Genomic DNA, 66,356 nt, shown 5'->3' on the forward strand with positions numbered 1-66,356 from the left:
TTATTATTCATATATTATTCAATATTCTAATATTTATTTTTATTCCTTTATCCAAAGCATGAATTAATATTTATTATATATCATGTAAACAATAAAATGTAATTAATTTATACTTAAAATATAATATATAATAGTAGTAGTAGTAGTAGTACTATTAATATTATTAAATTATTGTTATTATTGCTATCATTACATTCATATTTATTAAATAATTATTCATTTAATCAATGTATTAATAAATATTTATGTTATGTAAACACTGAGTAATTATTAATGTATATGTAATTATAATGTAATTAAAACGTAGCAATGAATGCAAACTATCAATACTACCACTAATAGTAGTAATAATAATAATAATAAAATGGCATATGCACGATTATAACATAAGAATAATAATGTACTATATAAATGCACGATGCACACGTTCAACCTTTCCGTCTGTTGAAGCCGAGCGCAGCCGAGCGCTGGCCGAACTCTGGCGAAGGTGACGTCATTTGTTTCTCTCGCTCGCTCGTCTCGCTGTCTGTGAAGGAAGAAGGAAGAGCAATGGCGACGCTGTACCGCCGCGCGCTCACACTGCACACAGGAGCCACAGCACTCACTGTAAGTCACACTACCGCCCTCAGACACTTGTTCGACTGCAGTGCGACACTCGACGATGTTCGGGTTTATAACGGGAGAAAGTGCGTGTCCTCCGTGCATCTGCGCTGCTGCATAAACAACGCGACGTAAACGTGCATGCATTCATTTCATCATGTCACGAGTGCTTGACAGGTGTCATATGCACTTCTGTACTTTGTGCGTGAACGCCTGAATAATAGTGGCTCATGAGACCGAGTGTGTATAAGTTTAGACACTGTGTGTGTTTGTGTGTATCTGTTATAAATGTGTGTGTTGCTTTGCTGGATCAAGACAGCCATCTAGCTACCACTATCTGTAACTGTGCATGCTGCTTAACTGTTTGGTTTCAGTGTCAGTCTAATGCATGCAGCGATATTGAATATTTTCAGATTTTTACTCTGATTCTGCTGGGAAGAAGCTCTTGAAGGGTTCAGAGGCGATCAAACTCAGTAAAGCAGGTGAGTGTGTGTGTGTGTGTGTGTCATGATGGTGGGCGTTTCTTCTCATGTCATCAAGTTATTATTGTTGTCAGAGCTCATACTGGCTTGGGGTAATACTGTACTTTAAAAGCATGCATTATCACCGTTTTCAAATGTGTCAAAATAACATTTGAATGTTTTATAGTTCACATTTTATTTTAATTACTAATATTATGTCTTTATAGTATTTTATATATATATATATATATATATATATATATATATATATATATATATATATATATATATATATATATATATATGTATTGTTTTATTTTAATTAATAATACTAATTAGTATTATTTTATTAAATAATAATAATAAAAATAATAATAATAATAATATTTAGCAATTATATTAAATAAACTATTTCAAGGGTTTTAATATTGCCTATTTAAATTTTATTTTAATTTATATATATATATATATCAGAGTATGTGAGCGGAGTGGAGTGGGAGCGGAGCGTGGAGTGGAGCTGTGTGATTTTGACAGGAGCAAGGAGCAGACCATGAGCACTCCACCACCGCTCCATCACGAGTACAATTCATGCCAATGGCCGGAAAAATCGCAAGTATTCACGTTAAACATATTTAACTATAGCTTGATAGAGATGGATCTCTCAAATCAGAAGGTTACAATGACGACAATAGCCGAGCGGGAAGTTATAGGTTAGTTCTCAAGGAGTTTGTCTGTTCCTTTTACTGAATATTTTCGGGTCAAAGCATGATTTAAACAGTTACAGCACATTCACACGCAGTCGCTTTCGCAATAATGCATTCAGACAAATGTAATCTTACAGCGTTACTTCATCTGATTTTGAATGAGCATAAATCTGTAAGAAATGCATTGATCTGTAGATAAAATAAAAATGTACTGTTATTTTCATTACAAACAAAATTTGCACAGCAGAAATACAGTAATTATACCTTTTAATGCTGACATCCATGTTATTAGTTTGGCATGTGGTAGGAAAAAAAGGTTTGCACACAACGGCCTAAGCCACTTTGAAACTCTCCTGTTATTTTATTTTTTTATTTTAATATAGGCTACGTTATGAACATAACGTTTCAAACATACTGAAATACTTTAGCCACGGAGCAAAGGCGGCGCGGTGTTTCTGGTATCACTGAGCACGGAGTGGAGCGGGAGCGGGAAATTGTGAACCTGGAGCGGAGCGATTGTGATTATTAAATTAAATGCTCTGAGCGCGGAGGGGAAATTGTTGCCGCTCCACTCCGCTCACATACTCTGATATATATATATATATATATATATATATATATATATATATATATATATATGTATATATATATATATGTTTTATTACAATAAACATTTTAATTATATTTCAATATTTCCTATTTTCAGCTTAAATTTTATTGTAATTGTATTGAAATTAATATTTTAATTATATTTTTATATTTTACATTATTAAAGTTAATAATATTTAAATGTAAAATAATCAGTACTACCACATTGCACTAAAATAATAATAATAATAATATTAATAATAATAATAAAATGTTCTATATATATATCCAGTTCTTTTGCATTTAAAATAATAATTAATACAATCTGTTAAACCGGTTTATGTTTAGTAACACCTTTTAAAAAATAACTGACAAATACTGTATTAAGTAATACCTGTACAGATCGCCATTCAGATAGTTAGGAAGGGATCTGTTGCACATACAATTATTACATACTGAAAAAAAACCATTCAGTGGTATTTCGTACTTCACAGTATTTGCTAGCAAACACTAGTGTTACATTCTGAATGTAACCATAATCTACCATGAAGTGTCTCTACCACACACACTCAAGCAGCTGGTGTTAACACAGTTTTTCTCATTGTTAACATCATCACTAGTTCTCTGTGTGAGAGTGTGTGTTCTCCGTGTGTATTAGCGGAAGCGCGCGGTGATTCTGCATCAGCGAATCCGACAGGCTCCTCTGAACGCTTGCGTCACAGTTCTCCTCAGACCGTCAGCTTACTGAATACATCACTGAATGTGAAGTATAATTGGTCACTAGTTCGTCAAGCTTTAAAACACGAGCTGAGCTACATTAAACTGTGGTTTCAATTTGTTCAAATTAAATGCATAGTGAATGTGAAATTAAAGGAATAGTTCACCCCAAAATGGTGAGAATTTACTCACCATCAGGCCATCCGACATTTAGATGAGTTTGTTTCTTCATCAAATTTGGAGAAATATGTATTGCATAACTTGGTCACCAAAGGATGCTCTGCAGTGAATGGGTGCCGTCAGAATCAAAGTCCAAACAACTGATAAAAACATCACAATATTGCAATCCACACCACTCCAGTCCATCAGATAATGTCTTGTGAATACATGTCTGTAAGAAACAAATCCATCATTAAGGCTTTTTAACTTCAAACTTAAAAAATCCATAAAAGAGCTTTCTTCAGTGAAAACGTCGATTTGTCTGAATCAGGAGAGAAATCTGCACAAATTAAGCACTGTTTACAAGCTAAAACCATCCAAAATAGATTGAAACAAAGACGTGTGTGCATTTTGATGTGGTGTGTATTACTTGTGGATTATTGGGATGTTTTTATCTGTTTTTTTGGACTCTCGTTTTGACGGCACCCATTCACTGCAGTGCATCCACCGGTGAGCAACTGATGGAATGCTAAATTTCAAGACTCATCTAAATCTTATATGTCCTGAGGGTGAGTACATTTTTGGGTGAGCTATTCTTGTAAGAGAGTTTTTTTTCAGAGAGCTGCAATAAAAGCAATACTTTTCATGTTTGCTCGGGAGAAAAGATGACAGGGTTTGCTACACCACAGGACTATTAGAGGAAAAAAAAAAAGAAAACTCAGTGGGCAGCCATTTTTGCTGCGACCTTTGGGTTTCAAGTCCGACTCTCTAACCAGTCAAACTTCGGTCTACTGCGAGATGATTTCTCCACATAAACTACAGCAGATGTGATATTCATGCTTCTATGGGAAGTGGTTTTTAAAGTTGTCAAACTCACTAACTCTCTCTCTCTCTCTCTCTCTCTCTCTCTCTCGGCTGTAGATATGCTTTTGCATGGTCACGTCCCAACCCATGAGGATATCAAACCCGTCGCTTGCGATGCCTGCAACAAAGTCGTTGAGCCTCAGGACGTCCTGACTCATTACAGTAAGTGACAGTCATCATTCAGACTGATAGAGGTTTAAAAGGAGGATTTGATCTGATTTTAATGGTCTCGTTTGAGTGTGTCAAAGGCTGTTTTGGCTTCATTGTGCACTTTTCAATGCATTTATCCCATCATTTGTTCATTTAGAGAGAAATGAGTTTTAGAGCTGATATTAATGAACTAGAAAATTGCTTCGTTCGCCTCTGAAGTGTTTTGAAACACTGTTCAAATCCCTGACCTCGAGTACACGGTGATAATAGTCACGCTTGTCACCGTAGACAGTCCTAATTAAATCAAAACCTTAATTCTATGGCTAAGGCTAAATATAATGGTGATATGCAGAGGTAACCTGTGTAAGGTTATAATAGAAGTGTTTACTGCTGTAAAGCAAGAATCATGGAGTCATTTGCCGGTTACATTATTATATGTGTTGCCGCCCATAGAACCGCAGTCTTACACCTGAGGCCTGTTAAAACACTGTTTAATTTGACAGACAAACAGACTGATTTTAAAAGTAGTCAGATTGCTCGTTGCAAGCCAACTCAACGATGCATTTTGTGTGAACGATATAAATCATAATTTGATAGAATAGAAATTGCAATCAGGTGCTAAAAAAAAAGTATAGCTATTAAAATGTGTTATGATGGAACAATGCACAGTACGAGTGCAGCGTTGAGCTTCTTGAGTCTGTTATGTAAGGAGTGTTTTGATTGGTGGATTAAAAGCTCACTGTGGATTCAAATGATCCCTAAATGCATGTAATATCAATCTTTGAACTTGATATATACATATTTGTGTAAACATTTTACATTTATTTAGGTAAGATGCACTTGGGGAAATATTTATGCTTTTACTTGTGTATTTATGAATTACCAAGCGGATTTTGTAAATGTAAATTGTGGCGTGCATTTATGAATTTTGTTTTGTATATGCATTATTTTTTAGGCTAATCTGGCTCCGTATAAAAAATGAAAACCGTCATCATTTACTCACCCTTAAGTTATTTTAAACCTCTATGAGTTTCTTTCTTTCTTCGGGTTGAACACAAAAGAATAAATTCTGAAGAATGTTGGTGAACAATAGTTGCCAGCAGCCATCCACTTCTATAGTATGTGGGGGGGTGCTGTGGAAGTCAATGGCTGCGGGCAACTGTTTGTTTTAATCAGCATTCTTCAGAATTTATTCTTTTGTGTTCAGCCGAAGAAAGAAACTCAATCAATTTAAGGGAGAGTAAACAGTGACAGAATTTTCATTTTTGAGTGAACTATTCCTTTGAAGAGGAGCTTGTATTGCATTGTTGTGCTGAAAAACCAATGTGGGGAGTGTTAAAAACCAAAAGCGGTCTCTTTCAAAAAGCATCCTGGTGCAGAAACGCTCCACCAGTCCGTCATCATCCGTCTCACATCTGTCTTCGGTCTTGTGCCCGGACCACGTGCGCTCGTGGAACACAGAGGTGTCTTTCGCTTGCGAACGGTTGGCAGCTCTCCCTCGTTCTCGTCCCCTTCAGACGGTGATTTCACATATCTGTCTTTCTCTCTCGTCTCCTGCTGTCTCTCTTCTGAGAGCGGAGAGCTACACGGCAGCTGCGGGGCTGCGAGGGTTCAGCACAGGGGTCAACGACTCGCATCTATTCAGCTCCAAACACAGAAGGAGAGGGCGGGATGCCTTCAAGTTCAGCCACACAGGAGGCATGCTGTTCTCTCGTGGTTTTCTCTTTCGCTTTCGTTTTTTTTTTTTTCGCCTCTCCTCTCGACAGACTGGGTAAGTGTGTCTCTCCAACCAACGTGCGAGTGCTATTAACAGCGGATGCTTTTGATCGCCTCACGTGTTTGCTTAGCTTCCAGTTTAAGTGGTTTCGGGGACTGTTTATGAGCTGGACCTCGCTCGTGGTCAAATTCCTGCAGTTGTGGGCCGGATGTAAACAAACGTAGCTCAGCTGGTGACTGTGGCTTCCTGTGGCCTGTCGCTAATCACAGACCACACACACACACACACACACATTGAGACATGCCTCAACAGGTTTACAATTAGTGATGTCACTACTATGCAACTTGCACCTTATTTATCCGTTTTGAAATGTTATTTCATGCTGGGACAACTGTGAAGTTTTATCCGGGGTGTTTTCTAAGGGAATTATCACTGTTGTTATTTCTTAGATTTGTTCCAACTTGTTGGGGGAGATGTGTGCTAATGCTTTTCTGAGTTGAATTTTATAAAACCGATGAAGAAATCCCACGGACTTATATTGGAGGAGGGACCTGAGTCATATCTAGAGACCAGAATATCACGGAGACTTGAAGCTGCAGGACTCTTTTCACTTCACGGGCCAGTAAAAAAAAAAAAACATCTAGCATTCGCATATCAACACACTAAAAACATTCAGAACACTGCAGCAAATGGATAGCAACACATTTATAACTAGAACTCTCTAGAAACCTCGTAGCAACACACTAAAAGAATCAGAACACAATTTTTTTTCAGAAAATTAAGAAATCAGCTAGCAATCATATACGTACACAGTAAAATCCACTCAAAACGCTTTAACAACTGTATAGCGACACACACGCACACACACACACACACACACACACACACAAAAACAATCAGAAATGTCTAACAACTTTATAGCAACTTATAGTTAAGATAATTATCTAATTATAATTCTGACTCAGAATTGCGTGATATAAACTCACAATTAAGAATTATAAAGTCAGAATTCAAAGACATAACGTTTTTTTTTTTTTTTCAGAATTCACCTATAACTTACAATTGTGATTTTAGGCCCACATCTCATAATTCTGAAAAAAGAAGTCAGAATTGCAAAATAAACGAGCAATTGCGAGAGTAAACGTATTTCAAATTGCAGAATTCTGGCTTGATTTCTCGCATCTGCAGATATAAACTTCTGAGAAAATTTGCAAAGAAAAACTCGCATCTGCAGGTATAAACTTGTCGAATTGCGAGATATAAAAATGCAATTGCGAGAAAACAAGTCAGAATTGTGAGATAAAAAGTCAGAATTACCTTTTCTATTTTTTTTTTTTTATTCAGTGGTGGAAACGGGCTTTCATACTGCCATAACATTAGTTTATCTGAAGGAGAAAACCAATCACAGAAGAAGACAGTTTATGCTAATGTATGCTGTAGCGCCCCTTGTGGCAACACAGAGAATGACACATTTCAGAATGCATCAAATCAAACTAAAAGTGTTTGTGTTTAATTCCTTTTTGTGTTTTGTGCATCTCAACATCCTCTTTAAGACACACCAACTGTAATTGTTTAGTCTTCAGAGATTCGCTGGCTGACGAGACATTATGCGAAGGCTAATGCCGGTTAGTGAGCTGCCAGATCGAGCCAGGAGCATTATTATTATTCACTTTGAACATGAACAAAGACTTTTTTTTGTTATTTTAGTATAGTAATCTGGCTCAGTGTAGTGTTTTGAAACCCCATGCATTAATTATTTGTTGTAGGCCCCTAATTTGTATTGTGTTGTGTGTGATAATGTGTGTTTGTAATTGCAGGTAGTTGGGGAATAGTTGAACAGTGAGTAGAGAGGAGCGCGTCCACCTCGAGCCCTCCAGAGCCATGCATAGCAAGAACCGTAAGTGTATTAACACCCATCTCAGAGTCTTTTCTCTTAAATGTTCTACATGTAGAATCCAGTATGTCAGTTTTAACTGGAAATATAAAATGAATCAACATGATGAGTATTGCAAAGATTTCAATGCACCATTGAGCGTGTCATCGTTAAACTAGTTTCACAAACCCTTCTTGTCTTGCGATTTGCTTTTTTTAGTTTTAAAAAAAGAGTTGTTTAATAGTATTTATGGTTTAAACATGAGCAAAAATAGTAGAGTTTCTCTGAATCAGTTCAAACTGTAGAGTGAATGAACCCAAAAGTTTTAATGGTTTGAGTTGTCAAGAAAAAATATTAAACCAAAGTGTCATTTTTTTTCATGTATTAAATGTTTTTGTAAGTTTTATAGGTAAAACATATCTAGGTAGAATAATATATATATATATATATATATATATATATATATATATATATATATATATATATATATATAGTTTTATTTATATGAATATATCATAAATCATAAATAAAATATTTAGTTATTTTAGTGAATTAACTAAATATTATTTTATTTATGATTTATGATATATGCATATAAATAAAACTATATATACTTAAAAACAATAATGGTGATAATAATAATTTATTTTATTATACACCCCTTAAATCGCTTAGTATTATACTGGTGCATATAAATAAATATTTATATGCATCAATATAAGAATGAAAATGTTATATTACAATAGTGAAAAATGGTCTTGATTATTTTTTTTAACTAGATTTTATTGTATTATACGTACTTGTTGAAAAAAAAGTAAATATATACAAAAAAAAGTGAATTAATAATAATATTTCATAAATTTCTATTTATATATTATTTGAATAGCATTTACATGTTACCACTTTCACTTTTAAAACTGTAGTTTCATTTTCAGCCCTGGATTCCTCAACATACATATTACTACAACTGAAAAAGTCAATCGAAAACCTCAGAAAGTACTGAAAGTATTTTTTATGTACTAAGATTTGGGACGCACTAATGTTAATCTCTCATATTGTGTAGAATAGAGTTGTATATTATTTGGGACTCAGTCCACTGGTTTATCTGTGGAGGTGCCTCAGCTGCTGATCTCCTGATGGTTATTTTCGTGTGTCAGAAAGGAGACACTGTTCGCCCAGCAGCTCCAGGACCCCTCTGGTTCCTGTCAAGGCCAAGATGTCGGTGGGCCAGAGCGAGGTGGAGCCCCTTCCCTTCAGGGTTCCTCGTGATTACCCACACTCACGCTTCAGCAAGGCACCGCTGGCCGTCTATCCACCCAAAGGAGCCCGAGCCAAGGCCTGGTGGGTAAAACACCCCCCCCCCCCCATTCCTGTCTTTCCAGTTTAGGCCAATTTAAATGACAATTTAATTAAATTCAAATTCTCACTCATAACTTGAAAAGGAAGTTGATTTTATTGTTTGGAAATTGTACTCTATGCGAGTTCAAAACTTAAAATACATGATCCCTTATCTCCAGCGTGTCTTTGCCTGTGGTGAGTCTGGAGAAGATGCCGTGTTTCAGCCGGAAAGAGGGAGCGCACATCAAAGTCCCCTCCACGTCTCCCACGGCGGGGTCTTCTCTTTCTTTCTCTTCCTCGTCTTCCTCTCCATCTTCCGCTCCTCTCAAGTCCTCCTTGACGTCACCAGCATCTCACAAGAATCAGGAGAAGTTTGTGAACGGTCGCGGTCCTGTGACGCCTCGCTCCACCACGCCCCCCTCGCTGATTGACAGGCGGCCCAGCCCATCACGGTCGCCCTTGGAGAAGCGGCCCGCCCCCTCAGCCTCTCCACAGGACAGGAGACCCACTGCCTCCACCTCTCCGTCTCCTTCCCTGTCGGACCGCAGACCAATAGTCCCTCCTTCTCCCCCAGACAAGAAGCATCAGAACGGAGCCAAAGGCGTGCGGCATCGAAGAGTGTCGGGTGAGTAGCAAACATCTTTTGTGCTGAAGCATGCTCTGAAACAAGAATAAATGCTCCTGCAGCACATTTAACTTCTGTTTTTTAGAAATTCAGCTGGAAATAATGTAGGAAACAGGAGAAGGTGGGGCTTTGATATCATTGGTTAATATTATTTTTCTTTCCCTGAATGACTTTGGGGATGTCATCAGAAAAGGAAAGTCATTATATAACTTCAATGAAAATTTGTATCCCAGGATTTTTTTCGTTACTATTGTTATTTAAAACCTATAAAAATAATAATAATAAAAAAAAAAAAAAAAAAAAAAAAAAAAAAAATATATATATATATATATATATATATATATATATATATATATATATATATATGTGCTTAATAAATCAATTTTAATGAAAAATGTTTAGATTTTTTTTAGTACTGTAAGTTTAAAGCTGTTATATGCAGTTTTTATTGTTAGTTTAAAATGTTACAAATAATGTTTGTTAATTAAAATATAGCTGTAAAAAAAAAAAAAAAAAACAAAAAAAACAAATATATATATATATATATATATATATATATATATATATATATATATATATATATATATATATATATATATATATATAATATAAATATTATATATATATATATATATAATTATAGAAGGAAAATGTAAGCAAATTAATATCTAATTTTCATTTTCATTTGTTTTCCTTGATATCTTTTGTACTGCATGTTTTATGGTTATTAGAAATGTTGTTTTAGTTATCTAAAACTACAATTCATTTCTGTTAACTAAAATAGAGTTGAAATAAAAAATATACATAAAAATTAAAAGGAAAATAAAAAAATTGAAATAATTGAAAATAACTGAAATAAAATAAGCTGAAATACTTAAAATTACTAAAACTAAAACTGATATAAAAGTTAAAACTAAATAGAAAAAATGAATACACGATCTAAAATATAAAAATAAAAGTTAAATACTAAAAAACGCTAACTCAAAACTATAATAAAACACTATAATAGTATGTAAATAAAAAGTATTTTTGTATATTGTGTCTATAGTCCAGAGTTTAGCTCTTCTGGATCCTCACACATTATTACTTAAGTTTTGTTGTTGTTAAATTAATTGTATATACTTTAAAAAAAAAGAGGAAGTGAGAAATAAAACCAATTTCATCTGTTTTCAAACCTGAGTTCTGTGGTTTGTGGTTCATCTGGAAGCATGAATGTTTAGTCATAACTGGCCTCTGCTAACCGTTTAGCATCGAGTCGTCAGTCGTCTCTCTCTCTCTCTGTATGTTGTTTACTGGGCTCTCGCCCCACTGGAGGTTTGATTTATGCTGTGTAATTGGCTGTTTTCGGTTGCCAGATCCTCCATTGCATCCAGCAACCACCACAGTCACTCACGCTCTATTACAGAGAGTTTGGGCTAGTTTAATTGTTTATGTAAGCTTATGTGGATAGCACCATGAACTGGACTGCACTGTTTTAATCATGATTCCCAGTAAAACACCTCACTGTCTGCCATCTACATAGATGGCATCCTAAACGAGAAGAAACGTTGGAAATAACTAGAAATGACTGTAAATGATTAAAGACTCTCACACAAATGAAATGCACAAGATATTCAGTGAAAACTCCTGAAACTGATTCCAGTGCATTGGTGCATTTCATGAAATGAATGCATTGTAATTAACAAAAAATAAAGAATAAATAAATTACATTTTATATATGCAATGTATTTAGTTGTGTGTGTGTGTGTGTGTGTGTGTGTGTGTGTGTGTGTGTGTGTGTGTGTATATATATATATATATATATATATATATATATATATATATATATATATATATATATATATATAATTTATATTTATAAGGAAGAAATTATATAATATATCATATATGTTTATATATTAAATACAATATATAATAAATAATAATTTATATTTATGTATTTTATTATTGTATAACTATATCATATTACTTATTATATATTATAATATAGTAATAAAATATAATAAACATTTTGACACAAATAAATACATTGCATATATATATATATATATATATATATATATATTAGTTAATATTATGATATTATATAATTAATAATATAATAATATTATTATTTTCAGCCATATATGAAGTCATATTTTGTTTTGTTGTGCAGGGAGAGTGTTTGATCCGAATAAACACTGTGGGGTTTTGGACCCAGAGACAAAGCGGCCTTGCACTCGATCTTTAACCTGTAAGGTTAGTATCGTTACTCATTATTATACATATACATATCTGTCCAGTGATCATTGTGATGTTGTTCATAACCTTGTCTGTGTATGTTGTAGACTCACTCTCTAACCCATCGGCGAGCCGTCCTGGGACGGAGGAAAGATTTCAACATCCTTCTAGCGGAGCATAAGGGGCGGGCGAAGGAGACTGGGCAAAAAAAGGAAGCTCAAGCAGGCAGCCAATCAGTGCAGGTCACACAGTCACATGATGCAGCAACCAGCCTATCCACAAGCTACACTAATGCCAAGACCACGCCCACTCTCAAACTGCAGCTGGCCAATTCACACTTACACAGGTACATACTGCTGACAGTAGAATAATGTTGAAATAAAATAAAATATAAATATTATCACTATCATATATCACATTATCATATATTATCACTATGATAGTATTAAATGGGGCAACTTAAAAATAAAATGTTGCTTTGAAAACGAACTGAAATAGAGTAAGTTGAAGTTGAAGGACTAAAAATATGTAAAAAAAAGTAATAAATAAAAACAAAATGGAAATATAAAAATGTAAAAATACCTAAAAATTCCTAAAACTTAAAAAAAGAAAAAAAGAAATTAAAACTTTAATAAATACTAAAATAGTATTTAAATAATACAAAACTAACCATGGTCATTTTTCTATATTGTGCACAAAGAATAACTAAATAAATAAATATAATAATAGAGTATATAAATAATAATAAAATACTTGATTTTAAAAGGGCAAACAAAATCCTAGTGTCATCCGTCTTTTATCTGCAGAGTGTCTGGCGGCGGTGCAATGGTGTTCAGCTCTGCGCCCGTTCCTCCTCCTGAACCTACGCCCGGCTGGCAGCGATGCAGTCAGTCCAGCGATGAAGGAGAAACTGACCCCCCTGAGGAGTCCGAGAAGCTGCTGTGCCCCTCTTCTCCACAGCATCCGCGACCCCTGAGCGTGAGCTGAGCCAAACCACTACATTACAACACATTTGTCCCATTTTGGCCCCCTGTATGTATATCAGTGGTCGACCAATATATTGCCAAGGCCGATATATAGGCCGATATTTGGCACTTTTCAAATATCGGCATCGACCGATAAGTTTTTCTGCTTGGCCGATGTGTTCGAGGTGGGACTTTTATTTTGACAGCGGCGCCAGACTTTTATTTTGAGTGCACGCAGTGCTCACACTCTCTCTCTCTCGTCAACGTTAACTGTTTTGTCTAATACGTATAGAAGTCTGTCTAATAATCAGATCAGATCGGTTAAAAAATTAATGTATACAGAAAGTATTATAAAGATTGTTTTAATAGCAGGCCTATTAGTAATAGAATGGCAAACATTATTAAATGTATGCATTTAGCAGAGGCTGATTACAGTGTTTACATCCTTTATATTTTTATAAAATATTTATTTATTTGTGAAAAATACCTTGTCATCTAAAGTATAAGAATTAAGTCCATTGTCAAATGATTTAATATTTCTTAAATATTAATAATAATAATTAAAAAAATCATATCGGCTTTATATTGGCTATCGGCCCTCCAGATTTTCCAGGATATCGGCTGTCAAAAAACACATAATGTATATTAAAAAGCATTTAAAAAATGTAGTAATATAACATTGCAACTCATTCTGTCTTGTCTTAGTGTTGTGCGTTCAGCAGTCGCTTGATGGGACGGGGTCACTATGTTTTCGACCGGCGGTGGGACCGGGTTCGGCTAGCGCTCCACTGCATGGTGGAAAAACACGTCAACTCTCTCATGTGGAGGTGAGCGTCCCGCATGACCCACAGTTACATGTTTGTCTGTCTGATCGCATGATGTTATGAATGTTATGTGTTATGAATGTTGAATGTTAACGGCTTCAGTTCAGCTGTGTAGTGTAGTGCTTGAATGGTTTTGCAAACGCACATAATGTTTTCTTTCACTCAGTGACCACATTACATTTAGGTTAACGTGCCACGTGGCTTCCTACCACACACTGGTGATGTCATATCCTGTTTCTCACAGGAAAGTGCCTCTAGCGGTGGAGAGTGTGACAAGCCCGACTGAGGTTTCTCCCCTCGGCTCTCCGTTCGTCTCCAACCATGCACTCGCATCTCCTCTGGACGGCGTCTCCATGGTCTCGTACTCCACCTCTTTCTCTCATAACGGCTCTGGGGTTTTCTGCATCCGGGATCCCGGACCCAGACCACAGCGGAATAAACCGGCCAAGCCGCCCAAAGCCTCAGGGGATGGAACAGGATCTAAAAAGCGGAAAGCGCCTCCTGCCTCCGAGTCACGAAAGAGTGGGAGCAGCGGGAACAGCTACCATCTGCCACTGGGTGCGGCGCACATCAGTAATGGGACGGCGGCCCTTAGCGCGCGGGCCAAGCAGCGGCCGGGGGGCCAGGGGCCGAGGGACCAAGACAGGTACGGGAGCGTGGAGCTGTCCCTCCCGCAGGCGCTCACTGGGGATCACGGGGACGTCTCGTCCCACAGCCCGCTGCCCTACGGATCCTCTGATGGGAGGAAGAGGAAGAGCTCTGGATCGAGCGCCGGCAGCGACAAACCCAGCAGAAGCACCAAATCCACTGCACTGGACGGGATATTCAGGAAGAGCAGCAGCGGTTTGCTGTCGTCAGTCGCCGAATCGCCCCACAGCGCCCTCCATAGACAGGTACAACAGACACGGGAGGGAATTCTCAGCATGGCATAATGTTAAAAAAATGCAGAAATGTATCTTTATAGTCTCCTCAGACAGGTTCAGATTTTGATCAGATCATGTTGAATAGTTTTTTCATGTTTTTTTCTTTTTTTTTTCCTCATTCAATCAATTTGATAGAATATATATTAAGGAACAGTATATTGTAAGATACAAAAACTTATAAAATAGATTTTTTTTTCCTTTCTTATTTCTTATTAAAGAATTTCAATATTGCGATTTGAAAGCCTGGAAAAGATTCAAATTTTTTTTAAATAGTTTTTATTTATTTTTTTATAAAAAAAATAAAAAAAAATAAAAAAAATATATATATATATATATATATATATATATATATATATATATATATATATATATATATATATATATATATATACATACATATATATATATATATATATATATACATATATATATATTAATATATATATATATATATATATATATATATATATTATTTTTATTTTTTTTATTATACACACACAAACACATATGCACACACACACACATATATATATTAAAATAATACTTTAAAAGGTTGTGATTATAATTATATTATACAATACAATACAATAATATTATAATGACTGTTTTTCTAGTATACATATATTCTCTATGTTTCCATTATATTTTTTCTATTCTATAAAATAATTAATATATTTTATTATATAAACAGAATATTTATTATTATTAGTTATATTTTTTTTATTTATGATTAATATATAAATAATAAGTTTTAACAAAAATTCTACCGTCCGTTATTTTTCAATTGTTTTCCCTCTAGCCTATAAAAGATGTGCAATCTTTTTTTGAAATCATGGCATTTTGTAGTGAATTTTTTATTTTTTTTGAATCCTTACAGAATGTCTGGAAACCTTGGAAATTCTTAGTTGTAAGAATGTTTGGATACTATAATGTATTCCTACATTAATGCCATTTTTGCATTTTACTTCCATCTCATAAATGACACTTGTTGTTTTTGCCTGCAATTTATTTCACAATTCTTGCATATGCAAACATATACTAACCACAACCTATTTTGCAGCCCAAGGTCCCTCACTGATGCGGTGTGAGTTTGAGAAGATCTTGGGACGTCCTGTGAGACACTGTGTCTGTCCTGCCTTGATCCCTCGCTGCCTCTTATCACTCCACGGTTGAGTCACATCCTTTGTGTCCTGCTTTCCAACAATTTCTTCCGGAATAAACTTTTCATTTTCATCTGTTTCATGCAGATTCAGATTTTGTTTTTAACCAGCACACGACCCGTTTCAGACACTCAGCGACATGGAGTTTTATTTTGATTTGGGAACAACACGAAGGGACGCCCTTCAGACTCAACCGTGTCAATCTAAAGTGCACTTAATTTCAAATCTGAAAAGGACGGGAAAAACATTTCAAACAAGGGAATATTTTACAGACAAGTTGTATTTTTCTATATGGAATGAATTCAGGTTTTTGACACACAAGTGTTCGTGGATTTTTTTTTAAGACAGCCAGGACCCTGCTGTAAAGCAACTTTAACCGGTGATGAGTTTTTTATAATAATTTATCCTTTATTAATTTTCTAACTGACCTGAATAGTGCTTCATACATCGAGCAGAAGTATATTTGTATGCCTTATTAATAGTTGAAAGTATTATAGAGACCCTATTGTTGGAAATGTGTGTACATATCTTTTATTATAATTGTTTTGTATTTATTGCTCGTGTCTCTCAGAGCTTTCTATCTTCCTCAGTCATATGTTATCTTCATAGACCTAAAGATGGTTGGTTATGAAAGGGCCTTGCATCATTCGCTTGTTTCATTTCTACTCTCTGGTTATGTTTTTTTTAAGGAATACTAACTGAAATGATCCCAGTGTTTTCTAGAGGAAAGGTACATTGCTGTGAGCCAGGTCTGTGTGCAGTTTCGTTTTCTCAAGTTGTTGTTAGGTCATTTGTGCACCTTTTAGTGTCTAACCATCAGAAATGAAGACCTTCTCTAATGATTTTTAAGCATCATAATAAATTATATGACAATAATGGAAAGTCCCATTCTCACTGTATATTAAGTTTTACAAGGAAACTGCAGCAGTGAAATAGATTGTAAATGGCATTTAAAGTTGACATCAAAGGTTAACATCAATAATACTGATTATTTCCAAACAGGTTTCCTGATCATTCCGGTTTTTGCAATTCAGCTCCATTTCCTCTTGTTTAATATCTGAGAAGGTCTTCATCGCTAGCATAAGAATTTGAATATTTAAAGGAGTAGTTCACCCAAAAATGAACGTTTTCTGAAAATGCGCTCACCCTTAGGGCCATCCAAGATGTAGATGAGTTTGTTTCTTCATCAGATTTGGAGAAACGTAGCATTGCATCACTTGCTCAGCAATGGATGCTCTATTGTGAATGGGTGCCGTCAGAATGAGAGTCCATACAGCTGATTAAAAAATCACAATAATCCACAATATCATGGATTATGGACTCATATTTCAGTTGGGAGCAATTTTTGTAAATTCAAGATGATTTTTTTTCTTAAAAACACATATTTTCGGTTCATAAAATGTTAACCGATAGACTGGAGTGGTGTGGATTGCTTGTGGATTATTGTGATGTTTTTATCAGCTGTTTGGACTCTCGTTCTGACGGCACCCATTCACTGCAGAGCAAGTGATGCAATGCTACATTTCTCCAAATCTGATGAAGAAACAAACTACATCTACATCTTGGATGGCTTGAGGGGTTTTGAGCATATTTTCAGTTTTGTCAAAACTATTGCTTTAAGGAGGCAGAACTTCTGTAAACATCCCTTTTTGCACGTTTTTTTTTTTTTTTTTTTTTATAAAAAAGTATTGATATATGAATTTATGAGGAGACATAATCATGTGTAGTTGTTCAGACTGTGCAAAGACAGTTCGCTCTGTGGACCCAGCTTGTGTTTGCTGTGACAGCTCTTTACCCCAGATTATTACCGTGTTGCCTTGCTGCCAGTGCAAAACTATCTGTAGTTCAGCTACCAGAGCTAGAAACATACCCCGGATCCCTTCCACCACATCTTTTATGTGTGAAGTGCTTCCTTATGATTTTGGCCGCTGTAATGTTTCATAGTCAAGCGGCAGTGAAGTTCCCCAAACCACACCGCATCTTTATCATCACAAAGAAGAAAACTGCCTCCATGAGGATGTTCGGTTACATGTTTTGCCTTTTCCCATTGCACATTAATCATAAGAGATTTTTCTAAGGAATTATTGACATCATTATATTTATATATATATTAGACTAGAATAGAAAGACCACTTAAGACCACTTAACTTGACCTCATGACTCTTTGTTTTTCATCCAGTAGTGCCACAAATCTCTGTGTACTACAGTTCATCAACAGGAGATCTTGAACTGTAATTAAGCTATGAAGTATTATTATTATTATTATTATTATTATTATTATTATTATTATTATTATTATTATTATAGGTCCTTGTAAAATCATCCCGCTTGTAGAAATTAATGAATGTCACCATTACACACAGTAGCAGTGCAATTTTTTATTTATAGGTTTTTATTTCTTTTTTGTTTGTTTTGTACTTAAAATGTTTTATTGTTTAAATTATTTTTATTTTTTATTTATTTATTTTTTATTATTATTATGGAAGCCCACTTGCATCACGGAACAACAACAATAATAATAATAATAATAATAATAATAATAATAATAATAATAATAATAATAATATTAAAAGGTAATTGAGACTTTTTATCTTGTAATTTTGATTTTTTAATCACAATTATGAGTTTATATCACAATTCTGATTTTGTTTAAAAAGTTATTGGTTTCCATAATGTGTGTGTAAATAGATATATATATACTTTTTTTTTTGCATTTGAATTTTATTTTTGTGTTCATTCATCGTTTTTTTTTTATTTTTTTTATTTAAACTTTTTTTTTTCTTTAGTAGCTTGATTTTAAAAGGAATGGGAGTGAGATTCCAATCATAATTGGTTTAATTGGAATAATTGTATATTGTAAGCTACATTTCCGGTTACACATTGAACTCCGTATCACATAAAGTGTTTTCTGTGGAAGACACACGGCTTGTTTCCACGTCAAGGGAAATGCCTGAAGCAATATGAATTAATTCTGTAATGTTCTCCATTCTGTTCAGTTCGTCTACTGATTTGTATTGTTGCATGTGTGCATACTACTACTTTGCCATTATTAGTGAATGTCATTGCTAACGAGATGGTTTGTCTTAACACTGCACAAGCAGCCCTGTTCATGAGCTTATTCTCAACCACTTTTCCTCTCACAGATGCATATGTTGTAGATATTATAGCCATACTTCCAGCTCTTCAATGTGACCCAGCCATAACAATTGTAAAGATTTCGAAGGCCTTATTTTTATACCTGGACTATTCGTACAGAATCTGACATAAGAGGTGTTAATAGGCATTTATCTCATTCCTAAGACAAGCTCATGTGTCCTTTATACTGTTTGTATCCTGTTGGCCCATGTGTTTTAATGAAATAGATGTGTATTTTCAGGTTTGATGATATTTTGCATTTCAGCTGTTACAGAAATACATTTTTCTTAACTGTGTTTGCCTGTGTTCTTGCTTTGCATTTGTGTTTCTTCTTACAGAAGTATCTATCTATCTATCTATCTATCTATCTATCTATCTATCTATCTATCTATCTATCTATCTATCTATCAGTTTTGCAGTCTCTGCTTGACGTGCACGAGCAAACAACAGAGATGCGCGTGCTCGCGTAAATTAATTTTCACGCGCGAATCTCGGGTGACGCAAAGGTCAGGAAAAGTTACTTGGTTTATAATTATATTAATGTAATTAACGTAGCTAAAATGCTATAGCAGTCATATAATCTCACTGAAATAATTTATACCAATTAATGGGAGATATGCATTTCAGGAAAATCTTAAAAATGTTAATTAATTCACATTTAAAACGTATTTAATCAACTATTATAAACCATTTTAAGTACATTTATTTGCATTGACATTTGCATATTGAAATAATTTCTATACATATTAATGGAAGAAATACATTTCAGAAGATCATAAAAATATTAATGTATTTACATATATAAACAAGGTATATATTTTAATTAACTTGATACTTTTATTAAATTTAACGTGTATTTTAATGGACTATTTTAAATATTAAAAAACATATAAATGTATTACAAATTGAGTAAAAAAAAATATGGAATGAACAAACTTTTTAAAATATAAAACATTTTGAGCTCCTAAATGACCACCTAAAGAATTTATTATAGAAACTTTTAGAGTTTGTTAAGTAAATTTATTTGCATTGGTATTTGCATGAGAGTCGAAGCTATTTACTGTACATGCATTAGTCTCTTGGATCCACGTATGTTTAAATGTCTTTATTAGGCGATTCGAACACCTAGGTCACGGCTCTCAGATACATCTCCAGAGTTTGCTCAGTGGGGCACGTGCGTGTGGTGGAGAGTCACATTCACGCGCGCGGAGGCGTCACACGCACACACCATCCAAGAGCTCATAGTGTCAAAGTCGAAGTATCTTCCGGGAATCCGCGGATTATTTCGGTAAGAACAACCAGAAGCTTCGTATAAGACTCGCAACCTTCGAAGAAGCGCTTTACACGCGGCTTAAATGCGTAAAAGCGCCGCGTTTCCTGCCAGAACGCGGATGTTTTTGCAGAAAATGGCGTCATGGTTTTGTTGTTCAGTCTGTGGATGGTGAAGAGAAGGCTCGGTTTAGATTCCGCACATCATTAGAAGGGCTTTATATGGTTTATTAGATGCGGATGTCTACAGTCAACAACATTAGTTGTGTTGTGTTGTTATTTTCATCATTTGTGAGGCGGGGGAGCGCGCGCAATGACGCAAGGATCTCCAGCGCTGCGCGCAACGACGAGGAAAGCGCATCTGTTCGGAGCTCACGCAGCCTCGGTTCTGCTCGTTTGGGTGTCGGTGGATCTAAAGTTTATTTTGCGTATTTGAAGACGTCTTTTATTTCTTTCTCATGTGCGTCATCGCTCTTTGTGGGTTTAAAACGCATTGTAATTGCTTCTTCCTTGTCTAGTTCTTGCGCGTGAACTTTCAAATGCATTCGTGGATGAGGTGTAATAATACTGAAAAACTAGGCTCTACAGTACGTTTGGATACTGTGACGCAATCAAAGGCAGGGGGAAAAGAACAAAAACATACTCGAGTGGAAGTAATCAAGTGTCCACATGGAATTAATTGTTTTTGTAGTGAGTTTAATGTTTCGTAAATCAACATGTGTAGTTTCTTTTTCTAAGGGTGGAGTTCTGGGACAAACCAGATGCCAAATGGTAAATGAAAACCCATCAGCAGCTGATTTAATTGGTGTGTGAGATTTGAATCCAGTTGTTTATAGACTGATTGTCAGCTGTGTTCACACTTAAGATCTTCAGCAAGGTGTCCTCCAGTTTAAATGTAAGACTACACAGCACATATCCTCCAAAATCATACCGAAGTACAGCAACGAAGAACAACTTTTTAGTATTTTACACGAGTTTTGGGGACTGACAGTGTGTAGGTTTTCAGGAGATTTTGGACATTGTGTGATTGCAAGTTATTAAATATGCAGATGCGAAGTGATGACTCATAATGTGCTTTGTGTGATGTCATAATCATGAAACTCACTTTATTATATTAAAATGTCATATTTAAGTATGCTTGAACTTTGAAGCTATCAAGTTGGACTTAGCAGACAATGCATTTTCTAACAAATTTTATTTTATAAAACTTTTTTTTATAAAACAGCTGTTTACATAACACTTACGTATCATAATAGGTAAAAAAAAAAATACACTAGAAATAATTTAATTATTAAAAAAAATTAACAGCAAGTGTTAGATTAGCATCTGATTCAAAAATGTTAAAGGAAAGACAGTAGAAGAAAATTAAGTAAATAAATAAAATTTAAGCAATGATTTTTACATGTTATAAAAATAAGTTTTGTACGGAGATGTTGACCAAATATATCTGATTGTTTATACGATCATTAACACACCATAGTTTTCAGATTAGTGGTTGATCATTACGTTTTTTAGTCCTTAAGTTCATTAAGGTTAAGTCATTAACTTACGTTTTTTAGAAGGTAAGCAATAAGAATCGCTGTTTGGAAAAAGACAAATGTGGCAAATGTGAGGCAAACCTTCACCTGTTCTCTATGATAAAGCATATATCATATTTAGATGCTGTTTTCCACAAGAAGTGAACACATGTTCCTCCTTCGTATATATTTATATAAGTTGCTTCTATTAACTTTTCAATGGGCTTGTCATGTAGATTTGTTCTTATGTAGATCGCAAAAGCAGCTGTTTAGCAGAATGTTCATGCTGCTCTTTTCCATACAATGAAAGTGGATTGTGACCAGAGCTTGCCTTAGACATATTATTTTTTCCTTTTGTTTCCTGTTTCATTTCAATAGGCTTGCTTAAAGATGACCATCTTTAAATATATACACAATGGACATAGCATTGAAATACCTATGGATATTAACTGCTTCTATTTTATTACACTAGATTATCCATCGCACACCGGGCAAAAGCAACTTATAGGTATCTGGACTCTATTGGTATTTGCTTACATCATGCTATGAAAGCTCTCTGCAGTACCGTTTAAGGTTTAGCATTGCTCTTTATTTCTCTACTGTTCTCTCGATCTCCACAGAGACACATCTGAAGTGTTTAAGAGATGGAGGAAACCCCAGCCAATGAGAAGTCTTGTCAGACTGATGAGGTCACAGGTGAGGCCGTTGTGCCCGGGCCTGACCATGCGAGCAAGACACTAGGTAATCTTCTACTCCCCCCCCCCCCCCCCCCGTTTCATGAATCTTGAATGAATACTAGATATAAATGAAGTCTATGATGTGCATCTTGACCAATGGGATCCGTTCTGACCTTATACGAACAAGAGTAAATGTGTTTTAAAAGCGGCCCATCTTTCCCTATTAGAGGATTACAGCAAATTCCTCAAAGGCCTGGTATTGTCCCCCACTCAGTAGGGGTCACTAGAGTCTATGACCCTTACAGAGGAGAGGTCACGCCCCTCCCCCTCAGCCTCTGCCTGTAATAGAAGATACTCTACACACACATACATAAACTAGTGTGAACTGGTAACTCACGCTTCAGGCTTTTTATCAAGTAATGATCAGCTCTTTATAAATGTACTGAGCTGGGCTGTGTGAGGAAATGAAAGTGTTTGTGTGGGGATGGTGACTGAGGCATTGATTGAGTTGCTCTTTGCCCCATTATACTGGGAGGTCATGAGGCCACGCCCCCTGTGATGAGGGGTGGGTTCAGGGGAGGGGCTTGAGGTTTGTGTGAACTTGTTTTACTTCCTGTTCATGTTACTTTTTCATGCTTTGTTTTTAGAAATGTGTTAAACTCTCGAAGAAAGTGCATTCCTTTCAACTTCAATATTTATTTTTAGCTTACAAAATAATTATTTATAAAATAATATTATTACAAAGAAAAAAAACGTGTTTTTCCCTTTTTCTCTATTCCATTTGCATATTGTTCCTTTCATATTTCCAGTTTAGTGATCTCAGCAGTGTGATTTTAGTATTATTTATATAATATTATAGTCGTTTATAATATTTTAATAATATTTTATTTTTATATTTGCATATTTTGTAGACATTTTAGTAAATTTAGTAATTTTTATGTGCTTTTGTCATCTTCGTTTTTATTTCAGTTTACATTTTAGTTTCAGTAATTTGTGCTTGTGCCATTTTTATTATAATTTTTTTTTTCAGTTATATTAATATATGTGTTTTTTATTTTTAATAGACTTTAAATCTATAAAATTATATTCTGAATTCAGATTTTTTTTCTCATTTTAATTTTAGCTCAGTTTTTAAGTCATATTTGTTATTTTTTTCTTCATATTTTAAACTAGCCTTTTTAATTTAATTTAATTTGTATATTTTTTTGTTTTTCTTATATGCCTTTATTATTTTTATAAGTTTTGTCATATTTATTTTTGTTCCAGTTTTGGTTTATGTAATTTTAGTACTTAAATATATTTATTTCAATTAGTTGAGAAGTCAACATTTAACATTCTGATAAATTGACCATGAAATAACCAAAACATGTACATACTTGGCAAGTGTTAAACCTGGACCTGGGCTCTTGTGTACAGACAGAATGGTTTAGTGGAAACTGACGAATAGAGCATCGCACCAACCCGTTATAACACAAACATCAGTCAGCAGTGTTCAACAGCAGAGCCCTAGATTGATTCTGAGTGTGTGTAGGTGTGTGTTGACTGCCACCTCCTCACCTAGCCGTCCTGACATTGGCAAATCTCAGCCTATTCCTCTAGGAAATTCCCTCACACAGTCATCAAACACCTCCAATATAAGGCGAGTCTCTGAGGACCGCTGTAAACACACCACTGGGCTCTGCTGGCTGGTCCGGCCATAAATTCACCAACACCCCCATCATCAGTGTCTGTCTGATTTGGTCGCTTTATCCACAGCTGTGTTCATACTTCGTATCTTCACACAGGATTGTGTCTTCACACCAGCTCTGGTGATGGAAAATGCTCTTTTAGAGTCAAATATGTAACATTTCTAGTTTAATTTGAAAGGAAATATAAGGGGTTTTGTTTGTGCGAAACTCTTCGCCCGTGATATAATAGTGTTTGTTCAGATCCATAACCTTAAGTATGAGCAATAATAATTCTAGTGATATTTGCTATTGCAAACTCCACTAATAAAAGTCCTTTACGTAATAGTCTCCACAAACTAGAGCTTCATTAATCACCCCCTTGAAATATTGGCATTACCCAAACAGATGAGATGGTATCCCATTGATCCAGTGGAAAAGTGGAGATGTGTATTAAATCAAAGCTTTTGTTTCAGAGCCAGACGTTTTCGTAAATACTCATCTAGACAGTTGCAGGCAGCGGCCATCAATAATGCAAACTTTAATAAAGTCTCATTTAGAAAGCACAAGCTGAATCTCTGAACGGATGGCGAAATCTGCCATCCAAAACATACTGGCATGAGCACAGCAAACCAGACTTCAGATCATCATTTCTGTATAATGAGTTTGTCTGGAGAGGATTATTCAAAGAGACTCACCCTGACGGACTGTCATAAGTGTTAATAAGAGAGATAAGCAGCATTATAACTGAGGTACAAGCATTTAGAAATGAGCCATTTTTTCTCAGGCGTGTATATACTGGAGTTTAGAATGATGGTTTATGCCTTTGCTGTATTTACAGCAACACATCTATTGGTTTAACACTGTTCTGAACATTTCAAAGTGATATATGACTCACTGATAATACAGTGGGGCTCGAAAGTTTGGGAAGAATCTGTGAAAATATGAGTAATTTTCAAAAAATAAGATAGATCATACTAAATGCATGTTATTTTTATTAAATACTGTCCTGAGTAAGATATTGTACATAAAAGATATTTACATTTAGTCCACAAGACAAAAAAATTGCTGTAATTATTAAAATAACCCCCTCAAAGTTTGGGAACTCTTGGTTCTTAATACTGTGTTCTGTTACCTGATGCATATTTGAACCCTTTCAAGCAGTGACTTTATGATTTTGAGATACATCTTATCACGCCGAGGACATTTGAGGGACTCAAACACATCTATTTAAAAAGATTCAAACATTCACTGATGCTCCAGAAGGAAACAAGATGCATTGAGAGCATTGGCCATCTTCGTGTTCAAAAGTTTTCACCCCCCAGCTCAGGGGGATATTTTAATAATTTCAGCAATTGTTTTGTCTTCTGGTCTAAATGTAAATATCTTTTATGTACAATATCTTACTCAGGACAGTACTAAATAAAAAATAACATGCATTTAGTATGATCTATCTTATTTTTTGAAAATTACTCGCATTTTCACAGATTCTGTCAAGGGTGCCCAAACTTTCGAGCCCCACTGTACACTGTTTTTCTATTGCAGTCTATTCCACAGAACCTGGAGATCCTCCTTTGCTACAAACACCGCTGCTCACCTCCAAATCTGGCATCCAGCAGATCATTGAATGTTTCCGCACAGGTGCTGTGTCTATTCACAATGTGATTATAATTCACTTTATGATTGTAGTTGACCGAACAGTTAGAACGAAATGGAAACTATGAAAGGAATTTAAGCCCATTGTCTGAGCCAACCAAAAACGCAATGAGTCTGATCACTGCGCTCTTGCGCTCGTTTACAGGGACTGCACAGCTGAAACACATTCTCCTCAAAGAGGTGGACACAATCTTTGAATGCAAACTCTGCCGCAGTCTCTTCCGTGGCCTTCCCAATCTGATCAAACACAAGGAAATGTATTGTTTCACTCGAATGCCTGAACCTGATGGTTAGTATAGCACTGCATTTCTACTTTTCATTCTCTCCTAAAAGACCAGTGTTGAGTTAACCCTGAGTATTTTTTCAACAACATATGGCAATAAAGCATAATTGGAGATCAACGATTGCCGGTTTTTCCCTTTTTTGTTTATTTTTCCACCTAAACTGATTTGGGGATTTAGGAAAAGCCTTTAAAGCCAGCTTAATTAACTCTTACAACTTGCAGTTTATTTTAGGGATGCACGATATTGGATTTTGGCCGATATTCGATATGCCGATATTTTCAAAATAATTTTGGCCGATACCGATACCGATATATATAAACATTTTCGCCTGATATATTTAAACTTTAATTTTACTGAAGAGAAATCCATGTATCTCTTCTGTACTGATTCTACCATAAATGTATTATTTTACAAATGTAGACAGACATTCACACCTGAAAAACAGGTCAATTATTTAACTTGGAGAATATCGGTTTGGCTCATCGGCAGAAATATTCATATCAGCCGATACCGATGATGGTCATTTTAAGCTTTTATCGGCCGATACCGATGTTGTGCCGATATTATCGTGCATCCCTAGTTTATTTGGCATTATTTTCCCCTGAAGTAAACTCTGTGTTGATAGTTACGGTTTATTTAGTAGTGTTTAAGCTACTGTACCTTTAAGACTTCTACATGTAAATTTGATTGGTTAATCTAAGCATGCTAACAGAGTCAAATCTGATTTATCAGTGTTTCATCTAATGGTCTGGGTGGACATGGTACACTTTTTTTTTTTACAAATTCAGTTTTCTATAAAATAGAAACTTTAACTAAGTCTGCTTCTGGTTACAGACCCTTCTGTAGATCGCAAGAAGAGCATAAAAGAACTTCTCCAAGCTATCAATCCCTGCTTTGATAAAGAGGAATATGTACTGAAACTGGATCCCATTGCTGGCAACCAGAATGCTGTGTACCAGTACCTGTCCAAAGAAGACGACCTGCCACCTTCATCTCGAAGCTCCAACCTCATGGACACAGACGGCTGGACACACTACCACTCCAACGGCCAGGAAGCATACATGGAGGAGGTCTGGTTGGAAGAAGAGGAGAACAATAGCATTGATGAGGAAGATGAGAGAGAGAACATGGACAAGGGAGAAGAAAACAAGGGGCCTCAGCGTAGTGAAGAACCTGAGGAGCCAACAGAAGACCTGGCCGCCTGCAAATGCCTTCTCTGCAACAGGACATACAGGGTTCGAGGTCACCTTAAGAGGCACCTACAGACTGTTCACAAGATTGTATCTCCTGGTTCAACAGCCAGCTCCAGTGATTCCACATGCAGCTCCATGAAAATGCCCAATTGGTAAAGTTCCAGACAATCCCAACACCAGTCCCAGCTCTTCCTCTAACTCCCAGAGCCAGAAGAGCCCCAAGGAGGACAAAGTCCCATCCAAGGCTCACTTCGCCATAGGTTTTGACTTCAAGGCACACTTCTGCAAGCTCTGCAGGCGGACCTTCAGCTCCGTGCAAAACCTGGAGAAACACATTGAGCTGCACACTGATAATGGCACAGACTTCTTTGTCAAGTTTTACAGCTGCCCGCTCTGCCACTACAAGACACGCCGCAAAAGGGACGTGCTACGCCATCTCTCAGAGCTCCACAAGAAGACGTCCTCCTACCTGAGCAGGATCTCCCAGTCGCTGGAGAGCTACGCCGTCAAGAAGCCAGCGGAAGTCGTGTTGAACAAAGAAGAGGAGAAAGTTCAAGGTCAACAAGAAGAAGTGAAAGTCCACAACAAACACAATTCACCATATCTGACACGCAGGAACTTGCCTCCAAAAGCTTTTGGCATAATGACCAAAAAGACTTTGAAAACAGGCAACAAGAAGTGCCACGACAAGGTGACCCCTGACAAACAATTGAAGCCTAGTAGCCCAAAAGGGAGTGCCTCCAAGAAATCTCTGCACATGTGCAACATCTGCGGCCAGAGCTTTAAAAAGACAAGATACCTAGGGTTGCACAAGAGAAGCCACCTGAAATCTGCAACCAGGAGCGCAGGTATCAGAACGAGATCCAAGGTCAAGCTTTGGTGAGTGTGTTCCGACGTCAATACACGACACAAGCTCTGCTCCAAACCCTTGTGAGCTGCATTGGGGTTTACTTCCTACGAGGTAGATACCTTCTAGGGCACAATAAAAATGTAAACAAAAATCTTCTTGCAGTTATGTTAATGGAACAGTTGTTCAGAGTTTTCATTAATGATCTCTAAACGTTAGCACAAAAACATTACTTATACATAATTCATGGATTGATTCTTCTTGAAATGCTTAAGTTGAAGGTTCATCCAACGTTTTATTTAAATATTAGGCTACTTGTTTGGAGAACATTCATAACTAACATTCCCATGTTTGCAAACTGATAAAGTACAATGCTTTTGGGGAGCAACTAATACTCCCAATACTGTTTCCAGTAGAGTTGGACTTTAGCAAGTTGCTAAGCTAAAAATGCTATTGTTAATTTCCTGCATTTTCACCCTTATGTACACTTTTCACTTAGCTCATCGCAGTACATTCTGCAATTCCCTTCTTGGCAAAAGCTACATGCAGTTCTGCTTTTGAATTTGGCAAAACATCTTGTCAGCAGTCAGCAGTGTTATGCTACCTACCTTTTTAGTCTCAATCCTGATGCTTAATTGGGAGTGAGCTTATGGTGCCTTAAAATGCTGTCTGTGCTGTCAGTAGGTTTGTGTGCTGCTGTTTCCTGTTCTCTGAACTAAAGAGTGTGTATTAGTGGGAGAAAGGAATTGTGCTTTGGTTGGTGGATTGCCACCACAGCCTTGCTGTTAATGAATGAGAGAAATCCCATGGTGGGCTTCCTGCACGGAAGAATGAAGCATGGATGCCACAGCAAGGCCCCGGAAATTAGGCCGGTCTCACCTCAAGGTTTAAAGAGCCCTTGGGGTGCCGGTTGAGTGTTGAGGGGGACTTCTTTAAGAAGCAATTAAGATAACTCACCCGTGTCCTTCGAAACAGTGCTCGGCTTAGCCGGGTCGTATTAATCACGCCGTTCTGTCACGGGACCGGAGAGACAAGAAAAGCTCTCTGATCTTCAAATAAGGGTGACAGAGATGCCTTGGGTATCAATGTCCATTTTCTGACTTGCTTTTTTCCCCATTAATGCCCCATTTTCTCTCTATGTCACTATGACAGTTAGCCTTTCACTTGTTCCTCTGGGTCTTACACCTTGTATTTGTCTCTGGGTTGCAGTAAGTTACATGTAAGATGAAAACGCATAAAGGCTGGATTACCAGAGAGTTACTTAAATGATAACTGGAGTCTGTGCGTATTGTGCCTGAAAACCATTCAGCTGCTTATAGCCGTTTGTGCCTTAACATAGATACATGATATATCGGTACCTTGATAATATTATGATACTATTTTTTGTCTCTTTCTAACTCTTTCTGTCTCTGTTAGATATCTGCTGACCGCAAACTGGACTTGCATCGACTGTGGAAACACAAACTGAACAGTGAGAGTGACAAAGAAAATCTGACCCATTCAAAAACTAAAAGAAACAGCGCTATACTACAAAAAGGACTTTAAAGCATAAGAAGAGTATAAGAAACCCTCAGAAATGTGTTCAATCGTCCCAAAAACACATACTACAGAATGTATGTCAATGTAACGGTACAGTATTTTCAGCGGTGCTCTATTAACCATTAATGAGGGGTTCTGATTACTCAGATATAAGAGGAAATATATATGCTTTCCATTCCCCCACTGTCATTTCCATCCTTAATTTTTGAGCTAGCACATGCTCTGGGGACGACAACCAGTTGTTCTTGTATGAACTAAACACTTTCTATGAGATCTATGATCTATCAGTTTTAGAAGATGATTACGTTATTTTTCACTCATTTGTTTATTAACATTTTACGGAAAGGTTAACAGGTCTTCACAAGGATTCACTGTGCCAATCTATAGATCCAAGTTTCTTTTTTTAACCCTTCCGGAGACTTGATGGATAAAAGAATGGCTTTATTTTTTTTCTCATTGTTAAAATGAATGTATTTACCAACAATAAACAGAGGAAATGATTGTGCATTGATTTTATTTAAAAAAATTTTAAGTGAAGTTTGAATGCATCTTACGTTATTATATAACAAGGATTTCCAAGCCAGGAGTTTGTGATTGAACTTGAGGTTTGTCAGATGAAAATACATAAAATTATTCTGATTCTGTATATAAAATGACACTTTAAATGCATTACTGATTGGATTTATAGAAAGGCTAAAGATGCTTAAATCCTAAAAGAGTGATCAAATAATTCAGGTTTTGCTGAGTAGGTTGGGAACCCGTTTCACAATTTGGTGAGTGCTCAAATGTTTTTTATAACACTAGAGGGCAATAGTGCACTATTAATAAAGCAGCTGTCGAAGTATATAACAGCCAAATCTGACATTCTCCAAAATCTGTTTTACTGTTTGGAATTATAAGTTCAGTTTATTCAGATTTGACTTTGGTTAGTAGCAGATGATTGATCCTATATGGCTAAATAATAATTGAATAAATAGTATTTGACATTACGCGCAGAGAAGTGCTAGGAACTGTTAATAATAGTTTGCATTCAGAGTCGTTGAATTAATGCATTGAACTGGATTAGTACTGTACATCCAAAAAACATATCGTGTAAAATGACACAAGATAATATAAATCGGTAATACTTGACTCAATTAGCATTCGAAACCGAATTGTTAATGCAGTTTCTAGAGGCAGATGGTCTATTTATTTTAATGCAAAATCCAAAATAACATTCCTGCGTTTCCTCTCTCCTTTATTCTTGCACTTCTGCATCTATTTTTGTGCACGAGAGGGGGTGCTCCCTTAATCAATCCTGAACGTTCCTGAGAATTTTCCTTCTGAAATGAGAGCATGTTTCATTTAAATTGCATGTGATGCACGGAAGAGAGAGAGAGAGGAGAGAGAGAGAGTGTATGAGTGAGAGAGCAATCACAATCACAGGGAGGATTTTGGGGATGCGCTGTTCATTTCAGCACCACAAACCAGCATCTGAGAGCAGAAAGAAGGTAAGATCTCACATCTCCTGCACTCCACGCTAGTATGCTTTATAATTGTACTCTTATTCTGCAAGTATTATAATATCAAATAAAACACGGCTTGAAATGCTGCTTATGAATATCTTTTGAGTGCGAAAACTATCAGTGATAAAAGATAACTGTTTTATTGTGTAACCTAAAAGAATGTTGCAGTCGTTTCTGTATAGCTAATTTGTGTTTTATATGAATACAATAGTGATTTAAATGCACTTCATTTTTTTCAGAAACAATAGTTGCGCTTTTAATTAGACATTTTTTTTCGAGTTAAGTTAAGCTAAGAATTTGAACGAGAATGCAGATGCTGTGTTGAAAAGCCAGCATGTGAATCATTGCATTGCATTGCATGGCATCAAAGGAATGTGCGCAAATGCACATGCATGGTTGCTGATTCATACACATGGACTATTGGGTTTTAGTTTGTCTTATAAATCAGAATCATCAGGCAGAAATGTGCGTGCTTAATGTGTAGGCTGTGAATTTTTAAACGTGTCTTTCTCAGGAGTTGCATTTACATGCTATAAAATTGCACGCGACTGTATGTTCTTGGAGAAGCATACGTTTCAACTACATTTGTATGAGAGAGAAAGAGCTCTGGATTCCTTTGAGACCGGTTCTCCTGGTGGAAATATAATGGAATCTCCAGAAGAAGATGGTTCTGCTTGACACATACAGATTCGTGTAAATTAAAAAGAGAAATGGGACACACTGCGTCTGCCGTGGTAATAACTCCATCTGTTTCTGATATAACGACAGAAGAGAGGGAAGACCCAAGCTCCCATATAGAGATTGATTCGTGCAAACGAGAAGAATATTAGGCTGAAACAAATCCAATTATGTACTATATGCACATATACTATCATATATGCAAATGCATTTCGATTCAAACAGGCTGTCGCTGCACTCGAGAAACCAATGCGCACTGGTCTTCCCCGGAGATGTATGGAGCAGAACAACGGAATAGTCATTAGAATAGAGCCGTATAGAATTCAACAGAACAGAAACAGAACGGAGTCATTTAGAATAGAAGAGAGTCATTGTTCTAGAACAGACTAATTCAGAGATGTATAGAGTGGGAAATGTTGTTTTTAAGGTAATATAAGATCCGGGGATGATGAGATCTGTCCTGCGTGTTTAGTGTTGGGTGGTGTAGGAATTTCAGTGGCATTAGTTGCTTACCAGAGGAGCGGAATCACACTGGGAAGTGTGCAATGGACTTCCTTTACGTTGTAGAGTGATGCTCTTGGCGCACGGAGGCGGCAGACTGCTTAGCACGTGTCTCTCGGAAGCGCAAGGCCGTGCGTAACTGCGCTCTCGTTGCGCGTAATCTAGCGATGGCTCTCCAGTCGAGAGTGGGGATGTGGAGGTGTTTCACGAGTGGTTCTCTCAGTCTCGACTCTCTGAAATGTTCCAGGTATTTGATCAGGTGCCAACAACAGTGCAAATTATCAGCCTATATTTTGGAGCTTAGGTTTTGGCTAAAAAGAAAGAAATGTGGACTGATGTAGGGAAAGACAGAGTATATACTTCTACAGAGAAATAACATGTTCATTTGAAAACCATAAAGTTATTTCAAATGCCTTTGATAGTAATAATAGTAATAATCATAATATCAGTAAAAACATTAAAATAATTACTGTCTATCTGCATTGGCCCAAATTTCCATATCTTGTGCAGCCTGACTAAAAAAATAAAATTAAAAATAATCATAATATATATATTTTTAAGATAAATTTTCCATAACTCTCCTTGATTACCTTCTGTCATTCACAAGGCTGAACTGTAAAAATCAACCCAACAGCTCTATTGTCTGCAAATAGACACATTTCCTCTCACTGCCAAATGTTTTTGGTTGTCTATGCAAATGTTAGAGAAGATGGCCTTGATTTTTTTTTTCTTCAGTGAGGCAGAAGTGAAAGACCACACTGAGCTCCAAACGACTGTGATGTAATTTCCTCCCTGTCAAGATGCCCATGTGTTTGATGGGTTTGCTTTGTTGCTTGCATATATTGTGTCTGATTCATGTTTTATGTTCTCTTTGTGTAGCCACTCATACAATGTTTTCTTTTCTTTAGATGCTTCTGAAGATGTGAGCGTTTTGGAGCTGGCATTTGTTTATTTCTCGTCTGATGTTTTTGCATCTCCTTATATCACCTGTTATCAGTCACAAAACATGTGCGCCCGATGCTTTTGCCCCATGAGAAATTCCTTCGGCCACACTCTAAATGGTCAAAAGACACAACTTCAGCTTTGAAATGGGCATGGATGTTCCCGTCCACCTGCGCCCTCATTAGAACTTAGTCCCACCACCTGGATTTTTCAGACTTACGATTCCTCACATTTTCGCCAACGATCCTGTGGATATGGATCTTGTACACTTAAGTCGGACTCAATACCATTTCCTCCTCTTCCTCTGTAACTGGTTACCAGTCTCCCTCCAGCGGGTGGAGACACCACCCATTGAGTATGCCCACTCTATCCGTCTGGATGGCGACATCATCCTGGGTGGCCTGTTTCCGGTTCACTCCCGGGGTGAGCGTGGCATTCCCTGCGGGGAGTTAAAGAAGGAGAAGGGGATTCACAGACTGGAGGCAATGCTGTTTGCCATCGACCTCATCAACAAAGACCCAGAGCTGCTGCCTAACGTGACGCTGGGGGCCCGTATCCTGGACACCTGCTCGCGGGACACCTATGCTCTGGAGCAGTCGCTTACCTTTGTACAAGCTCTCATTGAGCGCGATGGTTCGGATGTACGCTGTGCCAACGGAGACCAGCCCATATTTGCCAAGCCAGATAAAATCGTTGGAGTCATTGGTGCAGCTGCCAGCTCGGTCTCCATCATGGTCGCCAACATCTTGAGGCTTTTTAAGGTAAGCAGGCTCACCTTGTCCTTCTTGGGATCAGGAGTTGGTGGGGGTTATGCTCTGGTTCTTGTCAATGTTGTTGTGTAGTGTAGGGTGCGGGCAGCCATTATGTCCCCACCAATGTCAAATGCAAACCTATGCCCTTGATCACAGTGTATGTGTCTCCATCAAGTCTGCAAACGTAATGACACTGTTTAAGGTAACGAGGGGTCTCATAAGTGGCCTGAACATGTCTTGTCTTCCCTGTGAATGGGGCGTAGTCTGTATCTGTTGTGAAAAAGGTGGTTATATTACAGTGTAGTTGTTTGGGCGCTGTAGATTGAAACCTACAGTCAAGACCAGCCCATATCTGTCAAGTTTGGGTCATTATGGCAGTGAAGTGTAGTGGTTAGAAATTTTGATTGGAAGCCAAAAGATTGTTGGTAAAAATGGCACAAGAAGCAATTAATGGCCTTTGAATCCTTGAGTTAATTCCTAAGCCAAGGTTACCAGGTGAGATTGTCCCCTTGGTAAGTCTTTTCCAGTAGCTCTTTGCCGTATTCGTAAACACGGCTGACCTCACATAACTCAAACTACAGTCCGTCTGAAATATGTTGTGACAGAGTGTGTGTGCATGTTGGCCTGCAAGAATCTCAAGGCGGGATGATTTCAGAGAATGATGCCGCCCAAACTCTGTTATAGTCTAAATGTACGTCTCCCTACCCAGCAGGAAGATCGGTTTCTGGGCAAATAAAAAAAGTGAACTCCTGCATTCTGCTATGCTTGTCAGTGGAAATTATGGGAACCAGGGGGCTCCCCAGAGGGGGATTGCAACCTGTTACAATCTAGTCTTTTCCAAAATAACACTGCCTCTAGGAGATTCTAAGAATCCTATAGGAATGGGCTGCGTATAGTGTGTTGTATACATGTCTGTAGACTGAAGCGTAAGTGTACTCTTGACAACAATATATTTTTACACAGTCATATTTAATAAGGGGTATTAATAACACTTCCTGCCGACAACTCTCAGCCGTCCTGTGCCAATTAACCACACAATGTTAATGAAACTCTGTGCTGTTTATGCCACACTCATTAGCTGACCATCGTTTGACTGATTGATGTAGACACGTTGTGCCGCACGACTCAGCCGCAGTAAATGACGCATGTCCTATAATGCAAGCACAGATCTTTTTCTTGTAACGCCATGTCAGCTGTCAGACTTTGAGATCAGGAAGCAATCACGATTAGAAGAGACAATGTCTTGGGTGTTGAGCAAGTAAATGTGCATGTGGCTGAGAATGTGCTTGGTTTCAAGAAAAACGCCACTTGAAGGCCTATGAAATTCTATGCTGTTAAATACAAAAAGAGCACTGGGGTGAACGCTATTGGATGTAACGTGGCTTACTGCCATAATTTTCCTATATATCAACAGTGGCTCATTATTATTTATGAGAATCTGTGCTCTTATCCCTTTGGCGTTTTTCGAATGTTCAGAAGCATTGGCTGCAAATTTATTTGCTTGCAAGACTAGATAGTTTCTAGAGTTATGGACTGTGGCTCATTTGAAAGTAGAAGAAGTCTGACACTTGGCATCGCAAACGGCATTCATTTTTCTACTGCGAGAGTGTCAGAAGATCAGACCATTTATACAAGGATCAATGTTGAGGAAGTCTCAATATCTGAAACCGTTTAAATGAAAATGCATTTTTTTAGCACAGATGAAAATGACCTTTGCATATATGAGTATTGTTACAGATTGAAATGTTGTGTTTTTTCTACATTAGCAAGTGGATTTAGATAGAACGGTTTTCTAAATCACTAACTAATAAATGATAATAAAATAAAAACTGTAAACAGGCTACTTTTCATGCCTATGTTCCAAAATTGTGTCGAAATTGAGGTTTCTTGTTTAAAATGCATTGCTCTTGATAAGCGTGCCTACAGTATGTTTAGCTGCTGTCATACAATTAGCCACTGAAAACACTTGTATGTATGTGAAAGACAATATATGAGACATTCACGATGGCCGAGAGTGTCACCTTGAACAGGGGCTGATGCCAGTGCATAGTGATTCTGAATGGGACAGATGGAGTTCCCCTGCCGAACTCCTGTTTAGGTAATCACTACAACATTAGCATGCTTGGCGAGGAGAGGGCCACCTGACTTGCGTTCCTCTGACAGTCCCAGCGCACTGCAGGTGCAATTCAGATGCAATTCATTGGGGAGGTGATTCATCAGGGCAACCCTGCAGGTGGGGTCTTACCACATGAGATTTCTGAGGACTATGAAGTGGCCCCATTTGGTGCATGGCAGAGTGAAAGAGCAAGAGCTCATACTTGCACATGCATAATACTGTAATATATGCACTTTAAAATTCAGTAAGATGCCTTGATTTCTATCACCTGGCTGTCTTCGAAGGCAGCCACCTCACATAATCTTCTGATCTGAAGTGCATTGGCACACAAATAGCACAACTTTGCTAGAACGCTAAACTAATAATGTGATAAAAACCTAAATGAGTTAAATGCACAAAACATGGATATTGAGTAAAATTGTCAATGTGCAATGCATTATCAACAGGAAGTACTTGAAAAGCTGCTTTTTAAACTGGCAAAAGAAGATACATTTCAAGACTTACGATGTCTATGAAATCACTAGGTTGGGGGTTCGATTCCCTAGGAACACATGATAGGTAAAAATTGAAAGCATGAATGCACTGTAAGTCGCTTTGGATAAAAGCGTCTGATAAATGCATACATTTAAATTTAGATAGCACAACTTTGCTAGAATGCTAAACTAATAATGTGATAAAAACAGAATGAGTTAAATGCACAAAACATGGATATTGAGTAAAATTGTCAATGTGCAATGCATTATCAACAGGAAGTACTTGAAAGCTGCTTTCTAAACTGGCAAAAGAAGATACATTTTATGACTTACGATGTCTATAAAATCACTAGGTTTACTAGGTTTTGGCGCAGATCCCAACACTTCCATCAATGCCGGTGGGTTTGGTTGCAAATTAAGATGCTTGTTGTGGCTTTGATAAACCTTGGGTGGGTGTGCGACTGCGTTTCACTGCTGCCTGTTCTTATTTATTTAACAATATGTAGCAATATTGCATTCATTGCTAAACAATCGACATGCATATTCATGAGTTCAGGCCCCAACACTCGGCATTCATTGTGCATTCAGATTGAACTCTTTCAAGAACAACTTAAATAATAATGATTTCGTTCTGACTGTTGCGATCATTTATTTGTAATACAAAAAGCTGCTGAGAATAGAGGTTGTGTTGTAACTGGAGTTTCCATGTAAGTTCATGTAAACAAAGTCCTTTTATTGAGGAAATGCACATTTTATGAAGTTATTAAATGTGCAGCATTGCTGTTTTGTGTGTGGATTTTCCGAGAAAGAAGGAAAAACTTTGTTGTTGATTTACTGATTTACTTCTCAAACCTTGTAGTTATCCCAACATTATTGTTTAGTTTTTGCAAATAGCACACTCTATTATAACAGATACATGACTTTCATGAGACGCACTTCAGTGCTTTATCTTAGCTGTGAGTAAAAGGGCTCTGGATGGTTTTTGACGGTGATGTGCAAAATACGTCTGAATCAATAAAGCGTCAGTCATAATTGTGTTGAAATGAAACACACCGACCTTTATGCTTCTGAAAGCTTGATTCAATGACAAGCCGCAGGCATTGAGATTACTTGTTTATCCAGTAGCTACATGTCGCCCTGTCCATTCAGCCACGGCAGATTTTACTTGTAAGAGAACAAAGGTAAAATCACGCCAGAGTCATGCCGAGAGCTAAATTGGCGAGTGTAAATGTTTTTTTATAATTTCGCTCTGCATCTCAGTTTGAAGTTAAAGAGAAAGACTAATGTGTCGCATTTCAACGAGAACAGCCTGTGAATTATGAATCGATTTTGTGCTTCATTACTCTAGAAAGACAACAATTAGATTAAAATGTAATTAACCAACAGATGCACATTATGTTGTGTTGAGTCAGCGAGACCGTTATCGTTAGTCTCTGTGTGTTTATGTAAAGGTCAGAATCAACCGCGCTCTTCCATGGCTTATTTAGACCACAAAATGTGCAACGGCATAAATCATTCGCCTGGCACTGCGCTATAATGGATTGTGTAATGAAGTTGGCATTTTCATGAAGTTTTTTTAATTCTCTTATTGAACCAGTGCTCTTAAGTTAATTTCAGCAGATGGGTTTTCTTGCATGCTGAAAATCCTTGCATGAAGCAAATAAACCTTTGCACCTTCCTAAATCTATTGAATTGCATTTTCTTTGCTCAAACCACCTCTTACTCTATATATATAGTGCTGGAAATTAAATGAGAAAATGTATTCATTAGCATGTAGTAATGCCTATTTTCAAATAATAAAGTGAACTTCACAAATGAAAGTTGGTTTGTAGCATTATTTTCTCTCTATTCAAAACACTACACTCTTAATTATAAAGGCTCTTTATTGCCATCTATGATTCCATGAAGAACATCCATGGAAGCGTTTCATTGCACAAAAGGTTCTTTATAGTGAGGGGGAAAAAATAGCTTTAGGAACCAAAAATGGTTCCCTAACGTCCATAGAACCTTTCTGTTGAACAAAAGGTTCTTAATAGTGGAAAATGGCTATTTTGATTATTAAAAAGCTCTTCACACTAGGAGAAATGGTTCTTTTAAGAACTGTTTACTGGAAGGTTCTTTGAGGAGCCAAAAGTGGTTCTTTACTTTTCAAAAATAAACATTCTTAATTTGCATTGATGGTTCCTTGAAGAACCTCTTACATCCAACACTTGTAAAAAATTAAGGTTTGGAATTGGAGTTTTTGCACTTATGCCATTGAAGAACCATTTTTGGTTCTTCAAAGAACCTTTCAGGGAACAGTTCCTGAAAGAAACAAGTTTTTCGTATTGTGAAGACCATTGTAATAATCTAAAGAACGTTTTCTTTTTTTTCTTTTATTATAATAATCTTTTGTGGAATGTAAAGGTTCTATGGATTATAAAGTTATTCATGGAACCGTCAATGACCGAAAGAATCTTTCTGTTCCACAAAAGCGTATTTATATTGAAAAATGGTTCTTTAGATTATTAAATTGTTCTTTTAAGAGCCGGTTCTTTTATGAACTGTTCACTGAAATCTTTGTGGAACCTAAAATGGTTCTTCTATGGCTTTACCTTTTTGAAGCTGTATTATATTTAAGAGTGTAAGAGTTGATATTTCTATCGTTGTGCAGCATTTAATGCCATACTGCCTCGGTCTTATGGATAAACGTACTCGTGGGCCCTCAGGGACTTCGTTCTCAGACACAGCCTGAGGCACACGGGTTCAGGGTGAAGAGCGTCGGCTCTCAGATGCTTTGTTGGGGTGGAAACCTCGTGAGGATGAGAGCGAGGACGAGTGGGCGAGAGGCCATGGGTGCCACTTAATGATTCTGGCCGTTGATTTCCTCCATGAGGAGAATTAAGAGTGTGATTGATAATGGACTCGAGCACAAAACCGACAGCGAGCTGGAGAGATCTCATCAGACACAACACACACACAATTACGGGCTATAACACAGGTTTATGCAGGTAAAGTTCTGGCCTCTAAATCTCCTTCCTGGTAAAGATTAGAACAATAAAAGGCTTCCAAAAACAGTGTGAGGAGTCAATGGAATTAAATAAAAAATATACATTTCAGAACAGCTTATAATGAGCATCCAGACAGTTATTATTGCAGACTGTATCACCCTGAAGGGTGTTATTCAGCGATAACAAATGTCTGGATGCACATTTTTGCGCTTTTTACACGGCTACTAGTCACTTAAGTAAATAATTAGACATGAAATATTGATTTGAGTTGTGATATTTTAATGCAAAGCTTCTGTGAACGCAAGCAAACCGCAAGTTCAGACTAGAAGGACATTTAAGGGATATGATCCAGTTAAACCACTTATTACACAACATTTCACCACATTAATAATTATGGCCACAGCTGCGTTTTATGAAACGAGAGAGCAATGGGATGACATAATTAAATAATTGAACACATAATACTGAATCGAGTTTTAATATTTTATTAGCTAACCAATGCAAAGCTTTCATTAAGAAAAACTGTTTCTAGCAAGAGTATAGCGCAGACTTCAGTTATCCGGATGAGTCTGTGTTAACAGTTTAAACCGGTTGTTATCGAGGAATAAGAGACCTTGGAATGTCGCGACTGACCAATCAGAATCAAGTATTCCACAGAGCCGTGTAATAATGCATAATAAATAGAAATAAAGTGTGCAAACTGTTTCTCTTAGATTGCAGATCTGACAGTAAAAATCACTCATTTGTAATGAAAAATACTATAAAATGCTTTAACTTTAAAAAAAAAAGAAAAGAAAGAAGTGTTAACTATAAGTTATCTTACTGTACAGTATATGCTAAAATATTGTAAATGGTGTAACACCACATTATATGTATTTTTAAAATGTAAAATACTGTAATTTTAAGGTTTTGCAAGAAAAAACTATGGATTACCAAATAATTTATAGTGGAATACATAAATAGGACATATAGAAGTACATGTATGACAAATCTTATATTACATCTTATACGATTATGCTTTATATAGTATTCAGTATTTAATTTTTTTCTCCTTTTTTTATATGAAATTATATATTTTTTTGATTTTCCTTATTGTTTACGTGTTTGAATGATTTATTCTACTCCTAAAACAGGTGTTAAAAATGAATATATTTAAAACATTTATTTGTATAGTTTTAGCTTGTTTTTTCATATTTGATTGTTTTATTTTACTTTGTATAAAGTAGCATGTATATGAAGAGAAAAAATCATGTTTTTTTTATATAACAGCTGTCAAACATTTATAAATAAAAATAAGCTTTTGCTCTGTTTGGTGGTCTCTTTATTGCTGTGTCGTGATTGGTCAATATCATAAAATCTGATTCGTTCTAATTCTGTGATTGGTTGATTGCAAGTTTGAATCTAATTTAAATTCATTTTCTCAGTGAGAGTGAGAAGCACAATTCAGCTTCTCCATTTTATAGATCGTACAATCCTCCATTTCTTTCTCAGTATGGACAATATATAAATATATATTACAATGTTGAGCAATAGATACAAGAATAAAATGCTTGCACACACACAAAAACCAAACACATGCATTACTCAGTTGAAGTGCTGCTATTTTAGTCGCCATTGTTTGTACTTGGATGTCCATTTGTAGCAGTGAATCTGGAGCACTCTGGAGTGTGTTGTGACTGCTAGCGTAGCGTCTGAGCTGCCCACAGTAAAGCCCACTGGGACGAAGCAGATGAGTGTGAAATCTGGTGCCTGGCTGAAAATGACTCGGTGACGGAGAGTGAAGGAAGCTGCTTCTTCATGTCCTCAAGAGACTGCTGGTAAACAACACCTCTCCCATTGACAGAGTGGTGATTTGTAGATGGAATAGGCTGGACCGTGCTCTTATTTTTGCTTTATAGGTCAGGCTAAACTTCACAGTGTGCGCGATTGAAATCTGTGTGCATCCTTTAGCAGGCGTAGAACTTTTTTGTCCTGTAAATGTTTAATTGCTTTTCTTGCTGTTGTGGGATTTCGGGTGATTTACAGCAGCGCTCGTATCGAGTCGTGTGGCCGAGCAGTTGAGGATTTGGGCCGGTGTACAATCCTCATCTCGACTTGCTTTTTGCCTTATTCATTTTTTTTTTGCTGGGATGAGTTATTTTTGCAGGCCAAAAGCCTGAAAGGAGTATTTAGCACTTCTGGTTCCATCATCCTAAAGTCTGTGCTGAAAACAAGCTCAAGATATTTTCACATTTTATTCTACAAAAAAAAAAAAAAAAAAATCAGTGTGTTTTCACTTTTGTTTTGTAAAAGGTGATTGCTAACAAGTTGTCCGCTTGGAATTTTAAGCTTCTGTCTGCATTCCGAGCCGTTTTCAGATCTTGAGCTTCAAAGTTTTTGCATTAAATTCGACTGTGTAGATAGAACCTTTTTGTTTTTTAAATAAAAAGTCCAAAAATAAACATAAACATAATGTATAAAATTGTATACGGTAAATGTATGAACATTCTTAAAACAAGAAACATTTATTAAAGAAGCAAAATTACTTAAGATAAAGTCTTTTTTTATAATAATAATAATAAATATATCAAAGTAATTAAGTTATCAATTGTGCCAGTTTATTTTTCAAAGAACCAAAAAAATATATTTGGGTTAGAAAAATAAACTTAATACAGATGGAAGCAAGTTTATTTAATTTATTTTACTCCATTGGCAGATATTTGTTATTGTCTTAATCATAAAGCTTAATTTCAGTTTTTTTTTGTTTATATATATATATATATATATATATATATATATATATATATATATATATATATATATATATATATATATATATATATATATAAATAAATAATAGTTTTGTATTTGTGTCGTTTTTTTATTATAAATTTTTATTTCACTTTTAATGTCAAGTTAAACAACATTTTTGTTAACTAAATTAACCCTGGGTTTATAAAAATTTCAGGTTCATAAGGCGACCTCATTTGTGCAGATTATCATGACAACCGAAACGTGTATGAATCATAAACTTTAATTGGTCGAAGAGCTTAGTTTCTGCAATAATCCACAACCCAATTCTATGTTGTTGTTTTTTTTGATGCGAACTTCTAAAAATACGTCATCACTGCAGCACTTTTCTCCTTTTTACCTCCTCTCTGCTTCACCTGAATGCTAATGTGTGTCTGCTGCTCATTCTCTTTCGTCCTCCGTCTCTCTGTCAGCGTCGTCCGGGTGTTTAGGTGACAGCGACAGGCGTTTGTGTCACCTGACGGTCCGTGCCGTCTCGCCCTGATCAGGATTGGAGGAGGTGTCAGTCACCGGGAAAGCATTGCACACTTTATTAGGCCAGTGATATTATTAATAAAAGACACCGTCGACCACCTCCTCTGAGATTTCGAGCTGGAGTCCCTCAGGAGGCTTTCAGTGTCTAATTAAGGCATGAAATGTTCACTGGCAGTGCCAATGTGCATTACAGATCTACAGACGTCTTTCTCTCTGACACAGGAGTGAGCTGAGCTCGTCAGCCGAGAAGCGATGGTTTTTACAGTTCAAGTGCAGGACTGTGTTTATTTCATGAATGTGAGTTCTGCACCTTTGTTTTATGAATTACTAACAGTTCATCCGCAGGAAACTGTGCCATCTGTGTCACAATGAATGTTATATGAGTATACCGAACTTAACAGTGTTATTTTAGTAATATTTATGTGCTTTTGTCATATTTATGAATATTTTGAGTACGCTTTTATTTTCAGGTTTCTTTTTTACTTTACTTTTTAAAGCTTTTAATTTTTATCTGTAGTAATTTTAGTATTCAAAGTTGTATTTTGAGTTCGGTGCCATGACAAATTCACATTTATTTGTATAGCACTTTTCACGATACATATCATTTCAAAGTAGCATCACAGAATATTAACGCTTCTGCATCAGAATTTTGACACGTGCATTTTATTATAATTTTTAAATATTTCTATTTAGCTGTATTTCTTTTTTTTTTTTTTTGCACGTTTGTCCACTGGCCAAAATGTTAACCAATCAAACGCTCTCTAGAATGAAAACGTCCTTCTCCTGTGAACACCACCTGCCTCTGATTAGCAAACCATGCTTCTGTGACTACAGACTATTGATCTTTCCACAAGTGTCCGGACACATCTTGTTTTTTGTTTTAGGGCTTTGAGGATATTTGACCTGCTTTTTCTTCACTCAGAAATATATTAATGAGAACATATTCCAGAATGCTGAGAGTCAATGCTTACTGCAGCTGGATATCATGTCGTTCGCTAATGTGTAGAAGGGGTGAAGAAAACTCAAACAGACTGCTTTAATCGTGCAATTCAGAGCTACAGGACACGGAGAAGAAAGGGAAGGTAGGAATATTTAATCTGCTTCTCCCTGGTACCATGTAATTTTAATAGCACTTCCTTTCGGAGTATCTGAGTGAATTATTCATGCACAGGGACGAGATGAGAGTTTGTCACAGGAGGAGGAGGAGGAAGAAGTGTGCGGGTGTGTTTTATTTGCAGTTTGATGGAGGCACATAATCTCCATTCACTTGACCACTTGCGTCACCCCTTGACTTTAATTTGCACATTTCCCAAGGTGCCCGGTGCCCACCGCAGCATTTCAGCTCCACTTGAGCACATACACAATCCTGAAGAAGAAAAAAAAAGACTGAAATGGAGTTGCAGGGCTGAAATGGCTTTTTGTTTTCCTGTGTTTTCCTGTTTTGCCATTTAAGGGCAAAGGATGAGGATGGTCCACCCAATCAGAGTTGCCGGATTTTTAGTATTCTACTCGATTCTAACTCAAACCCTAAGTAAAAGGTTTAAAAAATAAAGACTGAAAGAGTTGTAGGAAGCTTAATGGTAGAGATGTTAAAATCACGGAAGCCTTATTTATGGCCCACGTTTTGCTTCTGATGATATATATATATATATATATATATATATATATATATATATGAACAGTCGGTATAGAAAATAATTACTCACCTTAATATTAAAAGTCAGATTTTGTTGCTTTTCTGTTTCATCATCACTGCATCACTTTATAATTTGGGAATAAAAGAAATGGCATTTTTAGAACAGTGCTGGATAGAGAGCAGTGTGGCTGTTTTATCAATACTGCATGCTTTCCCATCAGCCTCATATTTGGCCCTGTAATTAGAGCTCAGACGCCTCTGAAAGACTCTCGTCTACTAGTTTTAATTAGAGTTTGCTTTCACATGGATCCGGAGGTTGTTGAGGTGCTTCTGGCAGTTAATGAGAGACGGAGGATAGTTGTAGTGAATGGGTGAAGCACACTGCCTTATGCGTATGTAACTAGCTGCATGTGCAAAAACATTGTCCTTATATCATCTAGAGTTTGTTTATCAAGCTAAAAGAGCTAGTGGAAGCCATGCTGCTTTCTTTAGTAGCATAGCTGTTTTCCAAGTACCATAGCTTTCCAGTAATAGGTCTATTTTTTTATCAAGTAAAGGTGTGAACATTGCATTTTTGTGCGTTGTATTGTATTTCTATTGTATTTTGTTTTAAATTGCATTGTTTAGTTAAATAAACAAGCTGAAGCTGTAATCACATGCTAGCTTTGGTGAGTCAATTTAGCGAGTCATTTTGTTCAAATAGTTTGTTTCAATGACCGAAAAAGCAGAAGTAATATTTAGCTAGCTGTTTATCTCTAGACTTGTGCATATTTAATAGTGTGTGCTAGCTAAGGCAACCAATGCAATTCTATTTGCTCGTGCAGTATACAAAATAATTGCTGTTGGAGTTACTAGTGAAGCTCACTTATAAAGAAATTGTGAAAATAATAAATTTTGAAATAGAATTTTGAATTTACAAATAAACTGCAAGTAACACGCGGAATTAAACATGCATTTTTGAAGTAAAAAACCTGAAATGGTATTTTCTTGAAAACATACCCCAGTAATCTTTATTTTTTACCATTTCTGTTTGGTATTATTAGTAATTTTTTAGTTTGTAGCATAACAGGCGAGTTTCAAATAGGATTTGTTTGAGAAAACCAGCTTTCTCCAATAAACTTCCAATGAAATGTTTGCCGTCACAATAGAAATTGCCAGTAAATTTCACAAATAAGTACATAAAATTGCAAGTAACACTTGATTTAAACCTGACATTTTTTTTAAGTAGTACTTTTTACAAGAAAATACACTTCCAGTCTTTCTACTTCAAAATTTCATGTTTAAATCAATGTTACTTGCGTTCCTTTGTAATTATTTGTGAAATATACTAGCAATTAAAAAAATTTTTTTTGTATATTGTCTACTGTGTAAAATGCATTTGTTTTTTACATCTTAGATTTGTTTCAATATTTCATTTTGATTAAATTATTTTATCCTCATCTGTATTTCACTGTAATTCAAGGTTACACACTGCATTCGAGACGATATTGTTTTATCGTTGCTGCTGCAATATCCCAACTAATAACATATGCATTCAAATCTCCTTCTTGCTTTCAATTTTCTCAGCTTGAGTCTTGCTGTGAAGAACACAGTGACGCTTCATGATAAAACTCCCTTTAATAAGAGACCTCTCCCTGTCACACATAATTACCTGAAGGCCATTTTTCACGAGCCGCCGCTCTATTAGCAATTTGTTTAACCGAGAAATCAAGCATCCATAAATCAAACCCGTGGCAAGCTGAGAAGTAAAGGGACACCTGTGATTGTCCTCGGCCTCTGCTGTTGGCTCTCGATGACTTTTTGTGTTTGCTAATTGACTTATTAATTCGTAACGATGACCAGCAGCTTCTTAGCTCATACAGTATGGTCAGTATAGAACTGCACATGATTTCACAAATACTTTTTAACCATTATGTATCTGAATTCTGAACATGCGCACGATACGTGGGAATGTCCTGTGTGAAAAAAGTAGTTTTGTCTTCAAAGATGACGTCTTTTGAAGATTGCTGGAAAAGAGGCTTTGGTAATCTCTCTTTAAGGATGTTGCAACTTCCTCTCTGCAGGGACGTGAGCTCAGACCAGAAATACGTACAATAATTCGCTCCGGGTTGGATCGTCTTCAGCAGAATTTAGAGGAGCTTCCAACAAAGGGAAGGTTAGAAATCCCCGGCCAGCTTTTAGAGAGGGAATCGTGAAGAAACCTCCAAGAGAATGAATGTTTTATATGCAAAAATGGTCTTGAAATATGTTGCATATTATGCATAAAATCCATCAACATTGCAGAAACCATTGATGAGTGCATATAAATAGTCCGAGGCTCTTAGGAAGTGCCATATAGCTTGTGAATGAGGTGATCTGACCTATTGACCTCTCACAGGCCTCTCGGGGACAGGTGCCTGAATGTTGTTCTCTGCTGACAATGGGGCATGAAAAAACACTGTTTCTCTTTAAGAGAGAAGTCTAATTAAAAATAATAAATCAGATTGATCACGTGCTTGTGCATCATTCACAGCTGAACTGACAATGCCCTTAAAATTTCAGACGAGTTCCTGAATTTGAACTGATTTTTAGTTATGAAAACTTGTTTCCACCAAACTGAAAAAGGCGATTGTGGGTTACATCTTGCAACTCAGACTTTTATAAACTCAGAATTGCGAGATGTAAATTCAGAGTCTGTCAAAGCAAAATCAATGCCAGCAGATGCTAAATAGACAGATCATTAGTATTTGGCTCTTAGACTGACAGTTTCTGATGACCTTTCCTCATGGGTTACACAATGCTGAATAATTAGTCAGTGACAGACAGAGTGAGAACCGCAGCTTGACAGTATTTAAACCATTTAGTGTTTGTTTTTTTCAGCATGCACCGATCGCACACAGACTTAGTGTCCTCTGCTACTCTATCTCCATCTCTCGCTTCACTCAATCTCTTGTTAGTGGTGGTGTGAACAGTGTGCATTGGCTTGTGGTTGGCTGCCTGCCACGACGGCTGCTCTTATATCAGTTATCAGCGTAAATGCTTTGCCTTCAGTATGATAAACTTGAAATCCCACTCGATCCTATTCACAGCATAAGCTTCACGTACTGAATATAACTAGACTCGGGTTGTCTCAGAGTAAAACATCAATTCATTGTTGGTGTCTTTTAGACATGCTATTACTCTCTCTTACTATGAATTTTATATATATATATATATACACACACACACACATAAACATTCTTGTTTTTTTACATTTATTTTGGATTTTTACTACTACTCTCTTCCAGATTTCTTTATATTACACTTTTTTTTTGTGTGTTATCCGATTTATATTTGTCAGAAAATATTCATTTTAAAATATATTTTTCATTTAATGTTTATTTATTTGTGACTATTTGATTCATATTTATTATTTATATTTTTTTATTTGATATTTATATTTGTCTAAATTAACAGTTTTAAATATATTATTTTTTCAATGACTTGTTTTACTTTTACTTAATTTACTTTTATATATTTATTCTTTGCAAAAAATACGAATAGTTGAAAATACAACTATTGCTCTGTGAAAGCTATGAATTCATGCACAGTTGCCATAAAATTTATATAAAAAAAAATTAAAATCAGATCAGCAAATCAGATCTTTGATGCAATTAAAGTTGCTACTGTACCTTAAAGTCTATATTTAAACAATAAAAATTATACGATCAATAAATCATTGCAACACTCATTTTTCCATTACATTAATCAGAATTTACCCATTTCAATACAATATTCAAGTAGACAAGGTTTAAATATGCAGCAATTTAATGCAGCAATTTTTCAGGTGGACATTTTTCATCCTTTACATGCTAATGACCTTTTTATCTGACATATATCTCTTGTTGTTCGTCTGGATGAGTCTGCGGCGCTCTCGACTGCAACCCTGTTGAATAGGTGCATCAGAAAGGCAGACTTTTCCCAGCATGCTTCTCTGTTGTCTATGGTGAGGGTACTGGACGGGGGCATTACTTTGAGTGCACAGTAATAGTTTTAAGCTCATAGTAATTGGTTGTGTATTGAGGTCCTGGTGCGAGGGATGCTTTGAGTACTGCCCCCAAGAGTGACGGCCGTTCAGCAGAAGTCACGGCACGCAGGTGCGGCTCTATAAATCCCATTTTCATTTCTGTAATGACATGTTGTGACGGCGCGCTGCATTCTCCTGAACTCACACCGTAAATTTCCTCACCTCACCACCCTCATGCTGTACAGAGAGAGAGCGGAAGCATTTTTCTTTTAATGTTTACCCCGTTTAACCCACTCACATGTTTTCTCACGTTGTACCATGTCGAGGTTTGTGTGTTTGTTTGATTTAGTAGTTCACTAAAAGACCCCCATTGTGCTCGTGTGTCACAGGAGGTTTCTTTTTATCGTGTGGACACCGTGTGTGCTCATTTACAGTATCCTCTAGCATATATACTGTAGTTTGAGTCTGTAAAAATGTCAGTTGTCATCTTTTAATTACACTCATGTTATTCCAAACTAGTGATCAACCGATATATATCGACAAGGGTGATATATCGGACGATATTTGACATTTTTCAAATAACGGCATCGGCCAATAAGTTTTTCAGCTTCCCAGAATACTGAGTGCCCTGTTTGTTACAGTGTGTGTTTACTTTCTTAATCATATTTTTATTAAATATTTATTTATTTGTGAAAAATACTGTCATCTAAAGTACAGTATAAGTATGTTTATTTTACACATTTATTTATTAATCCATTGTCAAATGATTTCAAATTTCTTAAATATGAAAAAAAAGAAGAAAACAAAAGAGAGAATTGTATCGGGTTCATACCAGCCACCCTGCTTTCCAAGATATCGGCATCAAAAAAACAAACAAACAAACAAAAAAACAATATCAGTCGACCACTACACCAGACCTGTTTGACCTTTCTACCCATGCAACACAAAATATTTGGAAAAATCTAGCAAAGCTGCTTATTTTCATGCATTACAAAACTAAATCAGATGGCTGTCAAGCTCAATAAATTAATTCAAAACATAAAGAAAGTATTTAAAACTGCATAAAAACCAATGATGTTTCACATCAAGCCTAAGTTTTCAGAGTGTCTAAATGACATTGGTGAGATTATTTCAGTCAAATGTTTTTGAATATTTTTATCTGATAGATTTGTCAGAATATTGAATACACTTTTTTTTTGTGTGTGTGTGTGTGTGATTTAATCTCTGCTTACACTTGCATTTAATTCAGAACATTCAAAAGTGTTGAAAGATACACAAAAACCATGATATTTTCAGCTAATAACAACTAATTAATCTGTTCCTCTCACGAAGTAAACATATGACTTCAAAAGACTTGAAGTCAAGCAGACGTCTTTTACTGCAATTTTTTTTTTTTTTGCTGGTATGTTGTTTTTTAGTGCTCGTCATCAACCATTGAACATTTTGCCAAACATCTCCTTTTGTGATCCAATGCGGAAATTTTTAGAAGTCAATTTTTGGAAGCTTATTAAATCATGACAATTTCTTTTTGTGTGAACTGTGCTTTTCATACCACAGTTAATACATTGTAGTGAAAATCAAGTTACTGTTCTTGGACTGCAACTTCTAATAGTATGAGATTCATTTGATATCTTTTGTGCCTCTTATAAAAGATTCATAAAGTCCCTTTTTTAGCATGCATACTATGGCAGACCTTCCATTGGAGTTAAAATAAAGTGCATAAGTCAATTCTTTCATCATCTGTGCTTTTGTGTTTGTTTGTTTTTTGTGTTTGACAGCATCCATTCCTCATTCACTTCAATTGTATGGAAAAGAGCAGCATGGACATTTTGCCAAACATCTCCTTTTGTGATCCAGAGAAGAAAGAGTCAGGTTGGGAAGTTTGGAGTAAATTATTATTTATTTTTGTGTGAACTGTTCCTTTCACACAATAGTGTGTAATTCATTTGATTAGCTTTTGTGTCACATAAAAATGTATTTGAATTCTATGACTCAGAATATGGAAGGCCTTCAGTACGAGTTTAAAAACACCAATTATGGCGCATAAGTCAAGCAGACATTTACGGTCCTCCCTTTTTTTGGTGCTTTCATATTGTGGTCCCCATTCACTTTAATAGTATGGAAAAGGACATCATGAACGATTTCAAAGCATCTCCTTCAGTGATCCACAGACGAAAGAGTCAGGTTGGAAAGGCGATAACACAGTTTTCATTTTTGAGGAAACTACAGTTGTAGTGTATTTCTAATAGTGTGAAATACATTATCTTTTGTGTCCTTCCGTTTAGCATACAAATTATGGAAGGTCTTCAGGATGAGTTTAAAGCAGGCCATCTACCTCTGTTTCCCGACTGTTGTTATCCCGTATCATGCCATCCGACAGCCCTCACATCAAGCAGGATTCCCTTGGCAATGTATACTATCAGCGTGCAGAACTAATTGTGCCCCCCAGGATAAATCTCCAGCCTGCACTTCACACGGAGATACTAATGATTCGCTCTTGTTTGTGACCAGATAAGTGCACTATTAGAAGAAAGTATTAATCTTGCGACTGGGGAGCGGATAAGATCTCTTCCGCCTCCCAGGGGAGACGTCTCAGCGTGGGCATGTGCCATTTTTCTCGAGCGTGTGTGGGAAGGAGCGAGTGGGAGGTGGATGAGCCCCCAAAGGACTCCCGTGTAGCGGAGGTAACAGCTTTTTTTTTCATGTATAAAACCTGAAATTACCCATCTGCTGTTTGCCCAAGACTCACACACTCCTCTGTCAGAGCACCTGCTAATCAAAATCTGCAGTCGCAGCGAAAAGATAAAGACCTGCTTGGCGCCCACTCCCATAGCGGTCTCTCTTTCCATTGTCCGTGAGCTTGCAGCTGCGTGCCTTCATGCAATAATGAAATGTTGCGATGCATGCATTTTCAGCGTGTAGGTGTTGTGCATTAAATCTCATATTTAGATGGCTGACATATGTGGACATGAAGCTGTTTGGCACCCTAGAGCGAGGCGATTAACCTTGCATCTCTTCTAATGTTATCTCTGCAGGAGCGCGTGGGGCATGCACAATATAGTGTGCATTTAAACTTCATCTGACTAGAGTGCATCAAATCCTGCATGTAAGAATCAAAATAGAGTGGTTTGAGTTGTGCAATGACTTTTTTCTTTTTTACCAGTTTGCAATGCATAGAAAACGTATTTGCAATTGCACACTGCAGAGTTTTCCTTAAAGGGATAGTTCACCAAAAAATTAACATTTCCTGAAAATGTTCTCACCCTCAGGCCGTACGAGATGGAAATGACATTTTGTGTTTGTTTCTTCATCCACACCACTCCATCTGTTAACATCTTGGGAAGTGTAAAGCTGCGTGTTTGTAAGAAACAAATCCATCATGAAGATGTTTTAACTTTAAATCTGTTCAAAATACGAATCCAGAATCCATGAATCAGGAGAAAAATCTGCACCGTCTACAACCCTAAGCAGTCCAAAGCAAATATGTTATTATGGTATTTTGCCCGGAAGCAATGGTTTGAAGTTGAAAATGTCTTAATGATTAACTTGTTTTACAAACACACAGCTTTTTGCATCACATTAACTGATGGACTTAAGTGGTGTGGATTACTTTTGGATTACTGTGATGTTTTTATCAGCTGTTTGGACTCTCATTCTGACGGCACCCATTCACTGCAGATGATTCATTGCTGAGGAAGTAATGGAATGCAAAATCTTCTCCAAAAAACAAACAAACTCCTCTACGTCTTGGATGGTCTGAGGGAGAGTAAATCTTCAGCAAATTTTCACTTTTGAGTGAACTATTCCTGGTGGTATTGTGCACAATTGATCCATTCACATTATTCCTAATAATAAATTCCTGAAAAAATTTCCAGCTGATGTCATCAGTCCCTTTTATATATTTTTTTTTACCACCTGACACTTTTCACCATCCAATCAGCTCCCAATGGAGAAAATCAAGTCATATCCTCATTTGTTTTCTTCTTTTTCTTGTTGAAAATCCCATTATTGTTCAAAATGCCTTTCCCACTGCCAGCATTTTCCTAAGCAGATGTTTTTGAGCTGTGAGATGATTTTGAGAGGCTGACATTTTGACAGGACAAGCAGGATATCATCAGAAACAGTTTAATGAGGACAAGTAGGAAAATGAAATCAGAGAAATCATGATGAGAAAAAAAAGGTGATATTTACAGGGATTTTGACCGAGTAGTGTGTCAGTTAAAGAAATTATGATGGAAGCTAAATGGTATTGGTCATAATTCAGTTGTAATTGTGAATGACTCTACAGTTAATTTTGAATGCATTTCATGGAAAATTGAGCTTCAGAAAGTACTAATTTAGCTGATTTATGATTTACAGTAGGTGACCGGCTTGCACTACCAAACTGCATTCCCATCTTTCTCCACGACAGCACCGAAATTACAAAATACAAAGATCACAGAGCATTGCCTAATGTACCTTGTGCTTCATTTTGTTCCATTAGCCCTAAGAAAGCTTGTCAATAAGTGAAAAGGAGAAATATAAAAGGTGGTTTGCTTGCGCTTTTGCTTCTTCAGCAGGGAAACTAAGTGTTATAAAAGATTTATTTTTGCATAACGGATGTCATCTCTCTCATGTCTTCCATCTCCTGGGTTCTTATGACTTGTTAATTGGCAAAGTGTTAAGCTCAGCTGGCGCACGCTTGTGATTAAATATCGACGTGCTGTGAACATGTTTATAAACTGGGATTTGATCATGTCACTTTACTGTGGCTGAAACCTTTGAACTGAATATTTAAAAGTGCAACATAAAGTGGTAAAATGTATGTTTTGAATGCATTGTAAATCACAGTGGATAAAAGCATATAGGAAAACAGGAATATAAATATGCATTTTAGGTAATGCTTTTTGAAGGCAATGCGTTTTTATAATTTCCGTATTGAATCCTAGTTATTTTGCATTTATTTTTATTTTACACAATTTGATTTTAAAAACAAAATGTCTCTTTTTGGACATGATCATTTGACAACAGTGTAGTGTATTACGGTTTAAATTGTGTATTGCTGTGTACTAAAAAGTGTTTTTACATACAGTACAAGTGTTCAGTGTATTTATTAGTTAATTACTATTCATAAAAAGCATAAATAGAGGTCTTTTATTTGAATCAGTCAAAATGACAGTCAGCTATCACAAGTGACTTGTTTTATAACTTAAGAATTCAAATGAATTCTCATTAAGAATGTATTGGCTGGAAACAAATTAGTAAATGCTTCGAGTGTTAAATTGAGTGAAATATTCATGACAGACGCTGCACTTGAATGTACAGTAAGTGTAGATGTGACATCTCCTCTGTTGTTTTATTTTAACACATCACACTCATGACCGTACAGTGATAAAGAAATTTGTAATAAGAGGAAGGGAGTGTGAGAGAATGAGCTGAAGCATTAAAGTGAGTGTTTCAGCGGGTGTCTGTATGAAAGAAGAGTGTGTTTGTGTGAATGAAATGTGCTGTAACCACACTGTATCCACGGGGAGACTTGTTTGCTTTCACTTAAGGATCTGTTTGGCATTTTTTCCATTAAACTCTTTTTGAGGAATTTAAATGGACACAAACGAGACCATTTTTGACTGGTAGTGTAGTTTAGATTTGTTTATGATGTAAGTTGAGACCTCATACTTTTCACATGTTGAGCACAGTTTGAGATAATTCTTTTGAAATCTTCAAGGAGACAAAGTTATAAAGGCGAAATGAAGGATTTATATATTTTTGTTTACTACAGGTAGTTTGGTTAAGCGTGCTTGAGTTCATATGGATATAGCAACGTTTGCAATATTGGCAAATCCAGACTCATCAGACACTGAGACAGAATTATGAGATAAAGAAAAAATTCTAAAATACTTCATTTCAATTATGCGAAACGTAAAAATTATGCAATACTTGGTCAAATTTAGAAATTATGAGACACTAGGTAATAATTGAGAGATACTGAGGCAAAATTATGAGATTTAAATTATGAGATCTGGCGTAATTATGAGATCAAAAGTACAAATTTATGAGATACTTGATCGTAATTATGAGATAAAAAGTAGAAATTATGAGATACTAGGAAATGAATATGGGATAAAAACTAGAAATTGAGATGCTAAGTCATAATTACAAGAAAATCAATATCATGATATAAAAAAAAAAAAAAAAACTTTAAAATGACCAAAACCTCTAAATGATGGCATCATGAAAATTTTGACTTTGATCTCATAATTGTGAGACAGTATCTCATAATCTTTATTTATTATGATTTACCAAAACACACTCTTGGTTTCCATACATTTCTTATTTTGATTTGGAGGTGTGTTTTAACCTCTAAATACCGAAACTAACAGTCATTTGGTGTTTTGAGAGTGGATGAAACTACAGCAAATGAGATCATGCTTTATAGTCCTGAGATCATGCATAAATGTAATCATTATCATAAGTGCCATAACCTTAATTTAATGATCTCATGCGGTATAACATCTGCTCTGCTTTGATGATGGTCTCCATGATTAAAGTCAAACCGAAGATGTGAGTGGGTGCGTGATTCCTTCTACCTTCGGCGGCTGGTAAAGTGATGGAAATCAAACCAAATGGAGTGTGAACGAAGTGTGTGGGTCGCTTGTCATAACCATCGGTCTGTCAAAGTAACCCGTTCACCTCAGGCAAAGCCACCTTCATCCTCAAAGCAAACCAGAGGGCGAGAGATCGTACGCTTAGCCAATTTAGTTTTGATTTATCCATTTCTTCAGGTCATATTACTCACTTGGTTTCAGAGTCAAGTGGGTTAACTAGGATCTCTGCTGGTGAGGTTGTTCACTAGCTGGTCGAGCGCAGATGCGTGTGTTTGTGTATCCCAGAATCACAGTGGTGTCTGAATCGTCTGGACCTCTGCACCCCGGCAGACGCGACTCATTTGAAATGTTTTTGTGAGGTCGGCAAGGTGTGAGCCGCAGAACTGGAGGCACTAATGCTTGAAATTCATTTTCTGAGAGCAAGAAAAGTGCCTCTCACCCACCCCGCAACTTCTCAAATGATGCCTTTGCTCCTGCAACCATGAAATTTTCTGACAATAGCAATTTTTGGGCAAATTTCTTATGCTGCTCGCCTAATAAAACAATGCCTGTGTGTTAAACGCAGAAGAATAGATGTCTTTTGTGCATCTCCAGGAAATTCATTTTCATTATTTGGTGGTGTTATTCTTTGTAGATTTTCTTCTGTGTTGCATGTACAGATTGTTCATCTCTGCAAGCGTTTTTTTATTTATTTTTTGTCTGCATTTAGGTTTGGTTGACCTGTTGATGTGCTGTATCTTCTCACAGTGGCTGTTTTAAGATGTTGCGACTTGAGATGGAAAGATAACTTGTGTTTCTTAGTACACTGCCAGTCAAAAGATGAGCGTAAGATTTTTTTTTATTTTTATTAATACTTTTATTTAGAAAGGACACATTAAATTGATGTAATGTTACAAAACTTTTCAATTAAAAAGCTGTTCTTTTGAACTTTAACAAAGAATCCTGAAAAATATTTGACACTTCACAATTCAGCCTTACATAAAAGTCAATAAAAAAAAAATGCGTTTACGAAATATTCAAATGCAAATTTTAAATATTATTATTGTTTTTCCTGTATTATTGTTCAAAGAAACGCAGTCTTAGTAAACATTAGACTTTTCAAAAACATAAAACATTATTATAGAAATGTTTTATCGTAACCTTCTACTATGACAAGAAACATTTTGTAATTTGAAAATATTTATGTGTATTTATAAGTATTGTTTAATAATAATTATAGTATGAATTGTTTACTTATTTGTAAAAAAAAAAAATAAAAAAAAAAAAAAAAATAAAAAAATATATACATCACATTTTGGGACCATACTGGATTTAGTTCCAGCAATATATAAAGATATTCCGTCTAAAAAACATTGTGAAATAATTCCAATATTTCATCCGAGGTATACTTGTCAATGTAAAATTATATGTAATGGCTGGTTACATCAAGTTCTTTCAATAAACAACCTACAGACTGTTACAACAAAGAAATTGTCCTTTTCATGGTGAAGTCAGCGTCGATATTAATAAGCTGTTTCTCCTATGCCTGTGATCGTGTAGTGACGCATGCGAACAGCGTGAGGAAGCGTAGCATGTGTTTGTGTGGGAAGGTGGCAGAAGAGCGGTGTTTCACTGTCTGTTGTGTGTCTGTAACTGTACGTGCTGGTCCTCTGTGTTAGCGCGTGCGTATAAAGGTGAATGACGCTGCTAAATAACTGTGAACAGATGCTTAATTACGGGTAATTACATTACGCCTGTCATAAGAAAAGTGGAGACTGTGCTTTCGTTCTTTAGGAATATCAAGGTCAACGAATAGTGTTCATTATTAATTTAGTTTTGGATAAGACCCACCCACTTGTACCTGAGTCCTGACTGACATGTAAAGCGACCAATCACAGGTCATTATGTTTCTGCATGCTTTAAGATCTTAAATTTCCTAATTGTAGTCGACTGGGATTGACTATTTAGCCTTTTTGAAAAATCATTGTATGCTATATGCATAAAGTGGAAGGGATGCTTGACTTCTCTCGCTAAAAATCTTGTTTTTTTTGTGAATAAGTGTGGATGTGATTCTACTAAACACCAGCTGAGAGTTTCTGACCTCGGTGGGTGATAAATGCATAATTAAGTAAATAATAAATGCTGTCTAGTAAATCACTTTAGACTGCACTCCGACTGTTTCACCAGGTATTATGTGTTGCATTATCACAGTTGATTCATTATATTTTATCTGCGGGAATGCTGCTTCGCTTTGATCAATTTAACCATCAATATGGAATTATGTATATTGATATGAAATTATCTTTAATACTAAATAAATATTAGCAGTTTGTCATATATTGATTGTGAGGGCAAACATTCCCATCAGACTGAATTCATTTAAATGTGCATTTTACCTGTAATTAAATGTGCAGAGGAAGGTCTGATGAGTGACTCCCAATGCATCTCACATTCTCTCTGAATTACTTAATATTCACAGCTGTTTTTATAGCTTCTTTATGTGTGTTAGTAGAAGAAAATGACATTTTTGGGGTGCTTGAAGTGCAATTTAAAAAAAAAAAAAAATTAATAAAAAACAAAAAAAACGTTTTGGCTTTATAAAGCTCTCTCACACATTCTCTCTCGCTCTCTATACACATTAAAATATGAAAACATTTATAATACGATAAAATAAAAATATATGAAATATTACTTATATATATATATATATATATATATATATATATATATATATATATATAATAGTGTGTGTGTGTATATAGGCATATATTACATTTTATATTTTATATACTGTACATTTATATACATTTATATACACATACTTTATATTTTTTGTTAATTTCAATTATAGTAAAGTTTGTGTAATTTTCTTTTATCTTTAATTTATATCTAGATTTTTTTTGTTTGTTTTGTTATTTTACTACATCAAAATAAATTAAATGAACTAGCTGGAATTAAAAAAAGTGTCATTTTCTTTTCAGTTTCATTTTATTCCAGTTTATTTTATTTCAACAAACAAAAATTGTTTTATGGTTTAAGTATATAGGTGCTGACAAAACAATGCCTAACAACTTATTTTTAGGAAGTCTAATTATAAAAAAATTATTGCTATATTATATTCTAAAATTATATAATATATATTTTTTCTCATTTTCACTAAACTACGTGCTCATTTTATGACAGATTTTTTTTTAACCATACATTCAACCACAATTATCTAAAACCGAGGAAGGACAGAAAACACTCAAACCTGCATGTAAGCCATTGATTTCCTCTAGCAGACTAGTTCTGGAGAGCTTTACCGGTCTAAAACGACACAAAATCATATCACTCCCTTATTAGGGAGCTTCCCCGTGTATCTTGCAGTTCTTTCTACGTTCAGACTCTCTGACCTTCAAAGCTGACGGAGATACCGGGATCTCAAAGTGCCAGGGGCAAAGATCGACCATGGAAGAGGAAGAATGAGAGGAAAAGGAGAAGAGAGTTTAAAGAGCAATACTATCAAGGGTACTTGTGAAATGATTAACCCCGGAGGGGGCAGGAGCACAATCCTTCTCAATCAAATTTAAATACAGGGGCTGATGGGAAAAGACGCCTGTTGGCATTCAGGAATATGTATCAGGAATCCATACAGTTTGTGTGCATAAAAAAATCCCTGTAGTAACTTCAAGTGCATTTTCTGGCAATGCAACAGAAGGAATTGTTTTTAAGTAACATTTAAGCTTTAGTTCTGCTTAAATGATTCAATTCAGTGTTTGTATAGTGGTTTTTTACCATATATATCACTCCAGAGCAGCTTTACAAAGAATATTTCCTCATCCTCAGGCTGGCACATATTTAAACTCATTTATACGTGCATATAAAAAAGGTAATTTAATCTAGACACACAGTATTCGTGGTAATATAACTAATTAGTTTGATCAATTGATTTTGCTGTTTAAAATGACTAGATAATGAAATGCATGGTCATGATGCATCTTGCTGTCAACACATCAGCACATAATGAAACATCGTATCTGCAGTAAAGACATTAGAAATGTGCTTGAAATATTATGCAAATTAGATGCAAAAAAGATCATATGCATATGCTGGTCATTTTTTGACCAGGAACATTGAATTACTCTAGGTAAAGGATTTTCAGCGATGTGAAAAAATGTGCATTATATATTATGGACCGCACACCTCAAACCATATTTAAATAAAGTTTTCCATCTAACAAAAATAAGTGTGCTGGTGAACTGGATGTGAGATGTCTGATGTGCTGTATACATCAGCATCAGGACTGTGTGTGTTTATGTACAGGGACTTTTGAACCCAATGTGAAAAAAGCTCAAAATATCAAGCGCTCATATCACATGCGCCAGCGCTGGCTGAAGATGAAATGCATCCTTTTACACTTCAAACACGCGCTTTGAAGTATTTCCCGCATATTTTTTCTATTTGTGCAAATTTGTCTGTGTGCATTTCTATTTCTTCTGTGTGTTGGATGCATGGAATGTGAGGATATCTGTATGGAGTTGATGCTTCTCAACTTGCTGGGCAAAATAGTAGGGATGTTTCAGGAGATGTAATGAAAATGAAGTCCAGAAGGCCTGCAGGCGCAGAACTGGTCTGATCTCTAATAAAATCAGATCCGATGATATTACCAGGAAATATTGCTTTGATTTTTAACAGCCTTTCCTTCATTTTGGAATCCTGGAATTTTTTTCATTCCCTTTCCCTTAGTGCTTCTTATCTGGTTACCAAAGTGAACATCAGCTTTCTTGTACTTTCACCAGATCATTTCATCTCTGCGGCACAGCATCTAATGTCTGCCTCTGGACACAACTGTAATAGTCTGAATAGATTAGTTATATATATATATATATATATATATATGTATGTATGTATGTATGTATGTATGTATGTATGTATGTATGTATGTATGTATGTATGTATGTATGTATGCATGCATGCATGCATGCATGTGTATATATGTGTATATATATATATATATATATATATATATATATATGTGTATATATATGTGTATATATATGTGTGTATATATATATATATATATATATATATATATATATATATATGTGTATATATATGTGTATATATATGTGTATATATATATATGTGTGTATATATATATATATATATATATATATATATATATATATATATATATATATATATATATATATATATATGTATGTGTGTGTGTGTGTGTGTGTGTGTGTGTGTATATATATATGTATGTATATGTATGTGGGTCAAAGACGTTAAGATGTCCGCATCAAGAAAAATGTACAAAAGTGATTTTGTGTCAATAGAAAGCACATTAAATGTAAGTAAAATGTCTACTTTTAAGGTTTTAAATAAGTTTTTGGAGAATAAAATGTCAAAATTTGGTTGAAATAATGTTACATTGTCATTCAGTGTAACACAATATTTATGCAAAAATTCAAACAACATGCTTATTCTGACGCGTACTTATTAAAATATCTAAATGAATAATGGAGCATACTAAATTTTATTGTGTTTTAAATTAGTACAAAATTCTTACTGACAAATGGGCAAAACCTAGGATAGTGGCAAATGTTAAAAATGTAAAATTACAACTCATTGGTATTTGGGGTGAAAGTAATTAGTCTTTTAATATGTCATAAATAGATTTTTGTTGTAAATATGCCTGACAAGATTGTTACACTGAATGACATTTTACTGGGTGTCTTCTGTAAATCAGGGGAAAATGTATGATATTTATGTTTTGTTCAGAAAAACAAAAACAAAATTGCAATTAAATAAAACTGAAAACTTTTTACATTTTTTTTGGAGGGGGAACTACAACAGTTTAAAGCAGTATTACACTTTTCTTTTATGGTTAAAGGAACACTCCACCGTTTTTTGAAATAGGGCTTATTCACATTATTTCCTGCATTTAGATAGGTGGGCAAATGCATATTTGTGTCAGTGCATGCATTGTTTTAGTTTGACTGGGTCGGCGTTAGCTTAGCTTAGCACAATGAATGGAATCCTTTGTTGCCAGCTAGCATGGCCTGAGTAAAAGTGATAAAAAAAAAAAAAAAAAAACCCCACCTAATTACTTCTTGTGGCCTGCGTATTCACAACGAGTACAAATAGCGATCCAGATTAACACTAGGCGATTTCCTAGGCAGATATTGACTTGGGACTATATTATGGGGAAGCACAGGCGAAGCACTGGTGCTTAGGCAAAGCACTGCTACTTCGGCGCAGAGATATCACGCAACACATGAAAACATCAACTCTATGTGAATACAGGTATAATATGGGTCGATCTATACATGCGTCATGATTAAAATAATCACTTACTCTGTGGACAGCTGTCCATTTGGTCCATTCGGCGTGGGGCGTTTTTTCCAGTTCACTTTGTCACACCGGAAAAAAAAAATCGAGTAACGTTACTGCAGAATGGATCAGCGCCGTGAAATCCTCTGTAGATGTGACACAACTTCGGGCAAGCTCATCTTGATCTGACGTGTTGAGCCTGGTCATCAATGGCAAAAACATGTCCCACTCTCTACAGCACAGACACTCTATTTCCGTCGGCATAGATTGGCATACTCCCCCACATTCACACCACCAGTTCATGTTGGCTCTCATCCTCACGTCCTCAGGCTGTTGAGCGATCACAACCTCCTCCTCCTGTCGTTCTATTTCCAAAGCACGCAGCTCGTCTTCTGTAAACTCTGGTTCAAATAGGTATGGTTCTGGTTCTTGACTGTCTGAGAAGTCACCCTCTTCGTCTCTCTCAAAATCAGCTATGTTCATCGCCATTCGTGTACTGTAAGGAAAATAGCCAGGCAGCTACTATTCACGCCGGTATGTTGACGGAAGTCGTGGGATTTCATGTGTTGCGTGATTCTCTGCGCCGAAGTAGCAGTGCTTTGCCTAAGCAGCAGTGCTTCGCCTGTGCTTCCCCATAATATAGTCCCAAGTCAAAATCTGCCTAGGAAATCGCCTAGTGTTAATCTGGATCACTATTTGTACTCGCTGTGAATACGCAGGCCACAAGAAGTAATTAGGTGGGGGTTTTTTTTATTTTCTTTTAATCACTTTTACTCAGGCCATGCTAGCTGGCAACAAAGGATTCCATTCATTGTGCTAAGCTAAGCTAACGCCGACCCAGTTAAACTAAAACAATGCATGCACTGACACAAAAATGCATTTGCCCACCTATCTAAATGTAGGAAATAATGTGAATAAGCCCTATTTCAAAAAACGGTGGAGTGTTCCTTTAAACACTTTTTCGTCTTTGACCCATGTATGTATGTATGTATGTATGTGTGTGTGTGTGTGTGTGCATATGTATATGTATATATAATAATAATAATGACAATAGTTATTGTTATTAATAGTGAGGTACAATGTGAGGTTCAAAATAGATTTGGTCTATTTTATTATTGGTCTATTTGGTCTATTTTGTTTATTCCAAAAAATTTATGAATACATGAATTATTATTATCATTATTATTATTATTATTATTATTATTATTATTATTATTATTATTATTATTATTATTATTTGTAATAGTAGTACTAGTAGTAGTAGTTTTGGTCAGGTACCATTATCCAGTATGAAAATCTTTAGACAAAATAAAAAAAGATTAATTTAAAAAAAAAATTGCTTTATTCATTTTGTTTTGGAACATTAATCACATTACTCTAAATTCAAAAATTATTTTCTAAATTAAATAACACAAATTATAATAAAAAAGTTTCATTATTTATGATTAAACAAATTGTTCTCAAGTACGTCAGTCACTTTAAGTCATTATACATGGAAATTTAGGCTGTTTAATGCATTAAATAAAAAAGTCAAAGCATAACTTCAGTTTTACTACATGACTAGTTTTACTTTAACATTCCTATCTATAAGTGTGATTAATTCAATTAAATTTCACTATACAGCCTATTTGTACATTGAGCAAGCAAATGTCACATCACTATTAAACTTCAAACTGTCTGTAGAGTGAATGCATGCATGTGCTTCAACCAAAAGAAAAAAATAAGAATGAAACATAGACACAGATTGCAACGATGTTGATGTTTGGTGTAAGTAGTTCATTGTGTGTAGCTTCTGTTCAGAAATAGATACCGCAGCCTGCGCTAAACGGTGGATTAGTTCAGACCACGTGCTGTAGTACAGTCCTGAAGAGGCTGTGCATGGGTTAAAGGACTGCTCGTCTGGTGAAGGTGAGTGTGTGTGATGACACTGTCCAGAACTCTGTGACTCACAGCGGTTCCCCGTCAGCCCGCGGCCTCCTGATTTATGAGTTTGGAGAACCACAAATAATCTCCCTGACACCCAGAAACCCTTCTGTCATATAATGTATCTCCTGCTCATCTTTCATCACTTTTCCAGCCTTTGTTATTGGTGGAAAGCAGATATATATGACTTAAAGAAATACTGCCATCGTTAATCTGTGATGTTGTGTCCAAAAATACTGCAGTATCGGATGATTCCCCTTTAAATTGTTTCTGAAGTTTGAGTGGTGTTTATTTGTGCAAACACATTTTGATCGATTATATTTTCTCATATTTTCACGAAAAATTAAGAGTAATCCCTAGTAATGTATTACACCCAACATTGGTCTGGACACTTAACCACATGTTATTTTCAATTAAATTGTCATTTAGTATAGATATGCATTTATTTGAACTTGAGTGCTTTTTGACCCACTTAAGTCTTTTTTTTATGTCATTTCATAACTTTTTCTGTTTCTTCTGTTGTCTTTGAAATTCTTTAAATGTGCTGCCGAATGTACTGACTAAAAACTAAAATACACTCTAATGTCATTTATAGTGAATCTGCCATTTAGTATGTAAAAATATATGAACTTTAATTGTGATTTCAAATAACAGTACAGCAAAATTATAATCAAGTACTTCACATTGTGACAAGTTTATTAAAACTATAATGATTTATAACGTACTTAAGTAAAACCTTTAATTTGAAGTGTATATTTAAGTGTGTTAAGAAACAGTCATGAAAGAGTGTGTCTAAGTACACTTAAATGGTCTTTTATTTCATTAATATTACATTAACTGCAAGTGTATAATATACATTTTGATTTAGAGTATACTGTAGGACATTTATCAACAGTATTTTAACTGTGATCTCAAATAAAACCCTACAGTTAATATTGTAATCGAGTATTTTACATGTTAGTCAACACATCAAAATAAGTGTATATCTTTAAAGCATGACAACAGATTAAAACACTGATTTAAAATGTATTTAATTAAAGCAAATGTAGTTTAACCTTTCAATCTGACATATTACAAAGTGCAATTTTTAAAAGTGTGTTTAAGTCATGAAAGTGCAGTTATTAAAATACACTTTGGGGGAAGTTGTGGCCTGGTGGTTAGAGAGTTTGTTTCCTAACCCTAGGGTTGTGGGTTCGAGTCTAATCAGAGATGTATAAAGTACTAGAGAACCATACTTGAGTAAAAGTACAAGTGCTCTATCAAAAAAGTGACTTGAGTAGAAGTATAAGTGCTCTTTAAGCACCACACTTAAGTAGAAGTACTAAAGTATTCAACATTTTTTGTACTTAAGTATTGCAAGTAGTCTATTTTAAAATTTACTACTCAAGTACTGAAAGTAAAAGTAGAAGTATTGTGTTATGTAGCTATTAAAGAAAGTAGTCAAAAGTTTGAACATATTGTTTTTACTATTTCAAATGATTAAACTAAAGGACAATCACAATTCCTTTGACTGTAACTTCTTGTAAACAAAAAACGGTTAGGGTTAGTTAGCCCAATTTGCAAAATGATGTCATTAATAACTTACCCTCATGTTGTTTCAAACCCGTAAGACATCAGAGGGTCATTTAGAATTTTTTGAAGCATCGAAAATACATTTTGGTCCAAAAATAGCAAAAACTAGACTTTATTCAGCATTGTCTTCTCTTCCGTGTCTGTTGTAAGACAGTTTAAAACAAAGCAGTTTGTGATATCTGGTTCGCGAACGAATCATTCGATGTAACCGGATCTTTTTTAAACAGTCCACCAAATCGAACTGAATCGTTTTAAACAGTTCGCGTCTCCAATACGCATTAATCCACAGATGAATGAAGCTGTTAACTTGTTTAATGTGTCTGACACTCCCTCTGAGTTAAAACAAACCAATATCCCGGAGTAATTCATTGACTCAAACAGTACACTGACTGAACTGCTGTGAAGAGAGAACTGAAGATGAACACCGAGCCGAACCAGATAATGACTCGTTCACGAGTCAAGAACCGTTTCTGTCCGATTCGTGAACCGAGGAGCTGATGATACTGCGCATGTGTGATTTAGCGTGAAGCAAACCGACACACAGAGCGTCTGGAACCGAACTGATTCTTTTGGTGATTGATTCTGAACTGATTCTGTGTTAATGTTATGTATGGAGTTAGAAATGTGTCTTTATTACATGCGAGAAAATAAAAGATCTGAGAGAAAAAAAAAAGTTTGAGAGAAAAAGTTATCACACTGATAGCAAAAAAACATTTCATGAGAGAAAAAATAATATTTGAGAGAAAAAGTTTTCATGCCAATAGCAAAAAAATAATAATATTTGAGACTAAAAAAAGTTTTGAGAGAAAGTATTTTCTCATAGAACATAAAAAAATATACATTTGAAATTTTAAAAATTATTTCTGAGAAAAAAATCTCTCTCAAAATACTTTGAAAAAAACTCTCAAATATATATTTTTTGCTATCAGTGTGAAAATATTTTCTCAAAAAAAAAAAAAGTGTTTCTCTCGAAACGCTTTTCTTTGCTCTTGATGCAATTTCTTGCTCTCGTGTCAGGATTTTGCTTTCACTGTGAGAATTGTGTCATGGGCGGGGCCACGTTCCTATTGGCCAGTCGGGTGAGCATCGTCTTGTCTTGGGAGTCGAACTGAATCATTACACTATTGTTCGGTTCACCTGCATAGATGCCGCCTCTGCCTTATGGCTAGTTAAGTTGAGCAGTGAGCACGGACACTCCAATGTTTGGGTAAGATGATGACACACAGCTGGCTGAGCAAGTTCAGTATCACTGAAGATTAAACATTAAAAAATAGCACTCATATTCATGAATGAATGTGTATTATATTATTTGCTTGCTAATTGCTAGTAAAGCTAACCAGCCATCATGCTAGGTAAACGTGCAAACTCACCTGGTTTATACTATGTTTAAATCAAATGCCAAATTAATGTTTTGATTTAGATAGTTTCACGCCTTATTTAGTGAGTAATGATTGATATACCGTTTGAAA

At 35.8% G+C, this 66,356-nt stretch overlaps 2 protein-coding genes and 1 pseudogene across 5 annotated transcripts; all 3 read left to right on the forward strand.

Moving 5' to 3' along the window:
* The first annotated feature begins 477 nt into the window (after positions 1-477).
* On the forward strand, positions 478-17,561 carry LOC113047895 (ataxin-7-like protein 1). Of its 4 annotated transcripts, none has more exons than XM_026209266.1 (13): positions 478-606; positions 1,014-1,082; positions 1,536-1,674; positions 4,151-4,255; positions 7,778-7,857; positions 8,991-9,174; positions 9,351-9,796; positions 11,952-12,034; positions 12,124-12,362; positions 12,823-12,994; positions 13,687-13,808; positions 14,050-14,698; positions 15,789-17,561. In XM_026209266.1, exons 5-13 carry the CDS (start codon positions 7,842-7,844, stop codon positions 15,804-15,806), a joined length of 1,929 nt encoding a protein of 642 aa, XP_026065051.1. In that variant the 5' UTR covers positions 478-606; positions 1,014-1,082; positions 1,536-1,674; positions 4,151-4,255; positions 7,778-7,841; the 3' UTR covers positions 15,807-17,561. The 4 variants fall into 4 exon arrangements, with proteins under 4 accessions (XP_026065051.1, XP_026065050.1, XP_026065049.1 ...); XM_026209265.1 differs by lacking the exon at positions 1,536-1,674 and adding an exon at positions 3,729-3,798; XM_026209264.1 differs by lacking the exon at positions 1,536-1,674.
* Positions 17,562-20,141: 2,580 nt separating this feature from the next.
* On the forward strand, positions 20,142-30,170 carry LOC113047896 (zinc finger protein 800-like; annotated as a pseudogene).
* A 901-nt stretch (positions 30,171-31,071) lies between these two features.
* Positions 31,072-34,235, forward strand: LOC113048659 (metabotropic glutamate receptor 8-like). Its single transcript, XM_026210516.1, has 3 exons — positions 31,072-31,159; positions 33,262-34,056; positions 34,143-34,235. Exons 2-3 carry the CDS (start codon positions 33,550-33,552, stop codon positions 34,233-34,235), a joined length of 600 nt encoding a protein of 199 aa, XP_026066301.1. The 5' UTR covers positions 31,072-31,159; positions 33,262-33,549.
* The last annotated feature ends 32,121 nt before the right edge of the window (positions 34,236-66,356 follow it).

The sequence above is a fragment of the Carassius auratus genome, chromosome 29 (assembly GCF_003368295.1).
Source record: "Carassius auratus strain Wakin chromosome 29, ASM336829v1, whole genome shotgun sequence".
Lineage (NCBI taxonomy): Eukaryota > Metazoa > Chordata > Actinopteri > Cypriniformes > Cyprinidae > Carassius > Carassius auratus.

Coding starts and splice junctions, on each gene's coding strand:
- LOC113047895 (XM_026209266.1), top strand. Junction 12,363..12,822: donor GCCAATTCACACTTACACAG/GTACATACTGCT, acceptor TTTTATCTGCAG/AGTGTCTGGCGGCGGTGCAA. Junction 12,995..13,686: donor AGCATCCGCGACCCCTGAGC/GTGAGCTGAGCC, acceptor GTCTTGTCTTAG/TGTTGTGCGTTCAGCAGTCG.
- LOC113048659 (XM_026210516.1), top strand. CDS start 33,550: ATGGATCTTGTACACTTAAGTCGGACTCAATACCATTTCCTCCTCTTC. Junction 34,057..34,142: donor ACATCTTGAGGCTTTTTAAG/GTAAGCAGGCTC, acceptor TGTGTAGTGTAG/GGTGCGGGCAGCCATTATGT.